The 64465-nt window shown below is 43.6% G+C and overlaps 2 protein-coding genes, 1 long non-coding RNA gene and 1 other non-coding gene across 7 annotated transcripts in view; all 4 read right to left on the bottom strand.

Moving 5' to 3' along the window:
- CNNM2 (cyclin and CBS domain divalent metal cation transport mediator 2) overlaps positions 1 to 10744 on the bottom strand; it is a 172646-nt gene extending 161902 nt beyond the window's left edge. The window contains exon 1 of one of the 4 annotated variants that reach the window (XR_009212715.1): positions 8887 to 10742. Coding sequence is in view for 3 of the 4 variants with exons in the window: in XM_032178703.2 (XP_032034594.1) it covers positions 8887 to 10507 (1621 nt within the window). In the remaining variant the exon portion in view is untranslated. Of the gene's footprint in view, positions 1 to 8886 lie in introns of all 4 variants that reach the window. The other 3 variants (XM_032178703.2, XM_032178724.2, XM_032178714.2) reach the window with 3 other exon arrangements.
- A 10919-nt stretch (positions 10745 to 21663) lies between these two features.
- On the bottom strand, positions 21664 to 56890 carry AS3MT (arsenite methyltransferase). Its single transcript, XM_032178948.2, has 11 exons — positions 56773 to 56890; positions 56512 to 56552; positions 56128 to 56255; positions 53610 to 53760; positions 52977 to 53113; positions 51544 to 51613; positions 48902 to 48983; positions 47455 to 47586; positions 46974 to 47116; positions 35169 to 35303; positions 21664 to 27245 (listed from the first exon to the last, which is right to left on the bottom strand). Coding segments are annotated over exons 1-11 (1128 nt in total). The 5' UTR covers positions 56774 to 56890; the 3' UTR covers positions 21664 to 27137.
- Positions 56891 to 57766: 876 nt separating this feature from the next.
- Positions 57767 to 57871, bottom strand: LOC116466113 (U6 spliceosomal RNA). The gene has a single exon (XR_004247370.1). It is a non-coding gene; the product is annotated as a U6 spliceosomal RNA (small nuclear RNA).
- A 5386-nt stretch (positions 57872 to 63257) lies between these two features.
- On the bottom strand, positions 63258 to 64453 carry LOC131383030 (uncharacterized). The gene is made up of 2 exons (XR_009212717.1): positions 64071 to 64453; positions 63258 to 63378 (listed from the first exon to the last, which is right to left on the bottom strand). It is a non-coding gene; the product is annotated as an uncharacterized LOC131383030 (long non-coding RNA).
- Between the last annotated feature and the right edge of the window lie 12 nt (positions 64454 to 64465).

A 64465-nucleotide genomic window follows, 5' to 3' on the forward strand; every position in this document is an offset into this window, starting at 1 on the left:
TAGAGGTGCTGGGACTGCAGACGGAGGCTCGCTCACTCGGTGCTCGGTGTTGCCCGGGCTGCAGTGCGGTGGCGTGGTCTTGGCTCGCTGCAGCCTGCGCCTCACAGCCGCCTGCCTTGGCCTCTCAGGGTGCTGGGATTGCAGCCTCTGCCCGGCCACCGCCCCATCTGGGAGGTGGGGAGCGTCTCTGCCTGGCCGCCCATCGTCTGGGTTATGAGGAGCTCCTCTGCCCAGCCGCCCCGTCTGGGAGGTGAGGAGCGCCTCTGCCCAGCCGCCACCCCGTCTAGGAAGTGAGGAACGTCTCTGCCTGGCCGCCCATCGTGTGGGATGTGAGGAGCGCCTCTGCCCGGCCGCCCATCGTCTGGGATGTGAGGAGCGACTCTGCCCGGCCGCCACCCCGTCTGGGAAGTGAGGAGCGCATCTGCCCGGCCGCCCCGTCTGGGAAGTGAGGAGCGCCTCTGCCCGGCCGCCCGGTCTGGGAAGAAGTGAGGAGCGCCTCTGCCCGGCCGCCCTGTCCGGTAAGTGAGGAGCGCCTCTGCCCGGCCACCACCCCGTCTAGGAAGTGAGGAGCGTCTCTGCCCGGCCTCCCAGCCTGGGAAGAAGTGAGGAGCGCCTCTGCCCGGCCGCCCCGTCTGGGAAGTGAGGAGCGCCTCTGCGCGGCCGCCCCGTCTGGGAAGTGAGGAGCGCCTCTGCCCGGCCGCCCCATCTGGGAAGTGAGGAGCGCCTCTGTGCGGCCGCCCCGTCTGGGAAGTGAGGAGCGCCTCTGCCTGGCCGCCCCGTCTGGGAAGTGAGGAGCGCCTCTGCCCGGCCACCACCCTGTCTAGGAAGTGAGGAGCGTCTCTGCCCGGCCGCCCCGTCTGGGAAGTGAGGAGCACCTCTGCCTGGCCGCCCCGTCTGGGATGTGGGGAGCGCCTCTGCCCGGCCGCCCCGTCTGGGAGGTCTACCACAGAGGCCAGAAGCAATGTGGGGGCTGGACGTGGTGGCTCACGCCTGTAGTCCCAGTACTCTGGGAGGCCGAGGCGGGTTGATCACTTGTGGCTAGGAGTTCGAGACCAGCCTGGCCAACATGGCAAAACATATGAAAAATACAACTGACAAACCAACCAACCAACCAAGCGACAACAAAACAGGTCTACCCTGGAGTCATACTCTAATTTTTTTTATTTTCCTCCCTTTCTGATCCTTTATCCCACTTTCTTTTTCTTCCTCTTCCTTCTCCTTCTTCTTTGTCAAATAGAGGATTGAGTTATTATCACTGATCCATACAAAGTCCCTCTCTCATTTATTTTCTTTAATTCCCACCCCCCATTTCTATTCCCCGTCTTCCCATGTGCAACCTTCCTAATATGTTTGATATGCATCTTTTTGTTTGTATGTACTTTTAGAAAATGTTTATTGTTTTGTGTGCAAAAAAGAAAAAAAAAAGAAAGAAAATAAATAAATAAGTAAAAGCAGGAAAACCCACAAAACAGTTCAGTCTGTTTTGTGGGTTTTCCTGGTTGATGATATTTTAAATTGTGTTTAGATTTGCTAATAATTAATTTTTTTTTTTTGGAATCCTGTTTAATGTTAAAATAAATGTCCTAGAAATAGCTAAAATCAAACCATAAGGAACTGAGGTCTGGAATGTTTTCCACAAGGTTTATACACATGACACAATTACTCTTCCTGTGTGATAAAACTAACGATGAGGATTCCAGTAAAATCTCATTAAATAAACAGTATTTAAGAAGCTGAGATAATTCTAGCATAGGTAAGATCACGATCTTTGTACTTTTTCTAAGAAAGTGTTTGATAAATAAACTATAAATGAGAAAAAAAATCACTAGGGAACTATTAGTTTTCCTTAGGAAGTCCTTTCAGGAACTCTTGAAATTCTGTAGCAGCATTTATTTGCATATAAATGATGAACTAATTAAAAATGACTTTTATCTGTTTGTTAAAACAGGTCCAAAAGGAACTCCCCTTGAAAATTTCTGACAATCAGCTCATATTCTGAGAGAACTTAAAAATACATTTGTAGATATCAAAAAGAATTTTATAAATCAGATTTTAATTCACTTAAGCCTTTCAGATAATTATTCTGAATTAGAATTTTCACTGTGTTAAGCTATTTTACCTACCTACTGATAACTTTTTTATTTTTATTATTATACTTTAGGTTTTAGGGTACATGTGCACAATGTGCAGGTTTGTTACATATGTATCCATGTGCCATGTTGTTTTGCTGCACCCATTAACTCGTGGCACATATACACCATGGAATACTATGCAGCCACAAAAAATGATGAGCTCATGTCCTTTGTAGGGACATGGATGAAACTGGAAAACATCATTCTCAGTAAACTATCGCAAGGACAAAAAACCAAACACCGCATGTTCTCACTCATAGGTGGGAATTGAACAATGAGAACTCATGGACACAGGAAGGGGAACATCACACTCCAGGGACTGTTGTGGGGTGGGGAGAGGGGGGAAGGACAGCATTAGGAGATATACCTAATGCTAAATGACGAGTTAATGGGTGCAGCTAATAATTAAAATTAACCAGCCCCTCACAATGGTTAAGAATGCTTTGGGAAAGATAGTGTGTAATCCCCATAAAAACCAAGAGAAAACGCAGACATCGTCCTTTCCCACTTCATCCAGCTCCTACTTAGTCAGAGCTGGTATTTAACTAGGGTCTCTCCTCACCTCAATGTCTATGCTCAGACTTCGGTGATCCTAGTAACGCAATAACTTCTACAAACCAGCATGATTCTCTGTGAGAATTTCACTTATATTATTTGTTAAAACTTGGGAGGGGTGTGGCACAGAGGGTACACAGATGCACGAATAGGACGTGGGCTTCAAATGCTTTGATGAACATTTCCATGGAAATTTTACAGATCTGTAGGTACTGTGAACAGAAATGAAAAGTCGAGGAAGCTTCACTCCCACAGTCCTAACCAAATCCAATCATCATTACTCTCACAGAAGAAATAATCAATGAGAAAATAAATCATTAAAGGATATCCAAAATAAGCTAGGTCAAATAAAACATCTTATATTTAATTACCTGAGGCTTCAAATAACCTAGGTATCAACACTCATTTCTTAAAATACCCTCCTAGTCTAACCACAACAAAGTAAAAAAACTCAGTTAAACTAAGATCAAAAAAAAACATAAAATTAAATAAAAATGAGTTCACACACTTGGACTTATTTTCTATAAAATAAAATGCTTGTCAAAAATTGCTTGAATCCAGGGCGTCTAAAATACTGACAGGAAAATCACAAGACAAATAAAAACCAACGGTAACACTGACTATTTGTTTTTTCAATGATGCTGCTACCTTCATCTCTGAATAACTTGGGACCAGAAGACCAGCCTGCTGGAGCAGGAAGAACTCCAATCTAGAAGTCAGGGACATGGGTTCTAGTTTAGTTGATGCTACTAGCTAGGTAGGTGGCCCTTAATAGGTCATTTACTTTGTTTTTTCTCTTTCCCAGGGTTTACTTTCCTTAATCAAGGGGCTGACTAGACCAGTTTTTCCTAAACTCACCTAACCATAAGAAGTACCCCAGGGAAACTGTAAACGACATGGATTCCAAAAGCCCTTTCCCAGTTCAGAGGTCTCTGGGTGAGGCCTAAGACCTTACTCTTATTAAGTGACCCAAGTAAATCTTTTTTTTTTTTTTTTTTTTGAGATGGAGTTTTGCTCTTGTAGCCCAGGCTGGAATGCAATGGTGCGATCTCAGTTCACCACAGCCTCCACCTCCCGGGTTCAAGCAATTCTCCTGCCTCAGCCTCCCAAGTAGTTGGGATTACAGGCACATGCCACCATGCCCGGCTAATTTTGTATTTTCAGTAGAGACAAGGTCTCTCCATGTTGGTCAGGCTGGTCTTGAATTCCCTTCCTCAGGTGATCCACCCGCCTCAGCCTCCCAAAGTGCCTGGATTACAGGCGTGAGCCACTGCGCCCAGCCCCAAGTAAATCTTATCATCAGGTAAATCTGGCAAACACTGGACTAGATAATCCTCAAGCTGCCTGCCTTCCAGCTCTGATTCTGTACTATCTGGATATTTCATAATGGTGTTCTAAAAACACACAAAATTACAATCATTTAACATATGTTACTGCACAAAAATAAATGTACAAGATCATGAAAACAAATATATCCGCTCCCTGTGACACCATTCATACCTTTAAATACTAATAAAAACATCTTCTGGCCAGGCATGGTGGCATGCACCTGTAATCCCAGCACCTTGGAAGGCTCAGATGGGAGGATTGCTTGAGGCCAGGAGTTCAAGACCAGCCTGGGCAACATAGTAAGACCCTAACAAATACGTATAAAATAATTAAAAAAAAAAAAACTTCCTAGATTCAAGGCAAATACAACACTTAACTTGGTGAGAAAAAAATGTGTTTAATATTAAGCTCTCAGTATATTAACATGGAGAGATTTGCTGAGTTATAGAAAGAAATTACCTAATATCTTAGGTGAAAACTGTACAGTGCATTCTTTCCTTGAAGAACAACATTATCTGGTGATCCCACCTGTTCCTAAGAAAAAGCTAGAAAAGAGGCTGGCTAAGTCCCTAGCAGCTGTAAACAGCATGCTCTGCAATACCGGAATGCAACTGTTATAAAGCTAAAAGAAAAACAAGGAAACCGTAACTGGTTACGAATTCTTCAAATGCACCTCAGCATAGACAACTTGGTGGCCCAATCTTTTGGGAAGACGGTTTTGTCAGGTGAATGGAGAGCCTCCAACATGCTTTCCACACACAAAGGTGGCAGCCTTTCATTTTGCTTTTCCTTCCCCTACACTACATTGCTCTAGTTTTTCTAAAATTCTCATAATCCTCTAGTGGTATTTACTGAATTTATTCTCTTATTTAGACTTGTAAGTAACTACAAAACTAACACACACAAAAAAAGAGAAAGGCTCCTTGCATGGAATACAGAGAGCAGAGTTGTGTAAAGGATGCTCATTAGCAACCAGTTATACAGATAGATTCAAAAATGTAAATAAAAACCAAGATTAAAACACAAAACTGAGTTTGACCAATTACTATGTGACCCTTGCAACAGAAACAGATAAGAAACCAACAGTGAAACATGATTACATAATTTAGCTATGGGAAAAACAGCTGCAGAGCAGCCCATGGAAGAAGTACATTAGTATAGCACAATGTTAGTACAAAACATTTCCAAAATGAATCTTGATGCTGGATATGCAAATACTGTCAACACAATTCTTTAGACTTAGGATCACACAGGCCAAAAAACTGATTTGTTTTAATGGCAAAAAAGGGGACACCAGTTGTTATGCACAACACCACAGAAGCACTGGGTTTAAAGCCATATATATGTTTAAACACATTTTTTTTTCTATTGCCCAACAGGCTCTGAGGCAGTGTTGAGACAAAAGATTAAACCTCACACTCAGTAAAATAGAAATGTCAAACCAGGATCAAGGACAGCAGCATAAGAGAGAGGATAAGAGAGCAAGTGCTGGTGTCACAAAGGCCTAAGTTAAAACCCCAAGGCACAAATTACTGTGCGACCTTGAACAAATCATTTCACCCAAGTCAGTTTCCTCATTTGTAAAATGGAGACAATACTTCATTCAGCCATTGTGAGATTTAAACAAGGTGATTCATATAAAGCCCTAGCCCCTGTACCTGGCACAGAATACATAGGTAAGTAATAATCATCACCATCATCGTGATCAAACTGTAAAATTAGCACAATTACTGTCTCAGATAAAGCCAAGAGTTTCCTGGTAGCCAGAGAAAAAAGACAATCACAGTTCGAATCCAGCCTGGGCAACATAGTGAGACCTTGTCTCTTGGTGAAAAAAAAAGGAAGAAGAAAGAAGACATTCACATATACTAATATAAAGGTGGCTTTTCTTCCCACATTACAGAACATTCCATTTCCTCCTCCTTAATAAAGAACAACTCAGACTAATTCTGTACAGCTATATACAGGAAAGTCTTCAATATAGAAGTTCTTAATTAGGAAGGACAATTTTGTTTCTTTTTTTTTTTTTTTTTTTTTGAGACAGAATCTTTGTCTCCAAGGCTGGAGTGCAATGGCACCATCTCAGCTCATTGCAATCTCCGCCTCCCAGGCTCAAGGGATCCTCCCAGGCTCAAGGAATCCTCCCACCTCAGGCCTCCCAAGGAGCTGGGACCACAGGCACACACCACCACGCTCAGCTTATTTTTGTATTTTTTGTAGGGACGGGGTGTCACCAGGTAGCCCAGGCTAGTCTCCAACTCTTGAGCTCAAGCCATCTGCCCACCTTGGCCTCCCAAAGGGCTGGGATTACAGGCATGAGCCACCATGCCTGGCCAAAAGGGTAATTTTCAATGAGATCTGGATTTATGATCTAACTGGTTTGGGGAGTTACAGTTGGTATTGTTGGGGGTGTTTTTTTGTTTTGTTTTGTTTTGGGTTTTCTTTTGTAAATGAGGAATTTAGAAGAGAGGTAGAGGAAGAAAAAGTCTTCAAACCATTCAATACACCGTTATTCAGCAGAGAAAAATAGAAGGTGGATTGTTAACATTATGTCATAATTGATTTAGAAAATGAAGACATGAAAATCAGGTAAAATGTTTTAACTCAGAGGTAAAAAAAAGAACAATATAACTGACAGTAAGGTTAAAGTAACCAAACTAATAAAAAAAAAAAAATCCAAGAAAGGGAAGGTGAAAAAATCAATTGTTCCCATAGTATAAGTAACAAATATCCATTCTGTCCTTCTAAGATCATGGCTTAAATTTCCCATTTGCAACCAACTATCTTTGCCTGCTGTTCCGAATATGCCACTAGCCTGAATGTATGCCTTTAACTTGGACTATCTTCTTAACCAAATATATCATTCTAGTTAAAGACAAAAATTAAATCTTGTGCATTATTATTTTTCTAGAATTCATGGGGAAATATTAGTAATTCCAACATTTAAAGAACACATTTCAAAAAAATACTGAGTGGTTTTTCTGAAGGAAAAACAGCTCCTCATGAAAATAAATCCATCATAGAAAAATTGTTCAAGGTCAATCAAGCACAAATTTCAAAATAATACGAATTTTGAAATTTTGAGTAAGGGTAGGATTAAGGAGCTGTAAGGTGGAAAACTAAATTCTCAAGGTAAAAAGATACAGAAGTGAAGAAAAGACTTCAGCAAGAAGTACAAACTAGTGTCATCAATTCATGAGTAAATGTGCAAAATTCTAAGTAATAAAAAACTCATGCAATAGATCATCTGTATTAATATTGGAAAATTTAGCAATAGAAAGACTTTTAGAGGCATTTCCAAACATCCCAATATATCTTTCTGTATCACAGATATTACTGCAAAATGAAAGAAGTTAGATGCTCTAATTAACAACTTAGTGGTGAAAGAATGACACCCCCAAAAGAAGCTATGTCACCTAGAGATACTGGACATTTTCTTTTTACTATTTAAGAAACCAGAAGAACCTCCTTCTGCTTTTAAATGCAAATTTACCAATCTTCAAAGCACATTCTACCCTGTTCCTTTATATAAAAATTACTACAATGTGATTCTGTTCTAGAGAGGACATCATTCAACCAGAAAAATGGCATTGGGACAACCATACACTCTTTGAGTATGTTCAGATCATCACATCCAGTGAGCTGTCACCAGGTACATTTCACCTTCTTCAGAGGAGAGACTACTACCAGTGATCAAAATTCTATTTGGAGAAGGGAAACTTTGTTTTGAGGACTATCAGGTCACGAAAGGTTACATACACATTTCAATACCCGCACATGCACTAGCATCATAATAATTCAAAAACTCAGCATCCCTTGGTTTTCAAATAACACTATTTACTGGAAACATTCAGAACTTCAATAACAATAGTATGAGTTGCTATTTACCTGTTCATTATATGGTCAAACGAACAAATGTAAATGATGTATTGTATAAGCACCTTGGAACTGACGGAGACATACTTCAACTTAATGTATCGGATGATCAAGGTGAAAAAAAGAACACGTTAAACTGAAAGAGTCAAGATATAAATAAGCCCCAATAGAGGGATTCATTCCACTGTTAAAGGGTCAAGCTTTCTCCCAAAATCACACTTGGTTTGGGCAACTGTAACTGTTGTCAGATAAATGTAAACAAATAGTGAAGACGGCTAGAGGACATAAAGCCTCTAAACAAAAGGCTGGCTAACCTCTAATCTTTCCAAGTTACATATTAGCAACTTTAATTTAAAACAACAACAACTCTTTCCTAGCTAAGAGAAATGGGTGATTTTTTTGGCGATACTTAGTTTATCCCACCCCTTACCCTCAAAGGCAGACCTCAATCTTCCCCACAAGTTGCCAGGCAAGCAGGAACAGAAGCTATAGAAAATGTACTTCGATCTTGAAAGGCCAGTGTGGATGTTTAAGGAGGAGGAAAAGGACTGCACTGGGTTTACAAAAGCTATTTACATGTTTTCCAAATGCCTGTGATTAAAGTCAACCAAATGGCATGGCATCAGCCAGGCCCTACCTTCACCTACCCACTGAGAACCCAGACAATGAAGGCGGCAGACCCCTCAAGGACAGAGGCCCACACACGGGAACAACAACAAAAAAAAAGTGTCATGCACAGAAATTACACAGCCTGCTTTTTGATAATGGGAAAAAGTAAGTGATGGCAGTCTTGTGCTTTAAAATAACCTAGTAGCACTTATTAGTTCAATCCATCCCCAAATCCACGCCACCCTTTCAACTTTGCAATTAAGAGAGAGAAGGAGAAATCCCGGTCAACTCGCCTTGGGGGGTTGGTCTGAGGGTAGAGGACTCAAGTAGGGAGGAGGATGGAAAGAGAAAGAGCAAGCCAATGAAAGAGACCAAAATTTCCCACCTTTCTTAAATTCTTCCAGCATAGCGTCCAACTTGGTGTCATTGAAAACAAAGTGCAAGGGGTGGTTATAAAATTTGGTGATTGTTTTCAGGGGGGTACAGTCATCTGGATCCACAAAGGCCAAGTCTTTGACAAACAGCAGGTCCACGATATTGGAGCGCTCCCCCTCAAACACTGGAATGCGGGTGTAGCCGCTCTCCATGATCTCAGACATGGTGTTGAAGTCCAGGATGGCTTCGCCGGTGATCATGAAGCAGTCCCGGAGTGGGGTCATCACGTCCTCCACCGTCTTGGTGCGGAGCTCCAGCGCCCCTTGGATGATATTCAGCTCCTCCTTAACCAGGTCGTTGTAGGGGTCGGTGACCCGGAGCATCTCCAGCAGTTTTTCCCGGTTATAGACGGTGCCTATCTCCTGGCCCAGGACGCAGTCCAGCAGCTTGCTGACCGGGTAGGAAGCGGGGAAGGTCATCATCATGAAAAACTTGGTGAGGAAGATGGTGTTGGCCCCCACAGCCAGGCCGTGCCGGGAGCAGATGGCCTGGGGCACGATCTCCCCGAAGATGACGATACCGATGGTGGAGACCACCACGGCCACGAGGCCCGAGCCGGCGATGTCGTCGAGCAGGATGGTGAGCGTGGTGTTGACTAGCACGTTGCCCAGCAGCAGTGAGCACAGCAGGTAGTTGCCCTGCCTGCGCACCGGCTCGATGCGCTTGGCGTAATTCTTCTCCTTCTCCGTGCCGCAGTTCTGCACGATGCGCAGCTCCATCGGGTCCAGGGCCATGAGCCCCAGATTGAGGCCGCTGAACATGCCCGACAGGCACAGCAGCAGCGAAATGAAGATCACCTGCAGCCAGAAGGGCAGCAGGAACTTCTTCTCTTCGCCTACGATCATCTTGGTGTCCTCGCCGTCGTGGTAAATCCAGGTGGTCTCGGCCCACGGGGGCGGCGGCAGCCCGGCCACCCCCGAGCCGCCCTTGCCCCCGACGGCGCCACCCGCGGACCCCGAGCCGCCGGCGCCCAGGGCGGGCGTGGAGAGCGACGTGCACAGGTAATAGGACTTGCTCTTCTCCATCTTGCGTAGCGGTTTGATCTCGATCTCGATGATACCCGAGGTGCGGCGGTTGAGAATGATGTGGGGCAAGATGATGATGTCTGAGGTGCGGATGCCGCAGCGCTGGGGGCCGCTGTCCGGCTCTGGCGGCGCGGGGCCCCCCAGCCCGCGCTCCCCCGGGCTGTGGCGCCGCCGCTCGTGCTCGGTGAAGGCGATGCGGGACCACGTCTCGTTATTGATGTTCTGCCCGTACACCCGCAGCTTGACCCGGGTCCGTTCGCTCACCCTCAGCGCCCCCCCTTCCATGAACGACACGTCGTTCGTGTCCTCCAGTCGCAGCCCGATGATCACCGTCTCCTCATTCTCGCCCACCGCTGCGCAGCCGCCCGCACCGCAGCAGCAGCTCAGCAGGAGCAGCGGCAGCAGCCGCCCCGCAGCCGCCTGCAGGACCCCCCGGCCGCGGGCGCTAAGGCTGCGGCGCGCCGCCATCTTCCAAGTGGGCAGTGCGGCGGCTGCCTGCCCGCCCGCCATCTTTACTTTGGGTTCACAAGCGCCACAGCCAATCATAGGGTGGCTGCTCCAGCTGCGGCTTCATCCTTTCCACCCGGCAGCGCGAGCGCAGGTACCGGCCCCTGGGCGAGACTGCAACGGAGCGTCCGCGGCCAGTGCTCAGCAGTTCGCCTCCCTGACTGACACTGACTCGACCTCGGCCAGCTGAGGAACCCCGAGGCTCGCGGGAGGGAACAGAGGGAGGGAGAGGAGCGCCGGCTGCTCCCGCGAGAGGCAGGCCGACCAGCCAATCACAAGCGGGTGCCCGCCCTCCCAGCCAGGGGGCTGGAATGGGGGCGTGACCGTGTGCCGCTCCACGGACCAATGGCAAGGTAGGTGGGTGGGGCGACGAGAGCCACCGTCCGCGTCTGCACGCCAAGTTTCCAACTGAAAGGCGCGTGACTCTTGTGTATGTGCGAGGGGAGGGGGCGTGGCCATCTGGGACTCGAGAGCCAGTCAAAGATGAGAGCCGTAGGAAAAGGGGCGTGGCATCCGTTCTGCTGCCAATGGGAAGGAGCCGTCCCTGGGGGCCCGCGCTCGCCGGGAGGCCCTGTAGTAGATCCCGGAGCCTGGACCGGCTGGGTTTGGACTAAAGCCCTGCGGCGCAAGGCGGCAGGTTCCCGGTGCTTCGGCTTACTGGCTCTCCAGTTCTCAATTCGTGGGCAGAAAGCCGTGCGCCCTCCTGCCCCGGAAGCCCGAGAAGCCAACTAGAGGCGGCTTGGGATGCACACAGCCTAAAAAGCCGGGGCACCGGCCGCTCTCCCCAACTCCACCTGCGCGGCGCTCCGCCGGGGTAAGCGGCGTCAGTGGCCCCGGCACAGCTGCCGACCAGCAATCCTCGCGCCTCGAGACTCCTAGGGTACGCGCTCTCTGCGGCTCGCGATCACGTGGCGCCACCTGCGGGCCGCATGAGCGCCCTGCAATGCTTTCCAGGTCCGCGGCGTACCCCAAAAGGTGTGCAGAAGTTACGGATGGAGCGGTTAGGGGGACAGTTCCCCAAATTTCCTAGGCATAGAAACCCTACATATTATTGCTAGAAGTATATACTTCCTAGACATTTTCCCATATTTACAGAGTGGGAAGGGCCCCGAATCTGTATTCCCAACAGGAACTCAGGTAAGTTAAGGAAATGGGGAGGGGGCAAGCATCCTAAACAGACCCACAGAGGCTCATTCTTAATCACACTGACCGAACTCTGCTAGGGTCTTAGGTCACTCAAGAGCAAAAAGTTCTGGAAACCTAGCTCCCCAGTACTCCCATCGTCACCTGGAGGTGACGAGGTAGCAGAGTAGCTGCCAAATTGGTCTTTTCCTTGAAACTTAAAACATTAAAAATGTTTAATGTTTCTCTACCTCTTTTGTATTCTACAAGCACATTCTGCGCACCCCCACCACCGCTTTTGTAAATGCATCAAACGTCTCTGATTAATTTCTGGTATGAGTAATTTCTGGAATGATTGCAGTGGCCTCCTAACTGATGTTTCCTCTTCGACACCTGCTCCTTTCCCTTCTCAACCCAGCAGCAAGTGATCTTGTCCATGAGATTCTGTTGCTCCCTTGGCTGAAACGCCTCCATTGGCTTCCCATCTCATCCTAGAGGAAGCCAAAGTACCTACAACATCCTACTAGGCTCGAAGGTCTGCTACCTCCCGTTACTTCTCAGACCTCATTACCTGCTGCTCTCCTAGTGGAAGGAGACTGATAATAAGCCAAATTAACTTCTCTTCAAGCTGTTTCTCCATCACTCCAGGGATTTTCCCTTGCGAGCCTTTGCACTTGCTGTTTGTTTCCTGGGCTTGGGACTCTCTTCCCCCAGATGTCAGCATAGCCTTGTTGTTCACCTCCTTTAGTGCTTTGCTCAAAAGCCATCTGATTTTAAACTTGCAGAAAACACTCCCTCTATGCCGCGTCTACTGTATTTTTCTTGAAAGCAAAGATCACTTTCTAATATACTATGTAAATTATTGATTTGGTTTCTTATCTGTCTTCTTCCACTAGAACTTAAGCTCCCTGAGGGCAGAAAGTGTGTCTGTTCACTGCTGTATCACAGGGGCCTAGAAGAATAGTAGATATATAGATAGATATATGTATATTATATACATATGTATATTTTATATATATTTTTTTTTTTGAAAATCGGAGTCTCATTCTGTCACCCAGGCTGGAGTGCAGTGGTGCGATCTCGGCTCACTGCAACCTCTGCCTCCTAGGTTCAAAGGATTCTCTCTTGCCTCAGCTTCCCAAGTAGCTGGGACTACAGGCATGCACCACTTCGCCCAGCTAATTTTTGTATTTTTAGTAGAGACGGGGTTTCACTATATGTTGGCTAGGCCGGTCTCAAACTCCGGACCTCAGGTGATCCACCCACTTGGGCCTCCCAAAGTGCTTGGATTACAGGCGTGAGCCACCACGCCTGGCCCTAGATATTCTTTATTCTTTTTTTAAAACAAACAAACAAACAAAACAGGGTCTCGCTCTGTCATCCAGGCTAGAGTGCAGTGGCACCATCATGGCTCACTGCAGTCTCCACTTCCTGGGCTCAGCCTCCCAAATAGCTGGGACTACCAGCACATGCCACCACATCTGCCTAATTTTTTTTTTTTTAATTTTTAGTAGAGACAGGGTTTCGCCATGTTCCCAGGCTGGTCTCAAACTTCTTGCCTCAAGAGATCCTCCTTCCTTGGCCTCCCAAAGTGCTGGGATTACATGTATGAGCCACCAGGCCTGGCCAATGATAGATATTCAAAACAATATATGTAGAATGTTAAACAAATGAAAGTATTTATTCTGATTATTTTAAACAATGTCCTGAATCTAGTTTCCAGCCCTTCCATTTCTGATGCTGCTTCCCCTACCCCAAGTCTCATACTGCTATATTTGAAAAGTAAGTTCAGATGAAGAAAACCAGGCTGGGCGCCGTGGCTCACGCCTGTAATTCCAGCACTTTGGGAGGCCGAGGCGGGCAGATCACCTGAGGTTAGGAGTTCAAGACCAGCCTGACCAACATGGAGAAACACTGTCTCTACTAAAAATACAAAATTAGCCGGGCGTAGTGGCACATGCCTATAATCCCAGCTACTAGGGAGGCTGAGGCAGGAGAATTGCTTGAACCTGGGAGGCGGAGGTTGCGGTGAGCCGAGATCGTGCCATTGCACTCCAGCCTGGGCAACAAGAGTGAAACTCCGTCTCAAAAAACAAAACAAAACAAAACAAAAAACAGATTAAGAAAACCACCCACAGGCTCAGGCTTGGCATGCATTTATAAGAATGGCATTATGGAAGTTTCCAAGAAAAAAATGATTTTTAAGGATATTTGGCAAAGGTTAAGGATAGACATGATCCTTCTAACGCAGTGGATTGAAAATAAACCATTTTAACTTCATAAAAAGTGGAAATATTACAAATGTTTTTAAGGGATCTAAGAGAGAAGACAGGCTCTCAAATGCCGAAAGTACATGTGTGGAATAGGAGTGAAGTGGGGGGAGGAGGAGCTTGCCAACCCTACAGACATTTCCTGTGCATTTCAGAGAAAGCTACAACAGGAAAATGTGACATTCAGCAATTTAGAAGCAAGTTAGAAATTCAGGACCTCATAGGAAAAAAGGTCAGAAAGGACACCCAGACAACTTACAATATTAAAAAAAAAAAAAAAAAAAACAACTCAAATTCACACAGAGGGTTGCTGAATGATCCTGGGTGGTTGGTGGGGGGTTATACTCTACATGTATACTCAAGACACACAGAGCAATCTAGATGCCTAAGCCAAGTAATTGTTCCTTAGCAAGAGGGATCTTCAAGTTTGGAGGCTTTTTGGCTTCAGTAGTTACTCTTTTTTTTTTTTTTTTTTTGAGAAGGGGTTTCACTCTTGTCACCCAGGCTAAAGTGCAGTGCAGCAGCATGATCTCGGCTCACTGCAAGCTCTGCCTCCCAGGTTCAAGCAATTCTCCTGCCTCAGCCTCCCAAGTAGCTGGGATTACAGGCGCCTGCCACCACTCCCGGCTAATTTTTTGTATTTTTAGTAAAGATGAGGTTTTGCCATGTTGGGCAGGCTGGTCTTGAACTCCTGAGGTGAGTCTCGAACTCACTCAGGTGATCTGCCTGCCTCGGCTTCCCAAAGTGCTGGGATTACAGGCGTGAGCCACCATGCCCGGCTGTTACCCTCTCTTTAGTGAGGACCTGCTATAGAGCAGGCTTATGGTGACTTCCAGGGGCTTCCCAGCCCATCCATTTGTTTAAATGGAAGGCAAGGTCAACACCTGCCTCTAGGGAGCTCTTCTGAAATCTGGAAGAAAAACAAAAATGAGACTCCTGAATTATGATATTTCACCTCCATAAAGGGGGACAAAAGGCCCAGGATTGCTAAATGGTTGCTGCTGCTGCCCAATCCTATTTAAGTTCTGACGGTCTGACCTTGGGCAAGTCATTTAGATAAAGCTAGAACCACACACTTTCCCTAACCCTCTCTTTCCAGAATCCTTCACTAGATACTAAAAGGGAAGGGTGACTTCAATTTTCTCATCTGCAAAAGATAAGCCCCCAAGTCTGCAGGTTCAGGGATTTGGAAGGCATTGCATCCAGACCTAAATGTCTTTTAATGTTTGATGAGTTTGATTTTCTTAAAGATGGCAAGTAAAACACTAAATGTCATTCTACACGTTTTGTTGCTGAACATAAAGCTGATTTTATAGAGAAGCTTTTCTTTTTTCCAAAAATTGCCTACTTATAAAAAGTATTGTATTTATTGCTTCAACGGTATCATTTCCTTTTTCTTTTTAGGGAACAGAGTCTCACTCTGTTGCCCAGGCTGGAGTGCAGTGCCACAATCATAGCTCACTGCAGCCTCAAACTCCTAGGCTCAAACTCAAGCAATCTTCCTTCCGCAGCCTCCTGAGTAGCTGAAGCTATAGGCACAAGCTAATGCACCAGGCTCCAACAACGACATTTTAATCACACCAAAACACAAGATCTTGGCTGGCCATGGTGGCTCATGCATGTAATCCCACAACTTTGGGAGGCAGAGGCAGGAGGATAACTTGAGCCCAGGAGTTCAAGACTAGCCTGGGCAACATAGTAAGACACTGTCTACCAAAAATAAAATAAAATATTAGCTGGGCATGGTGGCATGTTCCTGTAGTCCCAACTACTCACGAGGCTGACGTGGGAGGATCACTTGAGCCCAGGAGTTCAAGGCTACAGTGAGTCGTGATCATGCGGCTGCACTCCAGCCTGGGTGACAGAATGAGACCCTATCTCAAAAAAAAAAGGGCTGGGCATGATGGTTCACGCCTGTAATCCCAGCACTTTGGGAAGCTGAGGCAGGCAGATCACCTGAGGTCAGGAGTTCAAGAACAGTCTGGCCAACATGGTGAAACCCCGTCTCTACTAAAAATACTAAAATTAGCCGGGTGTGGTGGTGGGCACCTGTAATCCCAGCTACTTGGGAGGCTGAGGCAGGAGAATCGCTTGAACTCGGGAGGCAGAGATTGCAGTGAGCTGAGGTGGTGCCACTGTACTCTAGCCTGGGTGACAGTGAGACTCTGTCTGAAACAAACAACCCCACAAGATCTGAGGAAAAACAGGAACTAGGAAAATGCTGGAGTTAACCACACACACACTTTCCATAGAGTCAAATCTGTATCAAATCTGTTCATCCTGAGAGGGATTTCTCTGAAGCAACACTATCCACTTGCTCAAATACATAGAACCCTTTTAGCTAAGATTTTTTCACAACAGTTTAAAAAAAAAAAAGTAAAATAAAATCTGCAACACCATTTACCATCTCAAGAGGAGTTTTCAGGCCTCTTATTTAGGGCTTTCCCATTTTCCTCCTTTTTCTAAATATTTTCTGAACATTGTTACTAGATAGAAGGAGAGAAAAATGTGGCTTTTTGATGGAGTTGTGGGAAAAGTGTCCTTCTTTGAGAAGGGCCCCCCATGCTCCTTGGGTGCCGCTGTTCCTGGGAATGGGGCTGTCAGGTGCCCACATGGGAGGTCTTCTGTGCTCTGAGCTGGCACCCCCTCCCTTTCTCCACTGCGCCCTTGACCCTACTGGGCTACTCAGAGAACAGTTCTGCTGCTAAAAGTCCACTGTTTGCCCTACTCCAGCACCCCTGCTCTCTGACTGCCAAGCCCTGCCACTGTGGGATTTTCTAGAATCTTCTAGAATGCTCTTTATGCCTGGTTCTTCCAGCCTTCAGCTCAGCTGTGGACAAGGGTGTAAGCAAGGCTCTGAGCTTGGTTATCCTTATCACTGTGACTAAAACACTCAACCCAGGTCGTGCTTTTAGGGAAGCAGTTCACTGCTATAGTTTTAAAATGTTGAACCATATGAATCTTACCTATTCAAAAGACTAATTTAAAATTACATTTGGGAAGTGAGAAACAGGTGGGAAATAAAGAAGACTCTGACAGGAGGATGGTAACTAGGAATAAGATGCCAGGAAAACACATAGGTCCTGAATGTCCAATTCTGAGCCCTCCCATAAGACTCAGACCTGCAGGGCGCTGACACCAGAGCTTCCATTTATGACTCTAGTCATAAAATATCAGCTTTCCCATACCAGCTGAGCTCATTCCCATGGTCTTTTCTCCACAGCCTCTGAAGCTGGGCTAAAATTCTACTCCAATAAGTCAAATCCCCCCATGCAAAGACAAAACAATATTTGTTCCCATTTAGTAATACATTGCCTCAATTTTCTATGTCCTCTTTAAATTTTAAATAGTTTGTGTTTTCTCACCTCATTTAGTTTTCCCCTTTTATATAGCCTATATATATATATATAAAGAAGTTCATTAAGTATTAACTTAAACGATCACAAGTTCCCACAATAGGCTGTCTGCAAGCTTGAGAAGCGAGGAGACCCAATCTGAATCTCCAAATTGAAGAACTTGGAGTCCAATGTTGGAGGGCAGGAACCATCCAGCACAGGAGAAAGAGATATGCTGAGAGGCTAGGCCAGTCTCACCTTTTCACGTTTTTCTGCCTGCTTTATATTCGCTGGCAACTGATTAGATTGTGGCCACCAGATTAAGGGTGGGTCTGCCTTCCCTAGCCCACTGACTCAAATGTTAATCTCCTTTGGCAACACCCTCACAGACCCACCCAGGAACAATACTTTGCATCCTTCAATCAAGTTGACGCTCAGTATTAACGATAACAGGGCTGGGCGTGGTGGCTCATGCCTATAATCCTAGCACTTTGGGAGGCCGAGGCAGGTGGATTGCCTGAGCTCAGGAGTTTGAGACCAGACTGGGCAACACAGTGAAACCCAGTCTCTACTAAAATACAAAAATTAGCCAGGCTTGGCGGTGTACACCCATAGTCCCAGCTACTTGGGAGGCTGAGGCAGGAGAATTGCTAGAACCAGGAGGCAGAGATTGCAGTGAGCTGAGATTGTGCCGCTGCATTCCAGCTTGGGCGACAGAGTGAGACTCCGTCTCTCAAAAAAAAAAAAAAAACCATAACAGACGGGTTGCCTATACAATGGACACTGTTCTGGAGGCTAAAAGTTCCAGATCAAGGTCCAACAGGGTGAGTTTCCAGGGAAGCCTCTCTTCCTGGTTTGCAGACAGCCACTTTGTCCTCATATGGACTTTCCTCTATGTGCACGGAGAGAGCCAGCTCTCTGGTGTCTCTTCTTGTAAGGACACTAGGCGCCTGGATCAGAGCCCCACCCTGATGACCTATGTTAACCTTAAGTACTTCCTTAGAGGTTCCATCTTCAAATACAGTCACCTTGTGAGCTTCAATGTATGAATTTTGGGGGGACACGGACATTCGGTCCCCACCAAAGGGGTTGAAAGATAAGAAAGAAGCCGGGCACGGTGGCTCACGCCTGCAATCCCAGCACTTTGAGAGGCTGAGGTGGGTGGGTCACTTGAGGTCAAGAGTTCAAGACCAGCCTGGCCAACATGGTGAAACCCCATCTCTAATAAAAATAGAAACATTAGCCAGACTTGGTGGCGGTTGCCTGTAATCCCAGCTACTTCAGAGGCTGAGGCAGGAGAATCAATCCTGGGAGGCAGAAGGTTGCAGTGAGCCAAGATCATGCCACTGCACTCCAGCCTGGGCAAAAGAGCAAGTCTCCGTCAAAAAAAAATAAACATAAAATAAGAAAGAAGAAGGCATTCTACTGGAAAGAAAAGTATGAGGTGAGGTTGGAAAGGGAACAGCATTTGTGGAACACCACATGGTTGAATGTGGTTCAATAGCCAATGAAGAGGAACAGCAGGAATAGTGTTGGAAACTTGGTTGGGTGTCAGCTTGTGGTGTGTTGAATGCCAAGTTTAGGACTTTAGATTTCATTCTGTAGGTATCCAGGAGTTATAGTAAAAAGTTTTAAGTAGAAAGGCTGTATTACAGGAAGATTAACCTGACAGGTAGCACTGCAATGATGTTGAGGTCCTGCCGATCTAGGAATTTAGGAAACTCCTGCCACTCAAAGTAGAAAAAACCTAAACTGTTTACAACGCACTTTCTCATGTATTATCTTGGACTGACCTTCACTATTAGAAATAAGAGCTATGCCACTTCCCCAGCCATATGCAGGACAAAGAACCAAAGATAACTATCTCATGTCACAGGAGCCAGAAGAAAACCAAGGTGGGGCAGCACAGCCTCTGTTCAGGAAGTCCACACCTGGATTGGTGATACTACTGCTGTGGTCTCTGTAATAATCTTGAATCTTAAAGCAAATGCAGGGTTTCCCAGGTTGGCCTGGACTCCTGATCATAGGCCAGACTTCCTGATACTAATTTTTTTAACTTAAAAACATTTTTGACATATAATAAATACACAAAAGTGCATAAAACATAAATGTACAGTATAATAGCTGACCACATAACATATCGTCTAAAACAGAACCCCTTTGAAAATGAAAAAAGGCTACTATTAATATTTAACCTGGCTGGGCACGGTGGCTCACGCCTGTAATCCCAGCACTTTGGGAGGCCAAGGCAGGTGGATTACCTGAGGTCAGGAGTTCGAGACCAGTCTGGCCAACATGGCAAAACCATGTCTCTACTAAAAATATAAAAATTAGTTGGGTGTGGTGGTGGGTGCCTGTAATCTCAGCTACTTGGGAGGCAGAGGCAGGAGAATAGCTGGAATCTGGGAGGCAGAGGTTGCAGTGAGCCGAGATCACGCCACCGCAGTCCAGCCTCGGTGACAGAGCAAGACTCCGTGTCAAAAAAAAAAAAAAATTTTTTAACCTGGTTTGAGGCTTAAACTGGGACAGCCCCAGGCAGACTATGTTCACTTGATAATTATCATGGTAAAGGTGACCACCCCCTAGTCAAGAAAACCCCTATATATCCCTTCTAGACCACTAGACCACACACCTCTCCCTCTAATCCAGATGTATCCACTATCCTTACTTTTTTGGTTTTTTTTGAGACAGATTCTTGCTCTGTTGCCTAGGCTGGAGGGCAGTGGTGCAATCTTGACTCACTGCAGCCTCCACCTCCCGGGTTCAAGCAATTCTCCCACCTCAGCCTCCTGAGTACCTGGAATTACAGGTGCACACCACCACGCCCAGCTAATTTTTGTATTTTTAGTAGAGATGGGGTTTCGCCATGTTGGACAGGCTAGTCTCAAACTCCTAACCTCAAGTGATCTGTCTGCCTCAGTCTCCCAAAGTTCTGGGATTACAGGTGTGAGCCATCGCACCCCTGGCCACTATCCTTACTTTTATAGTAATCATTTCCCTTTTTAGTTGCTATATTTTTAAATTTAGGAAAATTCCCTAAAGAAAAGCAAGGACAAACCATATAATACAATGGTATAGGAGTCAGAACAAGTTCTGGCCTTTGTTCTAACATTTATTAGAATGTGTTTCCCAGCCAGGCATGGTGGCTTATGCCTGTAATCCCCACACTTTGGGAGGCCGAGGCAGGTGGATCGCTTGAGCCCAAGAGTTCCAGACCAGCCTGTGCACCATAGAAAGACCCTATCTCCACAACAAATACAAAAATTAGCTCTGTGATGGTGGCGCATGCCTGTAGTCCCTGCTACTCGGAAGGCTGAGATGGGAGGATCACTTGAGCCCAAGAGGCAGAGGTTGCAGTAAGCCCAGATTGCCCCACTGCACTCCAGCCTCGGTGACACAGCAAGACCCTGTCTCAAAAACAAACAAAAAAAGTGATCCCATCATTTAAACCATTTGAATATACTCAGCCTCAGTTTTCTGTAAAATTAGAAAAATCAGCATTGTGAGGGAGGCATAAGGGAGCTTAGTAAAGAAACAACGTGGGGTATTTGTCTGGTTTTTGTCACACACAAACCAATGAATCTTCCTCATAACCATGAGAAATCACCATCTTTAAAGGGTTGCATTGGCTTCACGGGCTCCTGCTACATTATTTAAAAGCAAAAATAAAAATACCTCCTTCATAGCATTTCCTTAGTTAGATCCAGTTGAAAGGAATAATAAGGTTAATTTTAAAAAGAAAATAAGGACAGTTAATAGAAGATTAACTACAAAGCCTAGAAGCCACATGAATCATTCTGCACTTGCTGTGCAAACCTCTCTTCCCTGGCAACTTGACATTTGCTTTCCAGAGTAGGCTCATTTAATATTCACAAAGAAAGTTATGTGATGGGAGCTTGTTAACTCTGAGAACAGAGAGTAAACTGTCCAGGCCACTTCACCTGACACAATTAGGCTCTGAGTTGTAGGTCACATTACCATAAGCAGCTCTAGCACTCTCTGATGTCCTCCTGTGAGCATCCCTGCAAAGCTCCATGTGCCCTTCTTGGCTACCGCTTGTAATGAATTAAATATATGTTAGTGTCATAGATTAGGTCACTGACTTCCATCATGTGAGGTATGATAGAAAAAAACCTTACTTGTAACATTGATGAAACTGTACTAATTCTAATACTTAAAAAAGAGCCACAAACTCAAAGGCCTACAGGGGTGAGTGAAGCTGACTTGAGGTGGGGATGGTGGCAAACTGTCTAAAGGGACATGCCCTGTCTGAAGGGGAACCCATTACTCAGCCATGGCCATCACAACTATGCAGAAATGTAGGGCTGCTGTTGTCAGCATTTTCAATTTTTCAAGAAGCCCCAAATTCATTCATATATATGTATATGTATATGTGTGTGTGTGTGTATATATATATATATATATATATATGTTTTTTTTTGTTTTTTTTTTGAGACGGAGTCTTGCTCTGTCACCCAGGCTGGAGTGCAGTGGTGTGATCTCAGCTGGCTGCAACCTCTGCCTCCGAGGTTCAAGCGATTCTTCTGCCTCAGCCTCCTGAGTAGCTGGGACTCCAGGCATGCACCACCATGGCTGGCTAATTTTTGTATCTTTAGTAGAGACGGGTTTCACCATGTTGGCCAGGATGGTTTCGAACTCCTGATCCGCCCACCTCGGCTTCCCAAAGTGTTGAGATTACAGTCGTGAGCCACCGTGCCCAGCCCAAATTCATATTTTATACAGAATTTTCTGATTTATAAATGTGGGCAACTGATTGTAAAAAATTGGAAAAAACACTGTGACCTCTACAGAATCTGGACCCATAAATCTGTTTCTACATCTGGAAGAGAACTTGAGAGTCTTCCAAGTTCAATGCCTTCACTTGACGGATGGGGAAAGTGAATCCCAAAGTGGACAAATGATGTTCCTATGGCCAAATAACTAGTTCAGCGGCAGAGCCGGATCTAAAAGAATACTTGCTTGCTGTCTCCTGTGTCACTTTTCACTCCACCAATGAGAAAAAGGTTAGTGGCTTTAGGCCTAGTTTAAAAGTTAGAGATGAGCTCAATGGCATGTGCCTGCAGTCCCAGCTACCTGGGAGGCTGAGATGGGAGGATCACTTGAGCCCAGAAGTTCAAGTCTGGCCCAGACAAGATAGCAAGACCCCATTTCTAAAAAAAAAAAAAAAAAAAAAAATTGTCAGACCCAAGTCTGGATTACAGTGTGCCTAGAACATCATTGACTGGCCAGTCTACATTTTTACTCTCTCTGGCTTATGAGGCATCATGTTACTATATGAGGCAATGAAGTAGTATTAAGGCAGAATATTTTGGTTCTAAATTAATCTTCCCCCTCACCTGGAGCATTGCACTGCAGCATGGCCCTGCCCCATGGAAGGTGGGGCCACCATGTTCCCATTGCGGAAGGGAATTGTTATGATTGTGAGTCCAACACAAGCAAGGCTCACTCAGCAGGAGGAAATTAAGTACAAAACTTACATTCACATAACACTCTTATTAACCTCAGTGGGAGTTGTGCTTTCAGGAATTGCAGGGTCAGCAGTTGAACGGAAACTGGAATGAAGCAGTAAAGCTCATCATAGGTTATTGTTAGGATTGTATAATTCCAGCTTCATATTTGCAAAAGAATTTTTTTTTTTTTTTTTTTGAGAGACAAGGTCTTGCTCTGTCACCCAGGTTGGAGTGCAGCAGCATGATCATAGCTCACTGTAACCTCAAAAAGAGTTCATTTTTACCCTAGTGAGATCTCCCTCTACTGAGTCTCAGGACAGAGCCTACAAAAGAACCTTTATTTGGACCCAAATTGTGGTGCATAGTTGAAGAAAATTGGCAAATCACAGAAGTCAGGACAGGTACCAACAAAGTTTAGAAAATACACTCAGCAGTTTCTGTCCTCTTGGCCCATGGGGTTCATAATATTCCATTTTAGCAACCAGTGCCTAGAACAGTGCCTGGTACACAGGAGATAATTACTATTTAGTGAATGAATGAAAGAAAGGATAGACAGTTCCATGCCTTGCCAGACTCATTTAATATAATTCCCATCTTAACACAGCAGAATGAGTGACTACCTCAGCTGCTTCCCTGGAGCCATCCAAGTAAAGGCCAAGAATAAATAGGAGGAGCAGGCTCTGGGGTTGTCTTGGCACAAAGCCATGCCCTTTTCAGCTATGCATGGCTGGATGTGGGGGTGGGGGCCTGTTGAGGATACTGCTGGGCCTCCCTGAGTTGGTAAGCTGAAAAGTTTCTGCAGCCTTCCATGATTCTTTTTTTTTTTTTAAATTTTTATTTTTTAGGCTGGGTGCAGTGGCTCACGCCTGTAATCCCAAAACTTTGGGAGGCCAAGGCAGGTGGATCATGAGGTCAGGAGTTTGAGACCACCCTGGCTAACATGGTGAAACCTCGTCTCTACTAAAAATACAAAAATTAGCCAGGTGTGGTGGTGCACGCCTGTAATCTCAGCTACTCAGGAGGCTGAGGCAGGAGAATCACTTGAACCTGGGAGGCGGAGGTTGCAGTGAGCCAAGATCATGCCACTGCACTCCAGCCTGAGTGACAGAGCAAGACCCTGTCTTGAAAAAAAATAAAAATAAAAAAATAAAATTTTTATTTTTTAGAGATGGGGTCTTGCTAAGTTGCCCAGCCCAATCCCATTACTCAACATCTTTTTTGGGGAACTGAGAGTTCAGAAGGACAAGTAAAAAGCTAATACCCTCTCCTTGTAAATGCCAAAAAGCCTAATAAACCAAATAAATAAAACACCCCTCCCCCCTTTTTTTTTTCTGAGACAGAGTCTCGCTCTGCCACCCAGGTTGGAGTGCAGTGGTGTGATCTCGGCTCACTGCAACCTCCACTTCCCAGGCTCAAGCGAGTCTTGTTCCTCAGCCACCTGAGTGGCTGAGATTATAGGCCTTGGCCACCATGCCTGGCTAATTTTGTATTTTTAGTAGAGACAGGGTTTTGCCGTGTTGGCCAGGCTGGTCTTGAACTCCTGGCCTCAAGTGATCCACTCGCCTCAGCCTCCCAAAGTGCTGGAATTACAGGCATGAGCCACCACACCCAGCCAACAGAACACGCTTCAATCAATTCCCCCCAAGCAGGGCCATCTTGTACTCATGAAGAGCAAAGTATGCTTATTCCAGCTGTACCATTGTAGCTAATGCTGTAATGTACCATTTTCACATTAAAGTAGGTTATGACTAGATAGATAAGGCACCCTAGAACCAAGCAACCATGTTTAAAATTAAGGTCACGGAGGTGAATAGGGCTTAAAAAAATACTACCTAGTTCTTTCCTCTGTCTGTAATAGTAAGTTAGGCTCTATAGCTGAACCTACTCAAAAATCTGAGAATTTCTCCCTATTAAACAGCTTTCTTAAAACCGAAGTCTATCCTATGGAATCCATTCCAATGTTTTACATGCCTTAAAATTCTCAAACCCCTAGTCCGAAATCCCCTGGACCATGCCATGCCCCTGGTTCTTTTTGTACTGAGCCCAGGGCAACTGGTTGACATCTTATCAAAACCCTTGATTGGTTGAAGGCTATTTATTTATTTATTTATATTTATTGTTTTTGAGACAGAGTCTCACCCTGTTGCCCAGCCTGGAGTGCAGTGGCGCGATCTCGGGTCACTGGAACCTCCATCCCCTGGGTTCAAGCAATTCTTGGGCCTCAGCCTCGAGTAGCTGGGATTGCAGGCATGCACCACCACACCCAGCTAATTTTTTGAATTTTTAGTAGCAATAGGGTTTCATCATGTTGTCCAGGCTGGTCTCGAACTCCTGAGCTCAAGCAATCCACCCACCTTGGCCACCCAAAATGCTGGGATTACAGGTGTGAGCCACCGCGCCCGGCCTGAAGGCTGTTATTTAAAAACTGAATTATCCAGCTCCTGATGATAATGACCATGACTTGTACCTTTCTGTGTCCTCCAATAAAGTCCTCAAGTACAGCTGGAATTCAAGTTATTTACCATCCTTGAACCTTTCTTTAATGTTCTTAATATTCTTCTTTAACTATGGAAAAACTGAATCTATCATTTTGCTAAAAGTTTAACCAGGACACCTTATAAAGAAAAAGAAAACCTACCATTTTTACACCTCTTTTCTCCCTCCCCTCCCCTCCCTTCCTCTCCCCTTCCCTTCCTCTCTCTCTCTCTTTTTTTCTTTGACAGAGTCTCACTCTGTCACTCAGGCTGGAGTGCAGTGGTGCAATCTTGGCTCATTACAACCTCCACCTCCCAGGTTCAAGCAATTCTTGTGCCTCAGCCTCTCGAGTAGCTGGGATTACATGCACATGCCACCACACCCGGCTAAGTTTTGAATTTTTAGTAGAGATGGAGGGCTCACCATGTTGGTCAGGCTGGTCTTGAACTCCTGACCTCAAGTGAGCCACCCGCCTTGACCTCCCAAGGTGCTGGGATTACAGGTGTGAGCCATCGTGCCCAGCCTATTTATTTATTGTTTTTTAGAGACAGGGTCTTGCTCTGTCACCCAGCTGGAGTGCGGTGGTACAATCATAGCTCACTGCAGCCTGGAACTCCTAGGCTCAAGCGATCCTCTTGCCTCAGCCTCTCCAGTAGCTGAGACTACAGGTACACACCACCATGCCTGGTCATTTTTACATCTTTTAGCTCTCTTTTTAAAAAACAATCGAACTCGATTCCTGATCCAGTTAGGATAATTTACAACAAATAATCACTATGTCATCTGCCATTAGGGTGAGATATTTATGATTCATTTGTTTTCTTGAGATACTTGATTCAAAGATGTTTATGATTAATTTGTTTTCTTAATTCTATTGCAAAAAAAAGAAAAAAAAAGCATTTGTTTAAAAGCTACCTCAAAAGTTCTCCTACCAAACATGATTTGGCAATCTTTTTGCATGATTAGTATGATGGCAGTAGGAGCTTTGTTTAATAAGCAAACATGATGAAAAGTCCAAAAGGTGCTATGCAAAAGATCAGAAGGAAGATGTTTTTCCTGAGACCCTCCGCCAACTGTTTTTCTTCTGATGCCTTTCCTGCTCCTTGAAGAAGCCTTAAGACAGCTTCTCTGTTCCATTTCTGACCACTACGTGGCACCAGAACTTTGAATTGGGAAATAGAAAAAAAATCTGCTTAACTAGTCTTCATATGATTTGCTGTGAATCTTTAATCAATGCGTCTTAAAAATAACTCATTTATGGCCAGGCATGGTGGCTCACGAGATCAGGAGATCAAGACCATCCTGGCTAAACATGGTGAAACCCCGTCTCTACTAAAAATAGAAAAAATTAGCCGGGCATGGTGGTAGGCGCCTGTAGTCCCAGCTACTTGGGAGGCTGAGGCAGGAGAATGGCGTGAACCCAGGAGGTGGAGCTTGCAGTGAGTCGAGATGGGGCCACTGCACTTCAGCCTGGGCAACAGACCGAGATGCCGTCTCAAAAAAATAAATAAAGAAATAAAAATAATTCATCTATTTTTTTCAGTGATTTGGAATATGGTGGCTCTCTGCCATTTGTTGTTGTTTTCTTTTTTTTTTTTTTTTTTTTTTTTTGAGACAGAGTCTTGCTCTGTTGCCCAGGCTGGAGTACAGTGGCATGATGTTGACTCACTGCAGCCTCCACTTCCTGGGTTCAAGCAATTCTCCTGCCTCAGCCTCCCGAGTAGCTGAGACTATAGGTGTGCACCACCATGCCTGGCTAATTTTTTTGTATTTTTGGTAGAGACAGGATTTCACCATGTTGGCCAGGCTGGTATCAAACTCCTGACCTCAGGTGATCTGCCTGCCTCGGCCTCTCAAAGTGCTGGGATTATAGGCATGAGCCACCGTGCCCGGCCCCATTTGTTGTTTCTTATGGTCTGTGCTATGGGGAAAAGCAGGTTAAAAAACATGCAAATCACTCTTGCCCACTACTGTGGTCCCCTGGTTGGCTACAGATTTAGCAGCTTTTCTTTGTGCCACAGCAGCCTCCAGCAGCATCAGGGACACATCTGGACTTCATACTGTCAGACTCTTCTGCAACCTTAAATGGATCTGTGATTATATCCTGTCAAAAGGCAAACAAAAATGAAAGGACAAGTTAAAGGTGTTTTGATGTACCCAAACACTAATATTTCTGTTTGATTTAGGTTGACTTACATAGAACAGAGATAAAATTTTACAATTCCATGGGATCCTGGGAGTAACATCAGTCATTCTGCCATAAAGGCACTTGCTTCCTGAAGCTTCTAATTACAACTTTCAAGGTAAACTTCACTTAGAGCTTCTTAAAGATGGTCCCTCTTGGGCAGAGCATTGATTTTTGCTCAGTTGATTTTGTTTTGTGGGATTGTCATTTGCATGTGCCTTTTAAACCTCTTTGGAACTGAGATACGGAAATGCTAAAACTTCTTCTCTTCCCTTATTCTAATCTCCAGAAACATTTATACCAAACAGGAAAGTGAGTTCCAGATGTAGGGCTGTCACTAGCAATTGCTGATGCTCAGATGAAATTGCCAGCAACGGCCAGACAGATCTCAGAGGAGAGTAAGATAAGACTACTGTATTTATTTAAAAGACAAGACTGCTGTATTTATTTCCCCTCCTTTCACCTCCAAATGAGATACCTCTAACAATAGTACCAATGGGGCCAGAGAAAAGCCGGGTACAAAGATAGGAATTCAAGAGCACAGGGGCTGGGCACGGTGGCTCACACCTGTAATCCCAGCACTTTGGGAGGCCGAGGCAGATGGATTACCTGAGGCCAGGAGTTTGAGACAAGCCTGGGCAATATGGCAAAATCCCATCTCTACTAAAAATACAAAAAATTAGTTGGGTGTGGTGGCACACATCTGTAGTCTCAGCTACTCGGGAGGCTGAGGCAAGAGAATCGCTTGAACCTAGGAGGTGGAGGTTGCAGCGAGCTGAGATCACACCACTGCACTCCAACCTAGGTGACAGAGCGAGACTCCGTCTCAAAAAAAAAAAAAGCATGAACATGCCACTTTAAATAATGGTAATGAATGCATTATAACATAAATTTACAGTCCTACTACTTATTCTGGTCACTGCAAATAGAGGGGTGTACAAGGCAGGCACAGACTCTACATTCATGAAACTGATAGACTGGTGGACACTTTACTAAAGTGACTGACTTCCTGCTGGCCTTGGTCTCTCTGTCCCTCAGTGTCTACCTTTCTGAAATGAAGAGGTCTGCCTGCATCTGGTAAGATGAGCATCTGGCAGAGGATCTCCAAGCCTGGAAGAAGGCCAGCTCTGCTGGTTGCTACTGCTAGGACTTCCCATCGATTGCATTTCCATCTCTCAGTATACTGGAACTCCTGCCTGAAAGGGTTTGCCCTGGCCTGGTGTGGTGGCTCATGTACTCTGGGAGTAATCCCAGCACTCTGGGAGGCCAAGGCAGCGGATCACCTGAGGTCAGGAGTTCGAGACCAGCCTGGCCAACATGATGAAACCCCGTCTCTACTGAAAATACAAAAATTAGTTGGGCGTGGTGGCTACTAAGGAGGCTGAGGCGGGAGAATCGCTTGAACCCTCTTCTTCCCACTCAATGATCTATCTACCAACAGGAGATGGTGATATCAATATCACTTCTAAATGCATGCTTCTAGTTCAAAAATATCTCAAGACTTGAAGGAAATGAAAGGTGGGGTACCCAGATAAGCAGTCCTTTCCTGCACCAACATCCTGTGATTCTATGAAAAGTATAACTATGGAGAGATGGAGCAGCACACTGGTTTAGAGTGTCAGCTCCAGAATCAGATGTGGGTGCAAATTCCCCACTTTCTAGCTGTATGACTTTGGATTTGTAAACGAATCTTTCAGAGCCTCAGTCTCTCCATCTGTCAAATGAAGATAATAGGGGTGATTGTGAGGACTAAATGACAGGGTGCCTTAAACATATTAACTATTCAATAAAAGTTAATTCCTCTGTATTACTGCTATGGTTGTTAATGCTATTACTACCATTACTATTAAGACAGTCCATAGCCCTAATCCTGTTTGCATCATTTCAGATGCTGCAGTGTTTTGTTGTTTTTTTGTTTTTGAGAGGGAGTCTCCCTTTGTTGCCGAGGCTGGAGTACAGTGGCACGATCTTGGCTCACTGCAACCTCTGCCTCCCAGGTGATTCTCCTGCCTCAGTCTTCCAAAAAGCTGGGATTACAGGCATCCGCCACCACACCCAACTAATTTTTGTATTTTTAGTAGAGAGGGGGTTTCACCATGTTGGACAGGCTGCTCTTGAACTCCTGACCTCAAGTGATCCGCCCGCCTTAGCCTCCCAAAGTGCTGGGATTACAGGCATGAGCCACCACGCCCAGCCAGATGCTGCAGTGTTTTAATAGTGCAATTGTTTTAATGGCAAAATACATTTTGCATATAAGATTAAAAAGAAGATGAAGAAAAGAAAAAGCAGAAGGACTCTCAAGATGTTAAGTATATGCAATACCCTGCATGCCACCTGCGTGTACTGTCTGTACTCCAGCGTTTATCATAAAAGTCTTCCGTTAAGAAAAAAAAAAAAAAAAAGATAAGAATGTCCTTCCCTAAGAGCACAAGGTTATATTCCTAGGTCACACAACTGTTTCATTTATTAAAATCTTCCTTCAGTGTCACTTATTCCCATTTCAAAAACTTGAAACTGACCTAAAGACATTGGCACATCTGCAGGCTGAAATAAATTAAAGCAGAAAGGAGACCTTATGTTGGGATAAACCAGTTCAAATATGTGCAATTTTACAATTTATATCTAAGGTCAAGAACCTCCCGTACATGCGTTGCACACACACTGGGAGGGAGAACAAGGACAGCTATGCAGAAAGAAAATGGTCGTCTGCAGAAGCAAACTCATTTAACTCCTTTTTTAAAAAAATAGCCAGAGTGGCCGGGCACAGTGGTTTACGCCTGTCATCCCAGCACTTTGGGTGAGCGGATTGCCTGAGCTCAGGAGTTCACCACCAGCCTGGGCAACACGGTGAAACCCCGTCTCTATTAAAATACAAAAAATGAGCTGGGCATGGCGGCGGGCGCCTGTAGTCCCAGCTACTCAGGAGGCTGAGGCAGGAGAAAGGCGTGAACCCGGGAGGCGGAGCTTGCAGTGAGCAGAGATCATGCCACTGCACTCCAGCCTGGGTGACAGAGTGAGACTCAGAAGGCGTGGTGGCTCACGCCTGTAATCCCAGCACTTTGGGAGGCCGAGGCAGGCGGATCACGAGGTCAGGAGATCGAGACCATCCTGGCTCACGCGGTGAAACCCTGTCTCTACTAAAAATACAAAAAATTAGCCAGGCATGGTGGCTTGCGCACCTGTAATCCCAGCTACTTGTCAGGCTGGGGCAGGAGAATCACTTGAACCCAGGAGGCAGAGGCTGCAGTGAGCCAAGATCGTGCCACTGCACTCCAGCCTGGGTGATAGAGTGAAACTCTGTCAAAAAAAAAAAAAAAAGAACTAAAACAGTTGAGAACAAACTTTAAAGGAGCAGAATTTTAGTATGTTATTGAAGTTAAGCTGTATAAATTCAAATTAGGGTGTCATAACTGTAGGATGTTAAACATTGTCAACAAAAAGAGTCAAATTCTAAAATACTTAAAAAGATTTATTCTGAGCCAAATAAGTGACCAATGGCCCGTGACACAGCCCTCAGGAGATATGCAAACATGTGCCCAAAGTGGTCACCCTATAACTTGGTTTTATACATTTTAGAGAGACATAAGACATCAATCAATACATATAATATGTACATTGGTTCAGGCCAGAAACATGGGACAACTGGAAGTGGGGACTTCCAGGTCATAGGCAGATTCAAAGATTTTGTGATTGGCAATTGGTTGAGTTATAATCCAAAGACCTGGGATCAAGAGAAGGGAGTGTCTAGGTTATGATAAGAGATTGTGGAGACCAAGGTTTTATCATGCAGATGAAGCCTCTAGGTAGCAGGCTTCAGAGAGAATAGATTGTAAATGTTTCTTACCAGATTTAAACAGTCCGTTCTATCAGTCTTAAGATCTGTTTTAATGTTAATGCTGGTGAGCAGTGTCTGAATTCCAAAAGGGAGGAGGGAATAATGAGGCATGTCCAAACTTCTCCTTCCCTTCGTGACCTGAACTAGTTTTTCAGGGTAACTTTGCAATGCCTTTGCCCGACAGGAGGGGTCCATTCAGATGGTTGAGGGTTTAGAATTTTATTTTATTTTTTTATTTTTATTTTTTTTTGAGATGGAGTCTCGCTCTGTCGCCCAGGCTAGAGTGCAGTGGCATGATTTCGGCTCACTGCAACCTCCACCTCCCAGGTTCAAGGAATTCTCCTGCCTCAGCCTCCCAAGTAGCTAGGACTACAGGCGCCTGCCACCACGCACGGCTAATTTTTTATTTTTAGTAGAGACGGGGTTTCACCATCTTGGCCAGGCTGGTCTCGAACTCCTGACCTTGTGATCCACCTGCCTCGGCCTCCCAAAGTGCTGGGATTACAGGCGTGAGCCACCACGCCCGGCCTAGAATTTTATTTTTGATTTACTTTCTCCTCATTCTGGCCTAGATTTGTCAGAGGCAACATCAAGGGTCACCAAACTTTTATTGTATCTCACTGTGTTGCTGGGGTGGCACGGCTGCCTTCCCTGGGTCAATCTTGTGCCTTGGTGGGACCCCTACAGTCAAGGGGCTTAGAGCCAAAAGACATATAGCGAATTTGAAAGTTCTAGGCCAGGCCAGGCATGGTGGTTCACGCCTGTAATCTTAGCACTTTGGGAGGCCAAGACGGGTTGATCACCTAAGATCAGGAGTTTGAGAACAGCCTGACCAACATGATGAAACCCTGTCTCTACTAAAAATACAAATTAGGGCTGGGCACAGTGGCTCATGCCTGTAATCCCAGCACTTTGGGAGGCCAAGGTGGGTGGATCATGAGGTAAGGAGTTCGAGACCAGCCTGGCCAATATGGTGAAACCCCATCGCTACTAAAAAAATAAAATAAAAATTAGCCAGGCATAGTGGCACACACCTGTAGTCCCATCTACTCTGGAGGCTGAGGCAGAAGAATCACTTGAACTCGGGAGGCAGAGGTTGCAGTGAGCCGAGATCGTGCCACTGCACTCCAGCCTGGGCAACAGAGCAAGACTCCATCTCGAAAAAAAAAAAGGAAAAAAAAATTAGCCGGGCATGGTGGCACATGCCTGTAATTACAGCTACTCAGGAGGCTGAGGCAGGCGAATTGCTTGAACCTGTGAGGCAGAGGTTGCAGTGAGATGAGATCGTGCCACTGCACCCCAGCCTGGGCGACAGAGCGAGACTCCGTCCCCACCCCCCTCAAAAAAAAAAAAAAAAGAAAGTTCTAGGCCAGATGGGAATGGATGTGGATAGGCATTCATAAACCCTTAAAATTTCTTAATAGAATGGATGTGGATAGGCATTCATAAACCCTTAAAATTTCTTAATATAAAAGCCAACAAACAAAAAGCCAACGGTGAGGTTAAAAAATTGACTTATCTTTAACTTCTATGTGTTGTGCTACTGTAATCTTGGTTTTAGTTACAGACTTACAACAATTAGCTATACAAAACATAAGCACTGTTAAAACCTTTTAAGCTAAGGAATTTAGAGACTTCTGTTGTGCTACAATTTTTTTTTGTGGTCTTTCAGTAATTTGTTCTAAAATTATTTATTTATTTATTTTGAGACAGAGTCTCGCTCTGTTGCCAGGCTGGAGTGCAGTGGCACCATCTCAATCTCGTCTCACTGCAAACTCCGCCTCCCGGGCTCAAGCAATTCTCCTGCCTCAGCCTCCCAAGTAGCTGGGACTACAGGTGCACGCCGCCATGCCCATCTAATTTATTTTTTGTATTTTAGTAGAGATGGGGTTTCACCATGTTGCCCAGGCTGGTCTCAAACTCCTGAGCTCAGGCAATCTGCCCACCATGGCCTCCCAAAGTGCTAGGATTACAGGCTTGAGCCACTGTGCCTGGCCTGTTCTAAAATTTTAAAAAATATATATGTTATCTGCATAAATCTCATAATTCAGAGTATTAAACCTAGGAGGATTTGACATGAGGTACCTTTATATCCTCTCAGGAATAATTTTCTTTTCATTCTGCGAGAAGCAGGAAATTCTTTATGGTTGGGATGGATGAAAAGGTGCCACACACATAATAACCCAGGAGGCAGAGTCCTTTATTTTACCAGCTGTTTAGGCATCTGTGTGCCCATTTTTGATTTGGAGAGTCTGAACTAATTCTCTCAAAACTGGCCCTTACAGTCACACACCTACCTCTTGTGTGATAGGTCCCTGGGCCTAGAGAAGGGTGCTTATATAATTTTAGCAGCACGGAATTTGCAGTGAAAAGCAGATTAGGACCAGTGGGATTCCAAACGGGGAATTCTCTAGCCTTAGAATATCATGAGTCTGTTTTCTTTGGAAGTAAAACAAGGAAATATAAATAACATTAATAATATGACAGTCAAAAGAGTATTCGTGCGTCAGAACAGAATAAGGAACCTATTCCATTTAGGGCACAAACTAAAAACGTGAAGAAAAATTATAACCTGGTTTATCTTTAGAGGGTTATTGCAGCCAGGGAATAATTAATGATTCAATGTGCACTCAAAAACAAAAGTCCAGGCTGGAAATCTAGTAAAAAGTGTTATAGTTTTCCTTTAAAACCATTTCTCTCTCTAGCCTTCTTTTTTTTTTTTTTTTTTTTTTTTGACAGAGTCTCACTCTGTTGCCCAGGCTGGAGTACAGTGGTGCAATCTTGGCTCATTGCCCTCCACCTCCCTGGGCTCAAGCAATCCTCCCATCTCAGCCTCTTGAGTAGCTGGAACTACCAGCATGCACCACCATACCCAGCTAATTTTTTTGTATTTTTGGTAGAGACGGGGTTTCAACATGTTGCCCAGGCTGGTCTCAGACTGCTGGCCTCAAGTGATCTGCCTGTCTCAGCCTCCCAAAGTGCTGGGATTATGAGTGTGAACTTCTGCACCCAGCCCCTCCTTTTATACTAAAGACAAATTATAGTAAGGCCAATTTATGTGCAAAATAAATTTTAGGCTTATTATACTTTTGCCTGATTGTTTGCATAAAGTCCAGCAAGAATTTGGCTATACAGGCTCTTTTCAAGTTGGCTTTGCTGGAACTTTACCTACAAATGTTATTTCAGTCAAAGCCTTGGTAAAATAACCAAGTGTCTCCAATTGTCCTGTTTTGAGAGAAAAGACTCTTACTAAACTTATGCAAATAACTATTTTATTATAAAATCAGAATACTCACGAAAAGTTTCTGAATTTTGGAGAACTTGTTAAAGCAGTTATAATAGCTAGTCAGGCGTGAGCAGGGCAGGAAAGGGCTCCCTGCGCCAACTCCACCAGGAATGTCAGGCAATCATTAGGTGATGATCAGGTGGTTGTTAAGTGTCTCGAAAATCATAATTGGTCACAGACAGTACCAGGGAAAGGAAGTCTCCCAGTAAACAGAAACACCTGAAACTGGTGATCAGCAGCTTCCCGATAAGATCTCAGGAGTTGGGCAAATGGGCTCCAGCATGCACATTAAGAGGCAAAATGGTGGCGTTTAACTGGTATATAATCGTCTAACAACATTTGACCAGCAAGAGAAGTGCGCCTCAAGAGAGCGTGCATACTGGCCGGGCACAGTGGCTCACGCCTGTAATCCCAGCACTTTGGGAGACTGAGGCAGGTGGGTCACCTAAGGTCAGGAGTTCAAGACCAGCCTGGCCAACATGGTGAAACCCCGTCTCTACTAAAAAACAGAAAAAATTAGCCAGGCGTGGTGGTGGGTGCCTGTAATCTTAGCTAATCAGGAGGCTGAGGCAGGGAGAATTGCTTGAACCGAGGAAGCAGAGGTTGCAGTGAGCCAAGATCGCACCACTGCACTCCAGTCTGGGTGACAGAGAGAGACTCCATCTCAAAAATAAATAAATAAAATAAAATAGTTCTCTCAGGTAGTGAAAGCCAAACTAACCTTTAACTCCAAAGCACAACAGCCTCCAGATGTTGGCAACTTCTCTCCAATTGGTCTGATCAGAAAATTTTGAGCAAATCTTGAATTCTTCAAGATAGCTGCTGTTTCTTCATCCACTAAAACAATTTCACCTTCCTAAAGGGTAGTATAAAAAAAAAATACTAAGAGTTGCAACTTTAGTCTCAATAGAAGAAAAATGCCCAGAAGTATCGTTTTCTCCACATCCTCACCAGCACTAATCCTTACACACTGTTGGTGGGAATTTAAATTAGTACAGCCATTATGGGAAACAGTATGGAGATTCCTCAAAAAATTAAAAATAGAACTACTATATGACCCAGCAATCCCCCTACTGGGTATATATCTAAAGAAAATGGGCCGGGCGTGGTGGCTCACGCCTGTAATCCCAGCACTCTGGGAGGCCCAGGTGGGCCGATCACAAGGTCAGGAGATCAAGACCATCCTGGCTAACAGTGAAACCCCGTCTCTACTAAAAAATACAAAAAATTAGCCAGACATAGTGGCAGGTGCCTGTAGTCCCAGCTACTCGGGAGGCTGAGGCAGGAGAATGGTGTGAACCCAGGAGGTGGAGCTTGCAGTGAGCCGAGATCGCGCCACTGCACTCCAGCACTCCAGCCTGGGTGACAGAGCGAGACTCCGTCTCAAAAAAAAAAAAAAAGAAAATGAAACTGGCTGGGTAGAGGAGTTCAAGACCAGCCTGGCCAACATGGTGAAACCCTGTCTCTACTAAAAAACACAAAAAAATTAGCCGGGCGTGGTGGTGAGTGCCTGTAATTACAGGCTCACACCTGTAATCCCAGCACTTTGGGAGGCTGAGGCAGGTGGATCACGAGGTCAGGAGTTCGAGACCAGCCTGGCCAATATGGTGAAACCCCGCCTCTACTAAAAATACAAAAAAATTAGCCAGGTATGGTGATATATGCCTGTAATCCCAGCTACTCGGGAGGCTGAGGCAGAAGAATTGCTTGAACCCAGGAGGCGGAGGTTGTAGTGAGCTGAGATTGCGCCACTGCACTCCAGCGTGGGCGACAGAGCCAGATTCCATCTGAAAGGAAGGGAGGGAGGGGAGGGAGGGAGGAAGGGAAGGGAGGAAGGGAAGGGAGGAAGGGAAGGAAGGGAGGGAGGGAGGGACGGAGGAAGGAAGGAAGGAAAGAAGAAAGAAAGGAAGGAAGGGGAAGGTAAAGAAATGAAATCAGTATGTCAAGGAAATATCTGCACTCCTAATAATCTGCACAACTAATGTTGACTGTAGCATTAATCACAATAACCAAGATATAGAATCAACCTAAGCATCCATCAATGGATGAATGGATGAGGAAAACGTGGCATATATACACAATGGAATACTATTCAGATTTTAAAACAGAAGGAAATCCTGTCATTTGCAGCAAGATGCATGGAACTGCAGGTCATGTTAAGAGAAATAAGGCAAACACAGAAAGACAAATATCATATGTTCTCACTGATATGTGGAAGCTAAAAAAGTGGATCTCATTAAGATAGAGAGTATATTGATAGTTACCAAAGGCCAGAAAGGGTACAGAATGGGGGAGATAAAGAGAAGTTGATTAATGGTTGTAAATATAGGCTTTGGCCAGGCGTGGTGGCTCAATCCTGTAATCCCAGCACTTTGGGAGGCCGAGGCGGGTGGATCACAAGGTCAGGAGATTGAGACCATTCTGGTTAACACGGTGAAACCCCATCTCTACTAAAAATACAAAAAATTAGCCAGGCGTGGTGGCGGGCACCTGTAGTCCCAGCTACTCAAGGGCTGAGGCAGGAGAATGGCATGAACCCGGGAGGTGGAGCTTGCAGTGAGCCGAGATTGTGCCACTGCACTCTAGCCTGGGCAACAGAGCGAGACAGAGCGAGACTCCATCTCAAAAAAAAAAAAAAAATATATATATATATATATATATATAGGGTTTGATGAAAGAAATAAGACCTAGTGTTTGATATATCAGTAAAGTCACTAGTTTACAATAATATATTGTATATTTCAAAATAGCTAGAAGAGAATAATTTGAATGTTTCTAACATAAAGAAAAGACAGGGCCAGGTGCGGTGGCTCATGCCTGTAATCCCAGCACTTTGGGAGGCTGGGGCGGGTGGATCACCTGAGGTCAGGAGTTTGAGACCAGCCTGACCAACATGGTAAAACCCCGTCTCTACTAAAAATACAAAATTAGCCTAGTGTGGTGGTGCATGCCTGTAATCTCAGCTACTCGGGAGGCTGAGGCAGAAGAATTGCTTGAACCTGGGAGGTGGAGTTTGCAGTGAGCTGAGATCGTGCCATTGCACTCCAGCCTGGGCAAAAAGAGCAAAACTCCATCTCAAAAAAAAAAAGAAAAGAAAAGAAAAGTATTGAAGGTGATAGGTATCCCAATTACACTAATTTAATCTTTACAAATTATATGAATGTATTAAATTATCACATGAACCCCCCAAAATAGCTACATCAATTATGTATCAATTTAAAAAAATGTTAAGTCTTTATGTATCAATAATAACACTGAAGGTAAATGGACTCAATTCTCCAATTAAGAGGCATAGTGCTGTGAAAAAGCTTGTGGCAAAGAGGGGCAAAAAAAGCAGCAGGTTATGATGTTCACTCTTGACTGTACCCACCTTGTAGAAAATGGAATCATAGATGCTGCCAATTTGGAGCAATTTTTGCAAGGGAAGATTAAAGTGAATGGAAAACTGGGAATCTTGGTGGAGCGTTATAACCATCGAAAGGAGCAAGAGCAAGATCACTGTGACTTCTGAGGTACCTTTTTCCAAAGGGTATTTGAAATATCTCACCAAAAAATATTTGAAGAATAATCTATGTGATTTGTTGTGTGTAGTTTCTAACAGCAAAAAGTTATTATGAATTACGTTACTTCCAAATTAACCTGGAAAAAGAAGAGGAGGAAGGTGAAGATAAAAATTTATTTATCTGGAATATTTTGTATGAGTTCTTGAATAAAACTTGGGAACACCCCCCAAAAAAAGGAATAGAGTGGCTGAATGGATACAAAAATGGGACCAAATTATATGCTGCCTACAAGAAACCTACTTTACTTATAAAAATACTGAAAGTTAAGGGGTGGAAAAAAGACATTCCAAGCAACTGGAAACCAAAAAAGAACAGGAGTAGCTATACTTATATCAGATAAAACAGACTGTGAGTCAAGGCTGTCAAAGAGGCAAAGAAGGTTACTATATAATGATAAAGGGGTCAATTCAGCAAGAGGATATAAGTATCTTTGCACTCACCATTGGAGCTCCAAAGTATATAAAGCAAACATTAATAGATCTAAAAGAAGAGATATACTGTAATGCAATAGTAGTAGGGGACTTTAACACCACACCTCACTCTCAGTAAAATAGATCATCCAGATAGAAAATAATAAAGAAACATTAAACTATATACTAGCTCAAATAGGCCTAGCTGACATTCACAGAGCATTTTACCCAACTGCTGCAGAATAGACATTCTGCCCAATAGCACATGGAACATTCTCCAGCATAGACTATATCTTAGGCCACAAAACAAGTCTTAACAAATTCAAAAAAGTAGACATCATAACAAGTATCTTTCTCACCACAATGGAATAAAATTAGAAATCAATAACAAGAATCTTGGAAAATACACAAACACATGGAAATTAAACAACATGCTCCTGAATAACCAATGGGTCCATGAAGAAATTAGGAGAAAAATTTAAAATTTCTTGAAACAAATGAAAATGGAAATACAACATGCAAAAATCTATGGGATACAGCAGAAGCAGCACTAAGAGGAAAGTTTATAGCAATAAATGCCTATATCAAAAAAGTAGAAATATTTCAAATAAGGCCAGGTGTGGCAGCCCACCCCTGGAATCTCAGCACTTTGGGAGGCCAAGGCAGGTGGATTGCTTGAGCCGAGGAGTTCAAGAGCAGACTGGGCAACATGGTGAAAGCCTGTCTCTACAGAAAATACAAAAATCAGCCAGGCATGGTAGCCTGTAGTCCCAGCTACTTGGGATGCTGGGGTAGGAGGATCGCCTGAGCCCAGGAGGTCAAAGCTGCTGTGAGCCATGATTGCACCACTGCACTCCAGTCCAGGTGACAGAGTGAGACCCTGAGAAAGAAAGAAGAAAGGAAGGAAGGGCCGGGCACGGTGGCTTATGCTTGTAATCCCAGAACTTTGGGAGGCCAAGGCAGGCAAAGTCAGGAGTTCGAGACCAGCCTGGACAATATGGTGAAACCCCATCTCTACTAAAAATACAAAAAAATTAGCCAGGCGTGGTGGTGCATGCCTGTAATCCCAGCTACTTGGGAGGCTGAGGCTGGAGAATTGCTTGAACCCAGGAGGTGGAGGTTGCAGTGAGCTGAGATTGCGCCACTGCACTCCAACCTGGGCAACAGAGCGAGACTCCCTCTCAAAAAAAAAAAAAAAGAAAGAATGGAAGGAAGGAAGAAAGGAAGGGAGGGAGGGAGGAAGGAAGGAAGGAAGGAAAGAAGGAACAGGCTTCAAATAAACAAGCTAGTAATGCCCATGAGGGAACTATAAAAGCAAGAACAAATCAAACTCAAAATTAGTGGAAGGAAAGAAAGAACATCACAGCAGAAATAAATGAAATTGAGACTAAAAAAATACAGAAGATCAACAAAATGAAAAATTAGTTTTTTGAAAAAATAAAATTAATAAATCTTTAGCTAAACTAAGAAAAAAAGAAGACTCAAACAGATGAATGGATAAAGAAAATGTAGTAGTATATGTACACACTGGAATACTATTCAGACTTAAAAAAGAAGGAAATCCTGGCCTGGTGCAGTGGCCCAAGCCTGTAATCCCAGCACTTTGGGAGGCCGAGGCAGGCGGATCACCTGAGGTCAGGAGTTCGAGAGCAGCCTTGCCAACATGTGAAACCCTGTCTCTACTAAAAATACAAAAATTAGTTGGGTGTGGTGACACGCCCCTGTAGTCCCAGCTACTCAGGAGGCTGAGGCAGGAGAATTACTTGAACCTGGCAGCCAGAGGTTTCAGTGAGCCAAGATCACGCCACTGCACTCCAACCTGGGAGACAGAGTAAGACTCTGTCTCAAAAAAATAAAATAAAATAAAATAAAATAATAAAATAAAATAAAATAAAATAAAATAAAATAAAATAAGGAAATCCTGTCACCTGCAGCAACATGCATGGAACTGCAGGTCATTATGTTAAGAGAAATAAGCCAACCTCAAAAAGACGAATATTGCATGTTCTCACTGATATGTGGGAGCTAAAAAAGTGGACCTCATGATAATAGAGGGTAGATTGGTGGTTACCAGAGGCCAGGCAGAGTGGGGAGGATGAAGAGAGCTTGATTAATGAGTACAAAATCCAGTTTAATAAGAAGAAATAAGACTTAGTGTTCGATAGATTAGTAGGGTGACTATAGTTCACAATAATCTATTGTATATTTCAAAATAGCTAGAAGAGAATAATTCAAATGAGTTCCTACAATAAAGAAAAGACAAATGTTTAAGGCAATGGATATACCAGTTACATTGACTTGATCTGTACAAATTATATGAATATATTAAATTATCAGATGTGCCCTGAAAGTATGTACATCTATTATGCATTAAAAAAATGTTTGGCCGGTCGCAGTGCCTCATGCCTGTAATCCCAGCAGTTTTGGAGGCCAATGCAGGCAGATTGTCTGAGGTCAGGAGTTAGAGACCAGCCTGGCCAACATAGTGAAACCCCGTCTCTACTAAAAATACAAAACTTAGCTGGGCATAGTGGCAGGCACCTGTAATCCCTGCTACTCAGGAGGCTGAGACAGGAGAATGGCTTGAACCCAGGAGACGGAGGTTGCAGTGAGCCAAGATCACGCCACTGCACTCCAACCTGGGCAACAAGAGTGAGACTCCATCTCAAAAACAAACAAACAAAAAGTTGAACCCAAAAATGTCATATCTGCAGGCACTGAAAAACAAATACTGCATAACCTCGCTAGATTATATGTGGAATTTCAAAAAGTTGAACTCATAGAGGTGAAGAGTAGAGGCTCTTACCAAGGGCTGGGGGTAGGGGGTGGGAGGGCAGGGGTGGAACAGGATAGATGTTGGTTAAAGGATACAAAATTTCAGTTATCAGGAATAAGTTAAAGAGATCTATTATACAACATGGTGACTATAGTTAATAACAATGTATTGAAAATTGCTAAAAGGCCGGGCACCTCACGCCTGTAATCCCAGCACTTTGGGAGGCTGAAGCAGGTGGATCACCTGAGGTCAGGAGTTCAAGACCAGCCTGGCCAACACGGTGAAACTCCATCTCTACTAAAAATACAAAAAATTAGCTGGGTGTGGTAGCACACACCTATAGTCCCAGCTACTTGGAAGGCTGAAGCAGGAGAATCTCTTGAACCTGGGAAGTGGAAGTCGCAGTGAGCCGAGATTGTGCCACTGCACTCCAGCCTGGGCGACAGAGCAAGATTCTGCCTCAAAAGAAAAAAGAAAAGAAGAAAATTGCTGAAAGAGTAGACTTTGATCTCATCACAAATAAATGATGAGTATGTGAGGTAATGCATTTTAATTATCTTGATTTAGTCATTCCATAATGTATACGTATGTCAAAACATCCTATTGTACACCATAAATATACATACACTTTTTTAAATTTGTCCATTAAAAAAATAAATAATGGGGGGCAAATTAGGGCTTTGGACTATTGGGGGTTTTTTGTTTGTTTGTTTTTGAGATGGAGTCTTGCTCTGTTGCCCAGGCTGGAGTGCAGTGGCATGATCTTGGCTCACTGCAACCTCCACCTCCCGGATTCAAGCGATTCTCCTGCCCCAGCCTCCCAAGTAGCTGGGATTACAGGCACATGCCACCACTCCTGGCTAATTTTTGTATTTTTAGTAGAGACAAGGTTTCATCATGTTGATCAGGCTGGTCTCAAACTCCTGACCTCAGGTAATCCACCCGCCTCAGCCTCCCAAAGTGCTGGGATTACAGGCATGAGCCACCGTGCCCGGGCAAGGACTGGTGGTTTTTAAAATGCATTTCTGGCTGGGCACAGTGGCTAACATCTATAATCCTAGTACTTTGGGCGGCTGAGGTGGGAAGATCACCTGAGGTCAGGAGTTTAAGACCAGCCTGGCCAACATGGTGAAACCCTGTCTCTACTAAAAATACAAAAATTAGCCGGGTGTGTTGGCACCCACCTGTAGTCGCAGCTACTGGGGAGGCTGAGGCAGGAAAATCACTTGAACCAGGGAGGCTGAGGTTGCAGTGAGTCGAGATTGGGCCACTGCACTCTAGCCTGGGTAACAGGGCAAGACTCCATCTCAAAAAAAAAAAAAAAAACTATATATATAAAAAACATTTTGCTTAAAAAATAATTGTATTAAAAATGGTTTTTGAAAGCCACTAGAACAAATCAGTGGTTTCAAAGGCCCTTCCCACTCTGATTCTCTGAATCTACTGGAATAGGCAGCACATCAAGGAGCAGTGCATTAGTGAAAAGCATTAAGGGCTCCACTATACCAAGGAATATTTAAGAAATTTGAAGATGCGGCCGGGCACAGTGGCTCACGCCTGTAATCCCAGCACTTTGGGAGGCTGAGACGGGTAGATTACCTGAGGTCAGGAGTTCGAGACCAGCCTGGACAACATAGTGAAACCCTGTCTCTGATAAAAATACAAAAATTAGCTGGGTGTGGTGACACACGCCTGTAATCCCTGCTACTCGAGAGGCTAAGGCAGGAGAATCGGCTTGAACCCAGGAGGCAGAGGTTGCAGTGAGCTGAGATTGAGTCACTGCACTCCAGCCTAGGCGACAGAGCAAGACTCCATCTCAAAAATAAATAAATAAATAAATAAGAAATTTGAAGATGCTTAGCCAGGTGTAGTCCCAGACTTGGAAGGCTGAGGTGGAAGGATCCCTTGAGGTCAGGAGTTCAAGACTATAGTGGGCTATGCTTACACCTGTGAATAGCCAGTGTACTCCAGTGTGGGCAACATAGCAAGACCCTGTGTCTAAATAAAGAAATAAATACATTTTGTAAATTAAAAAAAAAAAAAGAAATCTGGAGATGCTATTTAGACCAAAAACATCAGAAGAAGCCGGGCACAGTGACACATGCTTGCAACTTTGGGAGGCTGAGGTGGGAGAATTGCTTGAGGCCAGGAGTTCAAGACCAGCCTGGGCAATATAAGAACCTGTCTCGGCCGGGCACGGTGGCTCACATCTGTAATCCCAGCACTTTGGGAGGCCAAGGCGAGTGGATCACGAGGCCAGGAGATCGAGACCAACCTGGCTAACACGGTGAAATCGCAACTCTACTAAAAATACAAAAAATTAGCCGGGCGTGGTGGCGGGCACCTGTAGTCCCAGCTACTTGGGAGGCTGAGGCAGGAGAATGGCGTGAACCTGGGAGGTGGAGCTTGCAGTGAGCCGAGATCGGGCCACTGCACTCCAGCCTGAGTGACAGAGCGAGACTCTGTCTCAAAAAAGAAAAGAAAAAACCTGTCTCACCAACAAAAAAATAAAAATAAAAAATTAGCCAGACATGGTGACACATGCCTGTAGTCCCAGCTACTTGGGAGGCTGAGGTGGGAGAATTGCTTGAGCCCAGGAGTTTGAGGTTACAGTGAGCTATGACTGTGCCACTACACTCCAGCATGGGTGACAGAGAGAGACCCTGTCTCTAAAATAGATAAATAAATAAATCAGAAAAATGAAATATTAATAGTAAGTTCTTCCACTTTTGGAACAAATAATGACAGTATCTTCTTTTCACTGAAATTGCAGTATGTACCTAGTGTTTTGCTATATTATTGCTAATCCTTATAGAAATTCTGCAAAGTATTATTATCCCTGCTTTTACAGTAGAACAAACTGTAACCCAACGAATTTTGGTGACTTGTTCAAGTTTACTCAAGTAATAAATAATAGAGCCAGAAAACATATACAATTCTGTGTTCCTCAGTAAATGAGATTAGCATCTAATGAGTAGCATGCCTTTACTAACTTACTAAGTAATAGTATAAAATGATTTTTATTTAGTTAATTACCAGAGAGATTTAGCATAATTTTGTTCTGGATTCAGTAATCAAGTCAGCTTGGATCATTCACCTTAACTTTTCCTTTAGCAGCCGTTTCCACTAGTTTCCATTAAGTAGTGTTTTATAAACTTTGATCCAAAGCAGAATCGATGTCTTTTCCATCTTGTGACTTAAAGTTCTGTGACCGTGATGCATGTGAGTGTTCTGGCTTCATCTGTTCCTCTAACTACAGTGTTTCCTTCACCATGGCATTCATAGGATGAAATGAATGACTGCCCAGAATGAGAATTTGTCCAGATTATTCAGATAAACATCATAAAGCAGAATACATGAATAAATAAGTAAAATATAAATAAAATTCCAAAATACTGAATGGGAAATGACTAGTAATATAGGCTTTCAAGAGTTGGTACCTCTTGGCCGGGCGCGGTGGCTCACGCCTGTAATCCCAGCACTTTGGGAGGCCGAGGCGGGCGGATCACGAGGTCAGGAGATCGAGACCATCCTGGCTAACACAGTGAAACCCCGTCTCTACTAAAAATACAAAAAATTAGCCGGGCGAGATGGCGGGCGCCTGTAGTCCCAGATACTCGGGAGGCTGAGGCAGGAGAATGGCGTGAACCCGGGAGGCTGAGCTTGCAGTGAGCCGAGATCGCGCCACTGCACTCCAGCCTGGGCGACAGCGAGACTCTGCCTCAAAAAAAAAAAAAAAAAAAGAGTTGGTACCTCTTAGCTATATTTGCAGATACTCTGGGATTTGAAGGAACTGAGAAAAAGCAAAGTTGGCTAAATTTTGTATTTCTTGTCCTCTAAATATTTTGATAATTTCTGGATTGATGCAGTGATGTTTTTGTTCCTTCCGTATTTATAAATGAAACACCTTTTTTTAGTGTTTCTAAACCTAAAATCTACTTGGTTTGAAATCAAGTGATTGGAACACTGTTTGACTTTTATCTGAAGTATGTTGTTGATTGAAAATTTCATTGAGGAAGTTTTCAGTCAGTGTGATCAGTTTGATTCTGTAATGAGCACAGCACCTAATATTTTGAGGAGCTCTGTTTTGAGAACCAATGCTTAACATGGACTTTGTTCGTAAACAATATCCAATAGATTTGTTCACTTGAGGTCTGGTTTTTTTGTTGTTTTTTTTCCTGATAGAATTAAGAATTCTAACGTTGAAATTCTAATGTTGAAAAACTGCACAAATTTGTATGGGACAAAGCCTGGAAAAGAGAAATGTAGATTGCATCATAATCTAAATCATGGTATGATAGAAAAGGGAAAGTTTTGGTGCCATAATTTCTGCTTTCACTGGTGTTGGACTTAAATCAGTTGAAATGTATTTCTGTACCACAATTTAAATTTACGCTTCAATAAAAGTTTGTCTAGTGACATTCAGAAAAAAAATAAAAAATAATAATAATAGAGCCAGAATTTGAACCCGGGTATCTGATTCCAAAGCCTGAACTTTTCCATTTTGAGAAAACAAATCTTATTATGCACAGGGCAGTAAAAATGCCAATTAGTGCCATCATCGGACATTAATATTTCTTAATTCCTTGACACAATTAAACAATTGAAATACTATTGTACATACTCCTACTCTTTTCCATCCTACTTCTCTATAGCTCTATTAATCCAATGTCTGAATGAGGCTTCCTGTAAAAAGTTTTCTTAGGTGTGTAATGGTATTGTGATTACGCAGAGGGATATTACATTCCTATGGGACGCATGCTGAAATATTTAAGGGTAAAATGCCATAATATCTGCAGCTTATTTTCAATGGCTCAGCAAATAAATAAATAAATAAATAAATATGTATATATATATATATATATATATATATATATATATATATATATAAACACACAAACATGGAAAAATGTTCTCAGTTGCTGAAATATAGGTAATGCGTATGTGGGTATTCATTGCACTATTAACTTTTCTGTATTCAAAAACTTCTTTTTTTTTTGAGATGGAGTCTCACTCTGTTGCCCAGGCTGGAGTGTAATGGCATGATCTCAGCTCACCTCAACCTCCACCTCCCGGGTTCATGCAATTCTCCTGCCTCAGCCTCCAGAGTAGTTGGGATTACAGGCACCCACCACCACGCCCGGCTAATTTTTGTATTTTTATTAGTAGAGATGGGGTTTCGCCATGTTCGTCAGGCTGGTCTCGAACTCCTGACCTCAGGTAATCTGCCTGCCTCAGCCTCCCAAAGTGCTGGGATTACAGGTGTGAGCCACCGCACCCAGCCAAAAACATTTTTATAATAAATATTGAGGGCTGGTCACAGTGGTTCACGCCTGTAATCCCAGCACTTTGGGAGGCCGAGGTGGGCAGATCACTTGAGCTCAGGAGTTCAAGACCAGTCTGGGAAACATGGCAAAACCCCGTCTCTACAAAAAATACAAATAATAGCCAGGTGTGGTGGTGCGCCTGTAGTCCTAGCTACGCAGGAGCCTGAGGTGGGAGGATCGCTTGAGCCCAGGAGGTCAAGGCTGCAGTGAACTATGATTGTGCTACTGCACTCCAGCCTGGGTGACAGAGTGAGACCCTGTCAATAAATAAATAAGTATTAGGAAAAAAATGCTTTTTTACTCCACTTGAAACACACACATACATTTAAACACACACACAAACAAACCAACGCCAGAAAAGTGGGAAGCAATGCAAAGTCAAGAAAAGATAGCTGGAGCAAGGGCAAGAGCAGAAAGAATGCCAGAAGTCATGGAAATTGTTTTATTTACCTTAAATGTAAAATTGGCATCAAACATTAGTTCTTTTTCATGTCCTGTAATTCCTCCATTGTAAATAACTTGGCATCTCTTGGTTGGTCCTGTCTTAGAGTGTTTGAAGAGGCGAAATGTTGCAGAAACAAAACGACAGTCACCTAAAAACAGAATTTATTCATGGTTCATCTCCAGCACTCCCCCAGTTGTTGCCTTGCTCAGCAGACAAGGAATAAACACGTTATAAAGATAATTTTCTTCCTTGCATGTCATCAATTATCTTTCTGGGCACTTCACTCTATTTACAGAATGACTTCAAAGTGCTTTATTAAATATCAAAATTTTGAGGGGGTTACCATTATACAGGAGACAAGATAGCTATTTCCAGATAACACAAAGTATCCCTCAATGAGACTCCCTCAGAAGTTACTTACTAATCACCACATTTCAATCATTCAAGCTGTAGTTATAATAGTCCCTGCTGTCTGTCATATCTTACCGATAACTCTTTCCAGTTCCTTGTTTTGAATTGTAATGAGATTGGCAGTGACCAAACGTGGAGGGCAGAACCCAATTTTTTGAGCAAGGACAGCAAGTTCCTTCCAGTATAAAGCACCACCCAGACACTCACCTAAAAAACAAACAACAACAACAACAAAAAAAACCACAGACCAGCCAACACTTAGTACAGTATTAAGGGAATTATTCTTCTATATAATTAATTAGGACATGGTATTAGTTAAACATAGATCCTAGCAGTAGAAGCTAACTTGACCATCCCCCCACGGTCTACAAAGCCATGGTTAAGACTGGCTGTGCTGGCTGATGGTCTCTGGGAACCATTCTTCAGGACACTCACTGGTGGATTGGTTCTACCCAGCTGCAAGCATAATATTCATGTATGCAGTAGGCCACATTCTGAAAAGCACTGTTATGTGAATAAAGTAGTATAAAAAACAAATTATAGGTCGAGCGCTGTGGCTCATGCCTGTAATCCCAGCACTTTGGGAGGCCGAGGTGGGCAGATCATGAGGTCAGGTGTTGGAGACCAGCCTGGCCAACACAGTGAAACCCCATCTCTACTAAGAATACAAAAATTAGCTGGGCATGGTGGCAGGCACCTGTAATCCCAGCTACTCAGGAGGCTGAGGCAGGAGAATCACTTGAACCAGGGAAGTGGAGGTTGCAGTGAGCCAAGATTGTGCCACTGCACTCCAGCCTGGGTGACAGAGCGAAACTCCATCTTTAAAAAAAAAAAAAAAAAAGAAGTTATCACTGGGTTATATGATTATAAGTAACTTTTTTAAGAGATAGGGTTTTACTATGACACCGAGATGTACCTGAACTCCTAGGCTCAAGCAATCCTCCTGACTCAGCCTCCCAAATATCTGGGGTTACAGGTGTGTGTCACTGTGTCCAGCTTAGTAATTTTTTCTTTTTTTTTTTTTTGCACTTTCCAACTTATTAACAGTAGCTATTTATTATTACATAGTAAAAATAAAGTTAATATTATTTTAAGAATAAGAACTTTTGATTTCATAGACTGATGAAAAGCATGCATTTATCTCAACTTCCAGACTATTAGAATGATAATAAAGGAATAAAGAACACAATAATGATGATAACATAAGGGGACTAAGAGGACAGCAGCTCGGGAACAATTGTCCTCATTTCCACACTAGAGTTTTCAAAGTATTTTTCCCATTCTTTATCCCATTTAATCTTCATAACAGCCCTATAAGGCAGATTGTATTATTATTTACGTTTTACAATTTGGAAAACGATAACTCAAAGAGATGAATTAAATTATCCAAAGCCCTATCACTTTTGGCCTCATGGGCTAACCCCATGTGATCTCATATAGCCTCATCCTGGCTATCAGCAGAAAGGAGTTCTGCACATGTACAACCATCTGCCTTAATACTAAACTAAACAAAACCACCTACCCCATAAAACTTTGTGTGTCCTGATTTCTTCTGGCAGTTCAAGGCTCGTATAGACGTCACTGAAATATAACTCCCCTCCATGCTGAAACAGAGCCATATTAGTCCAAACGAGATGATTAATGATTACAGTGATCCCAGATAACAAAGAAAGGAATAGGGGAACAAAATCAAATTTAAAAATCAATAGCAATGTTTAAGTTGACCCTTTGTGAACAAATAACAGCTGCCTCTTTAGTTATAATCAATAGTCAAGTGCCAAGGTTTTTTTTCCTCCCAGTGGCTTATCCAACAGTAATAAAATCACATTCTAAGAGTGTCTGTCTCCTAAATAAAGATTTTCAAGTTACTTAAATTTAAATTTTTAGCCAGTCTGAACCAAAAGCAGCCCCAGGTCATTGTAGAACTAACAGAGGATATAATCAGTATTCATAATCTTTTCTCTCTTAAGAATAGTATAACTTTGCCAGGTATGATGGCTCAGGCCTCTAATCCCAATGACTCAGGAGGCTGAAGTGGGAGGCTTGCTGGAGGACAGCAGTTTGAGACTAGCCTTGGCAACACAGCAAGACCCTCTCTCCCATATAGAAATTTAAAAATTAGCTGGGTGGCCGGGCGCGGTGGCTCACGCTTGCAATCCTAGCACTTTGGGAGGCTGAGGCGGGCAGATCACCAGGTCAGGAGATCAAGACCATGATGAAACCCCATCTCTACTAAAAAAAAAAAAATACAAAAAATTAGCCGGGCGTGGTGGCGGGCGCCTGTAGTCCCAGCTACTCGGAGAGGCTGAGGCCGGAAAATGGCGTGAACCCGGGAGGCGGAGCTTGCAGTGAGCCGAGATTGCGCCACTGCACTCCAGCCTGGGCTACAGAGCGAGACTCCATCTCAAAAAAAAAAAAAAAAAAAATTAGCTGGGCATGGTGGCATGTGCCTGGAGTTCTAGCTACTCAAGAGGATTGTTTGAGCCCAGGAGTTAGAGGGTACAGTGAGCTATGATAGTGACACTGCATTCCAGCCTGGGTGACAGCAAGACCCCATTTCTATTAAAAAATATAACTTTTTGTAATGTTGTTATTTACTTTTATAACAACACATTGTATCTTTAAAATATTATCCTTAAAATGTAAGGCAAATGAGTGATCAGGAACTTAACATTTTATTTAGCTAATTTCAAAAACCTGGAAACCTGGAGATCTAGATTCTACAATAGTGTTTCTACGTTTTATAAGTACATTTTTGGTGGAGACAGTGAACTGGCATGTAAAATGACATACTAACAAAGACATCACTAAATCATTAAATCATTTCTATATAGATATTTGTATTTGAGTTCTATGACAGCTTTGTAAACCAAAAATCTCAAAAATATGTTGTCAATTTAAAAAAAAATTTTGGCCAGGCACGGCGGCTCATGCCTGTAATCCCAGCACTTTGGGAGGCCAAGGCGGATCATGAGGTCAGGAGTTCGAGACCAGCCTGACCAATATGGTGAAACCTTGTCTCTACCAAAAGTACAAAAATTAGCTGGGCATGGTGGCACATGCCTGTAGTCCCACCTACTAGGGAGGCTGAGGAAGAAGAATTGTTTGAACCCAGAAGGCGGAGGTTGCAGTGAGATGAAATCCTGCCACTGCACGACAGCCTGGGCAACAGAGTGAGACTCTATCTCAAAAAAAAAAATTTTTTTTTTAGAGGCAGGGTTCACACTATATTACCCAAGCTGGACACAAACAAACTCCAGAGCTCAAGCAATCCTCTTGCCTCAGCATCCAAGTAGCTGGGAGTATAGGCATGTACCACCCACCCAGCTAGAATCTTTTTTTTTTTTTTGGAGATGGAGTCTTGCTCTGTCTCCCAGGCTGGAGTGCAGTGGCATGATCCTGGCTCACTGCAACCTCTGCCTTCTGGGTTCAAGCGATTCTCCTACCTCAGCCTCCCGAGGAGCTGGGATTACAGGCACGCACCACCACACCCAGCTAATTTTTGTATTTTTAGTAGAGACAGAGTTTCTCCATGTTGGCCAAGCTGGTCTCAAACTCCTGACCTCAGGTGATCTGCCCGCCTCGGCCTCCCACAGCGCTGGGATTACAGGTGTGAGCTACCGCGCCCGGCTGAATATTTCATCTCTATCATGAAGATACACATCTCATGATACAATGAAGGCTGTGGAGCTCCTGCAAGCTTTCCTTTTAGAAAGTAGTTAATGTAAAAGTTCCATCTTCTGTAACTTCCCAAAGATCTGAAATCATGACAGATAAGAAATCAGAAGCCCTGAGAAACACTGTACATGCTAGAAGAGAGTATATTCAAAGCAATCATTAGTAGTCAGTGCAAAGGTTCCTATAGCTCCACAGATGCTCTTCTAGGATCATGTACAGCAGCAAATAGGAGAGACAGTCAAGAAAGCAAATACCTTAACACATTCAGTGACAACTGTCACCTCGGATTTACTACCTTTTGCAACCTGAGAGGGAAAGTAATCCATAACCGGGGTATTCCTGCCCCTTCCCCCTTTTGCCACCCGTTACTCATTTAATGGATAAATTAAGAGAGTTTGAGCTCTTAGTTCAAGGGGGAACAAACAAGACTTAACCTATCAGCTCTCGCTGATGTTCAAAGACAATTTATCTCACTCTCCTCCTCACCTTCAGCACCCGATATGCCTCTTGAAGCACTTGTTGTTTATCAGGCACAAGGTTAATAACACAATTTGATCTAAAAGAGAACAGATGAAATGTCTAGCAAATCTTCACGATACTCAGAGATCTGCAAATCCTTTCAGATCCTAAAGTTGGCTCCCACCATTCTGTCAAAGCTACCCCGTTCTTACTGCCTCCCTTCTCTCTTTCTAATGCCTTCAACTAAGCTTTTCCCCAAGATCAGAGACAGAGTGCTTAAAATCTCAATAAATTGTTAGCAAGTTTGAATGTGCAGAAAAAAATATCAGGCATGATTCTTACTTGTTTCTGTCCTGATGTTCACCATGTAACAAGATGAAACCTCGGACCAGATGCCTACTGCACAAGGCATTTCTTTCTTTCTTTTTTTTTTTTTTTTCTGAGAAGATGTTTCACTCCTGTTGCCCAGACTGGAGTACAATGGCGCAATCTCGGCTCATTGCAACCTCCGCCTCCCGGGTTCAAGTGATTCTCCTGCCTCAGCCTCCCAAATAGCTGGGATTACAGGCATGTGCCACCATGCCCAGCTAATTTTTGTATTTTTAGTAGAGACGGGGTTTTGCCATGTTGTTCAAGCTGGTCTCGAATTCCTGACCTCGTGATCCACCTGCCTCGGCCTCCCAAAATGCTGGGATTATAGGCGTGAGCCACCGTGCCCGGCTGGCACGAGGCATTTCTTATGATTCATGTAAACAGGCTACGTTCCTCAAAGGCAGCTCTCACTTGGGCATGATTTGACAATAACAACTTGAGGGAAAAAAGGAAATAGAATCCTATAATTTACCATGAAAATATTATGAAAGATACAGGTCAGCATGTATCGTAGGAACAAACTTAGTGGTCCTGCTGGTCTTTTGGGTTCATTGGTTTGTGGTTAAGTTTCAAGTAAGTTCTCACTGGTCTAGTGTGTTCTGCTGCTGGTGAGCTCCAGCAGCTCAAACCAGCTCTCTCCCGTTAGTAAGCCATGCTAAGTTTAGTTTAACACCCTAAAGGAGAGTCAATTCAGCAAACAGTAATAGTGACATCTCTGTGTTCAAGAGGAAATGAGGGCTGGGCTCAGTGGCTCACACCTGTAATCCCACCACTTTGGGAGGTAGAAGCGGGTGGATCACCTGAGATCAGGAGTTTGAGACCAGCCTGGCCAACATGGTGAAACCCTGTCTCTACTAAAAGAAGATTTAAAAAATCAGCTGGGTATGGTAGCGTATGCCTGTAATCCCAGCTACTTGGGAGGCTGAGGCACGAGAATCAATTGAACCTGGGAGGCAGAGGTTATAGTGAGCTGACATTGGGCCACTGCACTCTGGCCTGGGCAACAGAGTGACAGTCCATCTCAAATAATAATAATAATAATAATAATACAATGGGCTATAGTCATAACAGTAAGAATATAGACCTACACAACAATATCATGGCTCTCATTCTTGATTCCAGCCTCTCCCAACTTCTCAATGTACCCATGAATAAAAGTCACATTAGATGCCTGGAAGCCATATTTTTCCATGTGATAGTCAAGATACTTTTCAGCCACTTCCACCTAAAGTAAGAAAAATATAGTTTTGATAACACTTTGAAAAAAAACACGACTTTTTCCTAATAATTTCCTATCAGTAACAGAATATACTCCCCCTAGATTATTTTGGATAAATATACAAGATTCCTGTGGACATGTAGGATATACTACAACCTAGGACATAAACTCCCTGCTGCCCGTGCAGTTTGGCTTGAATAAACTCCTCATTCAATAACAAAACCTTTCAGGATAGATGGCAGCAAGAAGGGAAAGATCAAAGTCCACTCTATCGTCACGATATTCATATCAGAGCAAACCTCCAACTCTTGTGTTCCCCCAGAAGAGCCCTAATTGTTCAAGTTATCAGTTTCCAAGACAGGAAGCACTAGTGGCACAAATGAGCTTTGCTAACTAGAGGCTTTCTTAAATTATCCTTGGAGAGCCATGAAGAAAACAACTTTATTTCTCAAAGAATGCTTTTGAGAATCTTTTTCTCCTTGTCTTCCAAATCATGCCTCACCTGGCCTTTGGTCATGTCTATTCCAGTCACGTGTCCCTTTTCACCAACCAGCTGGCTAAGTACATAGCAATCTCTGCCACTTCCACTACCCAGATCCAAAATCCAGCAGTTTTCTAGATGCTCAGGGATCACCAGACCACAGCCATAATATCTGGGAAATGGAAAACACATATTTTTTCCCTGTAGACTGGAAGACATGAAACCACTAAATCTTATAAATACTTCCCTCCTCCCTCCCTCCCTCCCTCCGTTCCTTCCTTCCTTCCTTCCTTCCTTCCTTCTTTCTTGCATCATTCACTCATACTTCTGATGTTTAGTCTCCACTGAACTGGACACCCATGAAGGCTGGGACCGTATCTGCTTTACCACAGTATTGTTGGGCATGTGCTAGGCACTAAGACTTCATAAACCATCTAAAATAATGTGTTCAGGCCGGGCGCGGTGGCTCACGCCTATAATCACAGCACTTTGGGAGGTCAAGGCAGGCAGATCGCTTGAGGCAAGGAGTTGGAGACCAGCCTGGCCAACATAGTGAAACCCTGTCTCTACTAAAAATACAAAAAAATCAGCTGGGCATGGTAGCAGGTACCTGTAATCCCAACTCCCTGGGAGGCTGAGGCAGGAGAATGGCTTGAACCCAGGAGGCAGAGATTGCAGTGAGCAGAGATCGTGCCACTGCACTCCAGCCTAAGAGACAGAGTGAGACTCCATCTCAAAAATAAATAAATAAAATAAAATAATGTGTTGAATAAATACATTTAGTCGTTAGCTGAGCTTCTAATTCAGGCCCAGGACTATGCTAGTTATTGAGGAAAAAAAATGTAAGGTTTTTGTCCCATAGGAGTGTTTTGTTTTGTTTTGTTTTGTTTTGTTTTTTGAGACGGTATCTCGCTCTGTCGCCCAGGCTGGAGTGCAGTGGCACGATCTCAGCTCACTGCAAGCTCCGCCTCCCAGGTTCACACCATTCTCCTACCTCAGCCTCCCAAGTAGCTAGGACTATGAACACCTGCCACCACACCCGGCTAATTTTTTTTTTTTTTTTTTTTTTTGAGACGGAGTCTTGCCCTGTCACCAAGGCTGGAGTGCAGTGGCGCGAACTCAGCTCACTGCAAGCTCTGCCTCCCGGGTTCACGCCGTTCTCCTGCCTCAGCCTCCCCAGCAGCTGGGACTACAGGCGCATGCCGCCAAGCCCGGATAATATTTTTGTATTTTTAGTAGAGATGGGGTTTCACCATGTTAGCCAGGATGGTCTCGATCTCCTGACCTCGTGATCCTCCCGCCTTGGCCTCCCAAAGTGCTGGGACTACAGGTGTGTGCCACCACGCCAGGCCAATTTTTCGTATTCTTAGTAGAGATGGAGTTTCGCCATGATAGCCAGGATGGTCTCGATCTCCTGGCCTCGTGACCCTCCCGCCTCAGCCTCCCAAAGTGCTGGGATTACAGACGTAAGCCACCACCCCCGGCCTTGTTTTGTTTTGTTTTGTTTTGACTGAGTTTTGCTCTGTTGCCCAGGCTGGAGTGCAGTAGTGCAATCTCCGCTCACTGCGACCTCCGCCTTCCACATTCAAGTGATTCTCCTCCCTCAGCCTCCCAAGTAGCTGGGACTACAGGCGTGCCCCACTACACCCAGCTAATTTTTGTATTTTTAGTAGAGACAGGGTTTCACTATGTTGACCAGGTCGGTCTTGAACTTCTGACCTCAAGTGATATACCTGCCTTGGCCTCCCAAAATGCTGGGATGACAGACGTGAGCCACCGCTCCCCTCCCCGTAGGTGTATTTAAGAGGCGAGGTAAAACATTGTGCACAGAAAACACTTCCCATGATTTACGGACAGACCGAGTGACAGAGTGCTGTGGCAATTGGGGGAAGAGGCCGCTCAAGGATTAGAGAAGGCTCCATGCAGTAGGTGGGACAGCAGCGTGGTGCTGGATGGGCAGGGTTTGGAAGGAGAAAGAAAAGGGAAGACTTTCCAATTGGTGACTGCCGGCTGGGCAGGCAGCGCTGATGGAGTGAGGAAGGGAAGGGTCAAAAGGGCCAAGGTTGATTAGTGGGTGCTGAACTGCGCATATCTTGAATGGCAGATCCAGTGAGTGTGACTGTATTCTGTGAGCATGGGTAGGGACTACAGAGTGTTCACAATGGAGGTTCTTTTTTTTTAGACAATTTTTTTTAAGTACGCATTTATTTTAGAGATGCATTTGGCTATGTTGACCAGGCTGGAGTGCAGTGGCTATTCATATCCCGGATCGCACACTACAGCCTGTAACTTCTGGGCTCACGTGATCCTCTGCCTCAGCCTCCCGAGCACTTGGGACTACAGGCTCACTGGCGCGCCCAGATTCATCGGAGGTTCTTAGAGCAGTAAGATGATGGCTGCTGAGATTTAGGATTTTTATAACAGACAAGGCAAGCTGATGGGTTGGTGGCTACGGGTTAATTCCCTAATGACCTGCATCATTATCTTTTGGGAAAACTGCAGTTTGGGGTCTTCCTGGGGACAGAACAGGGCACTCTACCTTAGGGCTACTTCTTCGTGTACATTTTGCAAGGCTTCCCGGATGTGCTTGGGGACGGGCCTGGCTGTGGTGACACAGGCGTTGGTCAGGAGGTCTGCCGATCTCTTCAGCACCTGCCCGTAGTAGGTCTGACCCAGCGTCCCACAGTGGAGTGAGGGGTAGAGAAGGAGAAGAGCTGTGACTGCAGCGCGAGGGCTCCGTCACCACCTCCACCTCCACCTCCACCTCCACCTCCACTTGGCCGACCTCAGTTCCCAGCAAAGGTCGAAGCTTAGACCCTGTCCTACCCCGACTCCAGGAGTCCCGGGGGACAGGGCGTGGGCCAGGCCAGACTTCCATTAGCCTAGGCTCCACTTGGGCCATTCCAGGCCCTACAGCTCTCACCTGCACGTCCTTCTGTATCTCAGCGTCGCGGGGTGCAGCCACTGTCGGGAGCGGGAAAGTTAGTTGAAAGAAAGAGGGTGCTGAGGGACGGGCATGAGGGAGGGGGCCAGTAAAGGGCAGGCAGCGGGCCGAGGGGTGCGGGGAGGACCAAAGTCTCGAGACACAGCTCGGGGGAGGCGCTCGCGTTCCCGCCTTGCGGGGGCCCAGAAAAGGGGCTGGGGGCTGGGGGCTGGGGCGGGGCGCCCAGGGCGCGCACTCACTTGTCTCCTAGGCCTGCGACTCGGGACGGCGGGCTCCCGCAGCCAGCTCCTGTGCCGAGGCCCCGCCCAGGCTGGCAGGCTTGCTCCGCCCGCCCACCCAGCTCCAGCCCCTCGCTCCGGCGCCCACCGCCTGACCCGCCGTCCCACTGTCATCCGCGCTGCTCTACAGGCTTTCCAACCAGGAGGTCGGTATCAGCATCCCCCTTGTTCGCTCCACTGTGATTTTCACCGATAAATCTCGTTCTCTGATTTAAATGAACACTCACCTATATAATGATCTTCCCCCCTCCCCCTTTTTGGGAATAGAATCATCTTTTCTCGATCTGTTTTTTAAAGTCAAATTTATTGAGATAATTCACATTCCGTGAAATCCATGTTTCTTCAGTGTGCAGTTCTGTGAACTCTGGCAAACGTATATACATCACCTAACGGAGACCAAAATAGCTCTGGCCCACAAGTTTCTTCGTGCCTCTTTGTAGTAAATTCCCTCCTCCCACCCCCAGCTCCTGGGCAACCACAGATGTTTTCCCCTTCTGCCTTTTCTAGAATGTCACATAGATGGAACCATTAACAGTATGTGGCTGTTCCCAGTCTATTTTGGGTTGTATTTAGGAAAGCAACTTTGCTAAATTTATTTTTACCTATAGTAATTTTTGGTCAATTCACATGTATTTTCTAAGTATTGTCACTTCATCTTGCAGAAAGTTTTTTTTTTATTTTTAAATTTTTTTGAGACGGTCTGTCTCTGTTACCCAGGCCCAACCTTCCGGCTCAAGCGATCCTCCCACTTCAGCCTCCCAAGTACCTTGGATTACAGGCATGCACCACCACAGTTGGTTAATTTTTGTATTTTTTTGTAGAGACGGGATTTCACCATGTTGTCCAGCCTGGTCTCCAACTCCTGGGTTCAAGCGATCCGCCCCCCTTGGCCTCCCAAAGTGTTTGGATTACAGGCATGAGCCACAGTGCCAGGCCCTAAAGTATTTTTTGTTTTTTTAAATATGGAACACTTCACGAATTTGCATGTCATCCTTGCGCAGGGGCCATGCAAATCTTCTCTATCGTTCCAACTGTAATATGTGTGCTGCCAAAGCGAGCACCCGAAAGCATTTCTATTTATTTTTACTTCCACAATTATATGTGTATATCTTGTTTCCTTTTGTGGTTGTAACAAGCATTTCTCTTTTTATAATTTAAATTAAAAAAAATTTTTAGAGACAGCGTCTCAACTCTGTGGCCCAGGCTTGGCATCACTGCATAATCATCTCTGAATCCTTCAACTCTGGCCTCAAGCCATCCTCCCTCCTCAGCCTCCCCAGTAGCTGGGACTACAGGTGCAAGCCACCATGCCCAGCTTGTAACGATCATTTCTATTCATTAGGACAGTAAGGAAACAGAGATCCAAGTGAAAGGATATCTAAATGGATGAAGTAGACTCCTTTATTCATTTTTCAATCTCAACTGCCAATAATACAAAAATCTGGTTGATATCCAGCTAGTAAATTTTCATCTTCCCTGATGTCAATTAGTTGTTACAAATTAATAGAAAGGTGGTGTCTTTTATATTTTTAACAAATTAACCCCATGGAAATAATCCTTGTTGGAATATTTCTACAGGTTGGAATATTTCCAACTAGTATGTGTATAAAACTTAAGTGTTTTTATAAGTATCACTTAGTTTTTGGGCAATCATAGAATGGTGAAAACGTTCCTAAATATTAGTTTTCAAAATATTCTCTTCATAAAATGAGCTCCTTTAGAAAAGCAGTTACCTTCTCATAGTTAAAATGATATCTTTATCTTAAAAGGGCAGATTAGTGAGAGGTCAAGGAAAGGGCTGTATCATTTTTCTCTTGTGCTTGTTTTGTTATCTTTAATTTATGGTTTACTTACAAGAATCATTTGACAATCCTTTCTTTTTTTTTTCGAGACGGAGTTTCACTCTTGTTGCCCAGGCTGGAGCACAATGGCGCAATCTCGGCTCAATGCAACCTCTGCCTCCCCGGTTCAAGTGATTTTCCTGCCTCAGCCTCCCAAGTAGCTGGAATTACAGGCATGCACCACCATGCCTGGCTAATTTGTATTTTTAGTAGAGACAGGGTTTCACCATGTTGGCCAGGCTGGTCTGGAACTCCTGACCTCAAGTGATCCGCCTGCCTCTGCCTCCTAAAGTGCTGGGATTACAGGCGTGAGCTACCACACCTGGCCAACGATCCTTAAATCTACCTAATGACCCACAGATAAACTGCAATAAAACAAACCACTGTCAACTTAAATTGAGTTATTCTCACTTTTCCTTCATGGTGTCTGGTGTCGGGGCTAATTTTGGACCAGACTGTGACCATCAATCATTCTGATTGGTCAGTGCCTCACCACAGGTTTTGTGGGGTTTTTTTTTTGTTTTACTATCACCCCTGCTAAATGACAGGAATGCTATATATCTGTATACTGTGTAGAAGAAATTAGGACTCTCACATCAGTCACATTTTAAATATTGGCAAAAGCTTTTTTTTTTTTTTTGAGACAGTCTCACTCTGTCACCCAGGCTGGAGGGCAGTGGCAGGATCTCAGTTCACTGCAAGCTCCGCCTGCCGGGTTCATGCCATTCATTCTACTGCTTCACCTCCCGAGTAGCTGGGACTACAGGCGCCCGCCACCACGCCCGGCTAATTTTTTGTATTTTTAGTAGAGACGGGGTTTCACTGTGTTAGCCAGGATGGTCTCGATCTCCAGACCTTGTGATCCACCCGCCTTGGCCTCCCAAAGTGCTGGGATTACAGGCGTGAGCCACCACGCCCAGCCTCACAAAAGCAAATTTTTTTAAGATAAAAAATTAACATACATAGAAATTTTCTTCCCTACCCTTCAACGGAGGCCTGTGCACACTGTCACACATTCTATCTTGGAAGCTACTGGCGTGACAATTCCAGGATGATCCAGAAAGGCAGATTTTGGTTCATTACACAGAACCATCTTTCAAGAAGTAGAGATTTCCAAAAGGATCAGCACTCCTAAGTAAAGGATTCTCCAAATATTGGAAGCAGAAGCAGATGAATGACTGGATGATGGCTCACCTGAGATGCAGAAGCAGGGGCAAATGGATTGGATTCAGCTACTTCCAAGATCCTTTCCTTTCCTAAGAGCTCTTTAGTATTATGTTGAAGACTAGTAATGAAGGTGGCACCCTTGTTTCTATGCATAAGGAAACTAACAGGTATAGAGAGCCAGACTAGTAGTCAAAAGACCTACCATCAAGCTCAGTGACCTTGGGTAAGTCATTTCATCTTCCTGGCTGTGTTTTTCTCATCTGTAAAACATGGGGCCAGAATTTAATAACTTTTAAGGCCCCATACAGCTCTAATATTCTGGGGTTATATGACTCTTCTTCATCAAATATTATGTTGGGTTTTAAAACATACCCTTTTAAAAAATTCTTTTAGTTTTTTTGAAATAGAAAGTGTATTTTAAATGCCTTTTTGGTATATATTATAGTGATAAAGGATTTTATTATTTCTTATTAATGTAATGTGTTTTGTAACTATTACATCAACTTTGAAATTCTGGAGTTACATGCACAATTATTCAAAATATTTCTCTATTCAGTTTTCTAAGATTTTATTTGGATTTTTGCATCTATACTCATAAAAAATCACCCACATTATTTTACATCCTCTTGCATCATCTTTCTTACATCATTTTATTTTTAAAATGAAAATCCTGTTTACTTCATTAAATGAATTAGTGTCTTATGATCATTTTCTATATTTTGGGAGTATAGGGTTTTTTTTGGTTTCTTTTTTTTTTTTTTTTTTGAGATGGAGTCTTGCTCTGCCACCCAGGCTGGAGTGCAGTGGCTTGATCTCGGCTCACTGCAACCTCCGCCTCCTGGGTTCAAGCAATTCTCCTGTCTCAGCCTCCCGAGTAGCTGGGATTACAAGCACATGCCACCATGCCTGGTTAATTTTTGTATTTTTTAAGTAGAGACGGGGTTTCACCATGTTGGCCAGGATGGTCTCGAACTCCTGACCCTGTGATCCGCCTGCTTGGCCTCCCAAAGTGGTGGGATTATGGGCATGGTGGCCAGGAGTATATGTTCTTTGACAGTTTGGAAAAGTCTCATGAAAGCTTTCACAAGCAAATGCCATTTTAATTGGTTATTCTTAGTTTGTGGGTTATTTCTCATAACCAATCTGGAATATTCTCAGTTAAAAGTATCAGTTTCATAATTTTTTATCTTTATAAGGAGCTGGGCATATATTAATCAAATTTTTAGCAGCAAACCGATAACTCTTTTCAAATCTAATTGATTTTATATATTGCCTATTCAATTACAAATTTACTAATTTGTACTTTTCTGGCTGAGCTGACACTTTACCTATTTAATCTACAAGAACTACTTAATACTTTTTATTTTTTCTAATTTGTTATTTTTTTCTAATTTGTTTACTTTTATTATTTCCATTTCCATTCTTTCTAAATTCTAACTATATACCTCTTAAAAAAAACAAAAATATTTCCACTCTATCCCTAATGCAGAGATTTAAAGCTTATTTTCTTATAGTACTGGTTTGGTATTATCACACACATTTCTTTCATGGCATTTGAGCATTCGTTAGTTTAAAAATATTATCTTCCGGCACAACCTCTACAACTTAGACATTACTTAGTGAAGTATTTTTTCCATGTTTTTGATCACGATTTAATTCTATGTATGTTATTTCCATAAAAAAACAAACCATCAAATAATGTATACATTTCCACCTGTTCTCACATTTCTGGCTACTTTTCTTTCATGTATTTTGTTACGATGTTCCCTAGTGACTAAATTCATTACAAATACGTTTTCATTATTTAATATAAATTTTATCTTACATTTACTATTAAAATTTTGATTGTGAAAGGTATTATTTTATCACATACGATGTAAGCAATCGCTGCTTCTTCAATATTTGTTCCAGCATGAAGAAAACTTAGACCATCCCTTCATTTTAATTTTTTTCTAACTTAAGTATTTCTTTGCTTCTTGTAATGACTGCACTTAGCTTTGTTTTCTAAATTAGTGGTCTTTCTTTTCAAAGGTAAATTGAATCCCTCTGTATTTAATAATACTGCAATTATTAATACATGTTTATAGAATTAGTACATAAATTAATGCCTTTTCAGATCCTTCACATCTAGCTTTTTTTACCTTAAGTTAATATCCGTATGTATGAGAAATAAATGTAATCTGATATGCTTAGTTAACTTGATGATTGGACAATAACAATATGAACTATATTGGATTCACTGTTACTTCCTCTTTGTTCCTGCAGTGAAAACAGTATTTTCTTATGTCAGATTTCTCTCAATCTCTTAGTCAATGAAGACCTGAACTAGAACAATTTAGAGTCCCATTTTAAATTCAAACAAAGATATTTAGGTTTAACAACAGACTCATGGTAATGTCATTTAAAAAGATGGATCCAATGAACACAGACAAACATCAAAGTTTTCACCATGGCACAACCCTCTGCCACAATCACTCATAATAATTCAACTGCCTTCATATTTGGCAGTAACGTCATGCAAGTGAATTTGCTGATGATTAGCAAAATTACAAAATGAAAGTCAAGGTCACTTAATCAAGAATTACAGCAGCAAAGAAATTCTAGGAATGCAGGTCAAGGCAAGAGGCTGCAGCTGGCCTGATAATGATACCACTTGCCTAATGTTCATTTAGGAATTTGCTATCACAAATAAAAATATCTCCTCTGAGTTACTAGAACAGAAAAGGAAACAATCAGGTATTACTTATCACCATTATATGACCATGAAATTAAAATATTTCCTTAATAATGATTAAGAGAAAAAATCATTCTCATGTGTTCATAATAGAAGCTCTATTTCTGAATTTAAATTTAAATACACTACTCAGTTATTTGCTTAAGTACTGCAATTGAGACAATATAGCTTTCGACACATTAAAAGTTCTATGGGGGCCGGGAGCGGTGGCTCACGCTTGTAATCCCAGCACTTTGGGAGGCCGAGGCGGGCGGATCACGAGGTCAGGAGATCGAGACCACGGTGAAACCCTGTCTCTACTAAAAATACAAAAAATTAGCCGGGCGTGGTGGCGGGCGCCTGTAGTCCCAGCTACTTGGAGAGGCTGAGGCAGGAGAATGGCGTGAACCCGGGAGGCGGAGCTTGCAGTGAGCCGAGATCGCGCCACTGCACTCCAGCCTGGGCGACAGAGCGAGACTCCGTCTCAAAAAAAAAAAAAAAAAAAAAAAAAAGTTCTATGGGAAAAACTAAGACCTCTTTTAATTTTGCTTTAATATCAAAGTAAACAGAGCAGATGAAAGAATTCAATAAGAGCATGGGTTAATCCAATTCAAGAAGTGCTTCCAAAATTCAACCACCTCACTTCCTCTTAGGAGAAACTGTACATCAACACAGAACTTTTCTAACTTAACTTTTGGAGAAGAAAATAGAAAACAAAACCCAGAGGACAGCTGTGTAAGGTATTTACTCCTCAGCATTAGGTAAAGGAGTGCTACAGCACTCTTATATGTCATTCTATTTCAACAGATGATTCAACTGGTCCTGTAGATCTGATGACTGTTCAACACTAGAAATTAGAATAGAGACAGGGTTTATCTGAAATGAGCAATAATAAAGACATCTTTGTACAACTATTTACAAAATTATTTTTTCATTACAGACAGGGTCTCACTATGCTGCACAGGGCAATCTCAAACCCTGGGCTCAAGCAATCCTCCAGCCTCAGCCTTCCAAAGTCCTGGAATTACAGGCATGAGCCAGCCACTACACCTGTCCTGTACAAGCTATCTGTACTTTAATGCATAAATACTGTTGCATGTAAATCAAAATTTATATTGGTCCAGTTGGGTCCCAGAAGTGTTTAAGCTCTGAAGAAAGGTTTGCAAAGCCAATTAGTAACGTAAACAATATTGCAAGGGACAAATTTAATCCATTTTAGAAAACAAGGCTGTTTAATGGTTTTTGCACGTTTACTCTGCTTAATGAATATTACCAATGTAAAAGGTTTTCTACTCCTTAAGGATGGTCTCTAAACCCCGTAACTTTTAGAAAGTTTTACTATTAATAGCAGTGAGTTGAGTTACTGCACACCTTTGAAATATGCTGTATTCTTTAAATCCCAAGTGAGTATCCCAGAGCATATTTCAATTTGAGGGCATATGTCAACCAGAGTTTTGTATTGATTCTGGACCCAGCAGTATCATTCTCCCCAGCTTGCTTCAGTTGGTTCCCTACTCCTCTACCTTTGGGGTTACTTACTTCTTCTGAATAGCTTCTTGCCTAAATCAGAAAAAGAGGAAAATACAAGTAAGTGAACTAGTAGAAGTTTCATTTATGACCAGATAATGCATATAGGCAGAAGAAATTTCAGTTTATGTCACATTCTGTATTTCTGTCCATCCTATCCTAAGATTGTGCTATTTAACAGAGATTCCTATCTGAGTGCAGAGCTGCTGAAAAGATGGATTCTAAACCTAAACAGATAGTAACACTCTCCCAGAGTGAGAAATGTGGTCCAACAAACTACATGCATGGCTTAAAATTAGTCTGTATATATGGAATCAAATGGTCACATACCTAATATGTAGATACCCAAAGAATGACTATGACAAACATTAGCTATTTAAATGTCAAAGAGTGAAGTTCCTAACCAT

This window comes from Hylobates moloch, unplaced genomic scaffold, assembly GCF_009828535.3.
Source record: "Hylobates moloch isolate HMO894 unplaced genomic scaffold, HMol_V3 SCAFFOLD_3, whole genome shotgun sequence".
Classification (NCBI taxonomy): domain Eukaryota; kingdom Metazoa; phylum Chordata; class Mammalia; order Primates; family Hylobatidae; genus Hylobates; species Hylobates moloch.

Bases quoted from the DNA above. Each gene is read 5' to 3' on its own strand.
- AS3MT (XM_032178948.2), bottom strand. The intron at 53,761-56,127 runs GTAGAGTGCCCT...TCCATTTCCCAG, and splicing joins CACGAAGAAGTAGCCCTAAG to ATATTATGGCTGTGGTCTGG. The intron at 53,114-53,609 runs GTGAGGCATGAT...TTCTTACTTTAG, and splicing joins TAGACATGACCAAAGGCCAG to GTGGAAGTGGCTGAAAAGTA.